The 72,089-nt window shown below is 40.4% G+C and overlaps 1 protein-coding gene and 1 pseudogene across 1 annotated transcript; both read left to right on the top strand.

The window, feature by feature from the left end:
* The first annotated feature begins 33,926 nt into the window (after window positions 1-33,926).
* Window positions 33,927-34,699, top strand: LOC143112112 (tetraspanin-16-like; annotated as a pseudogene).
* A 696-nt stretch (window positions 34,700-35,395) lies between these two features.
* On the top strand, window positions 35,396-42,597 carry timd4 (T cell immunoglobulin and mucin domain containing 4). The gene is made up of 7 exons (XM_076274357.1): window positions 35,396-35,453; window positions 36,031-36,369; window positions 36,910-36,975; window positions 37,691-37,767; window positions 41,943-42,054; window positions 42,325-42,358; window positions 42,513-42,597. Exons 1-7 carry the CDS (start codon window positions 35,396-35,398, stop codon window positions 42,595-42,597), a joined length of 771 nt encoding a protein of 256 aa, XP_076130472.1.
* Window positions 42,598-72,089: the final 29,492 nt, after the last annotated feature.

The following is a 72,089-nucleotide window of genomic DNA, read 5'->3' as shown; positions in this document are numbered from 1 at the left end:
TAGGCATTGAAATTACACATGTGAATATCATCACAATAATGATATCCAAAATGTTTGTACACTTTCAGATCAATCAGTTAAGGCATTGTCCATTTCTGGCACATTTCCTGCTTGACCAGGTGGTGGCGCTATGCCAGGCAGGCCCATTGGGTGTCTGGATATCATCATAATCATAATATCTATTAACCTGAGAAGTTTCAGACCATTTATTCAAAGCATAGAGCATTTCTGGCACATTTCCTGCTTGGCCAGAAGGTGGCGCTATGCTAGGCCGGTGAATTACGCATGTGCATATCATCACAATAATGATATCCAATATTTTATAAAGTTTCAGATCAATCACTTAAGGCATTTTCCATTTCTGGCACATTTCCTGCTTGGCCAGGTGGTGGCGCTATGCCAGGCAGGCCCATTTGGTGTCTGGATATCATCATAATCATGATATCTATTAACCTGAGAAGTTTCAGACCATTCATTCAATGCACTGTGATTTATGACACATTTCCTGTTTATGTGGTGAGATATGAAAATCATATCAAATATATTACAACATTCAAAAATACCTTCACAATTTAACATCAGCGACATCTTGGCATAATGTTTGCCAAATTTCAAATGAATCTGACAAACCGTCTAGGAGGAGTATGTTCAAATTGATCATATGACATCAGTATAATTGTCATTCTTTCTGTTGCCAGTTGGTGGCGCTATGCCAAACATGCATTATGGGCATGTGAATATTATCATTAACATGGTCTTCCATGACCTGTGAAGTTTAAAACATTTCAAGCCATGCATGGTGAATTATGACACATTTATTGTTCATGTGGAAGGGTATTAAAATTAATAATTTCGCCATTTTGTCAAATTACAACATATCAAAAAAACGCTTCACAATTTATCATCAGGAACATCTCGGCGTCATGTATACCAACTTTGACATGAATTGGATCAACCGTCTAGGAGGAGTACGTTAAAATTGATCATGTCCACAACGCACAAAATCTCAATTACCTCACTTCCTGTGGGCGTGGCTAATGGCATGTTAATACAAAAGTTGTTTGTTTTTGGGAGTTACATACACCTACCAAATTTGGTGTGTGTATCTAAAACTATATGCCAACCACAAGTCACAGTGACATAAGGGGGCGCTATGGAGTTGCAGGGCAACGCCCAGTGCCAAGCTTTTATCCCTGTCTATTCACTGTATCACTAGATGTGTGTGTCAAATTTCAAGACTTTTCGATTATGTTAACCACCTCAAAATATTTGCCAACCACGGGATCAGTCAAATAAGGGGGCGCTAGCGAGTCCCTGGGCCACGCCCGGGGTCAAGCTCTTGTACGTAACTGCGATGTGTGACACCTGACGCGTGTGCCAAATTTCAAGAGTTTTTGACCATGTTAACTACCTCAAAAACAGGAAAGCAAAAAAGTAGAATAACAATAATAAATAATAAATATAGCCGCAAGCGGCAATGGCGGGCCCGAGCACCTGCGGGCCGCAACCCGTGACATGTCGGAATCCAACAAAGCACCGACGTGGTGCGTTTGTGAAATGTACATATTTCATGCGTGTGCTATTTCCTTTTGTATTTTATTTTCTGCCACATTTACTCGCTTGGCCAGGTGGGGGCGTAATGCAAGGCAGGCCCAATGAGTGTCATCATAATCATAATATATATTAACCTGAGAAATTTCAGACCATTCGTTTTAAGCAAAGAACATTTCTGATACACTTTTTGGTTGGCCAGATGGTGGCGCTATGTTAGGCATTGAAATGACACATGTGAATATCATGACAATAATGATATCCAAAATGTTTGAAAACTTTCAGATCAATCACTTAAGGCATTGTCCATTTCTGGCACATTTCCTGCTTGACCAAGTGGTGGCGCTATGCCAGGCAGGCCCATTGGGTGTCTGGATATAATCATAATCATAATATCAATTAACCTGAGAAGTTTCAGACCATTCATTCAAAGCATAGAGCATTTCTGGCATATTTCCTGTTTGGCCAGATGGTGGCGCTATGCTAGGCATGTGAATTATATGTGTGAATATCATCACAATAATGATATCCGATATTTTATAAAGTTTCAGATCAATCACTTAAAGCATTGTCCATTTCTGGCACATTTCCTACTTGGCCAGGTGGTGGCGCTATGCCAGGCAGGCCCATTGGGTGTCTGGATATCATCATAATCATAATATCTATTAACCTGAAAAGTTTCAGACCATTTATTCAAAGCATAGAGCATTTCTGGCACATTTCCTGCTTGGCCAGAAGGTGGCGCTATGCTAGGCCTGTGAATTACGCACGTGAATATCATCACAATAATGATATCCAATATTTTATAAAGTTTCAGATCAATCACTTAAGGCATTGTCCATTTCTGGCACATTTCCTGCTTGGCCAGGTGGTGGCGCTATGCCAGGCAGGCCCATTGGGTGTCTGGATATCATCATAATCATGATGTCTATTAACCTGAGAAGTTTCAGACCATTCATTCAATGCACTGTGATTTATGACACATTTCCTGTTTATGTGGTGAGATATTAAAATCATATCAAATATATTACAACATTCCAAAATCCATTCACAATTTAACATCAGCGACATCTTGGCATAATGTTTGCCAAATTTCAAATGAATCTGACAAACCGTCTAGGAGGAGTATGTTCAAATTGATAATGTGACATCAGTATAATTGTCATTCTTTCTGTTGCCAGTTGGTGGCGCTATGCCAAACATGCATTATGGGCATGTGAATATTATCATTAACATGGTCTTCAATGACCTGTGAAATTTAAAACATTTCAAGCCATGCATGGTGAATTATGACACATTTATTGTTTATGTGGAAGGGTATTAAAATTAATAATTTCGCCATTTCGTCAAATTACAACATATCAAAAAAAAAACTTCACAATTTATAATCAGGAACATCTCGGCATCATGTATACCAACTTTGACATGAATCGGATCAACCGTCTAGGAGGAGTATGTTAAAATTGATCATGTCCACAACGCACAAAATCTCAATTACCTCACTTCCTGTGGGCGTGGCTAATGGCATGTTAATACAAAAGTTGTTTGTTTTTGGGAGTTACATACACCCACCAAATTTGGTGTGTGTATCTAAAACTATATGCCAACCACAAGTCACTGTGACGTAAGGGGGCGCTATGGAGTTCCTGGGCAACGCCCGGTGCCAAGCTTTTATCCCTGTCTATTCACTGTACCACTTGATATGTGTGTTAAATTTCATGCGTTTTCGACTATGTTAACCACCTCAAAATATTTGCCAACCACGAGATCGATCAGTCACCTAAGGAGGCGCTAGCGAGTCCCTGGGCCACGCCCGGGGTCAAGCTCTTGTACCTAACTGCGATGCATGACACCTGACGTGTGTGCCAAATTTCAAGAGGTTTCGACCATGTTAACCACCTCAAAAACAGGAAAGCAAAAAAGTGAAATAACAATAATAATAATAAATATAGCCGCAAGCGGCAATGGCGGGCCCGAGCACCTGCGGGCCGCAACCCGTGACATGTCAGAATCCAACAAAGCACCGACGTGGTGCGTGTGTGAAATGTACATATTTGATGCGTGTGCTATTTGCTTTTGTATGTTATTTTCTGCCACATTTACTCACTTGGCCAGGTGGGGGCGTAATGCAAGGAAGGCCATTGGGTGTCATCATAATCATAATATATATTAACCTGAGAAATTTCAGACGATTTATTTTAAGCAAAGAACATTTCTGATACACTTTTTGGTTGGCCAGATGGTGGCGCTATGTTAGGCATGAAAATTACACATGTGAATATCATCACAATAATGATATCCAAAATGTTTGTAAACTTTCAGATCAATCACTTAAGGCATTGTCCATTTCTGGCACATTTACTGCTTGACCAGGTGGTGGCGCTATGCCAGGCTGGCCTATTGGGTGTCTGGATATCATCATAATCATAATATCTATTAACCTGAAAAGTTTTAGACCATTTATTCAAAGCATAGAGCATTTCTGGCACATTTCCTGCTTGGCCAGAAGGTGGCGCTATGCTAGGCCTGTGAATTATGCACGTGAATATCATCACAATAATGATATCCAATATTTTATAAAGTTTCAGATCAATCACTTAAGGCATTTTCCATTTCTGGCACATTTCCTGCTTGGCCAGGTGGTGGCGCTATGCCAGGCAGGCCCATTGGGTGTCTGGATATCATCATAATCAGGATATCTATTAACCTGAGAAGTTTCAGACCATTCATTCAAAGCATAGAGCATTTCTGGCATATTTCCTGTTTGGCCAGATGGTGGCGCTATGCTAGGCATGTGAATTATATGTGTGAATATCATCACAATAATGATATCCAATATTTTATAAAGTTTCAGACCATTCATTCAATGCACTGTGATTATATGACACATTTCCAGTTTATATGGTGAGATATTAAAATCATGACATATTACAACATATCAAAAATCCCTTCGCAATTTAACATCAGCAACATCTTGGCATAATGTTAGCCAAATTTCACATGAATCCGGCAAACCGTCTAGGAGGAGTATGTTAAAATTGATCATGTAACATCAATGTAATTGCCATTCTTTCTGTTGCCAGGTGGTGGCGCTATGCCAAATATACATTATGGGCATGTGAATATCATCACTACCATGGTATTCAAAGACCTGTGAAATTTAAAACATTTCAAGCCATGCATGGTGAATTAAGACACATTTATTGTTAACGTGGAAGGGTATTAAAATTCAGAGTTTCGCCATTTCGTCAAATTACAACATATCAAAAAAAGCTTCACAATTTAGAATCAGAAGCATATTGGCATCATGTATACCAACTTTCACATGAATCGGATCAATCGTCTAGGAGGAGTACGTTAAAATTGATCATGTCCACAATGCACAAAATCCCAATTACCTCACTTCCTGTGGGCGTGGCTAATGGCATGTTAATACAAAAGTTGATTGTTTTTGGGAGTTACACACACCCACCAAATTTGGTGTGTGTATCTAAAACTATATTCCAACCACAAGTCACAGTGACATAAGGGGGCGCTATGGAGTTCCTGGGCCAAGCCCAGTGCCAAGGCTTTTCCCCTGTGTATTCATGGTACCTCTTGACGTGTGTGCCAAATTTCATGCGTTTTCACCGATGGGAAGAAGGTCTTCTGGCATCACAATTCATCACATTTTAGTCCGCACAAAATCCCAAATACCTCACTTCCTGTTGGGCGTGGCTAATGCATTGTACATACGAAAGTTGTTCATCTTGGGGAGATACACATACCTACCGAATTTGATGCGTCTAGCTGAAAGTATGTGCCAACCACTGCCTCAATCACCTAAGGGGGCGCTACTGAGTCCCTGGGCCACGCCCAGGGCCAAGCTCTTGTACCTAACTGCTTTGCGTGACACCTGATATGTGTGCCAAATTTCAAGCGTTTTCGACCATGTTAACCACCTCAAAAAAGGAAAACGCTCTGAGACAAAGTTAATATAATAATAATAATAATAATAATAATAATAATAATAATAATAATAATCCTTACAAAAACAATAGGGCCTTGCGCCCTTCGGTGCTCGGGCCCTAATAATAATAATAATCCTTACAAAAACAATAGGGCCTTGCGCCCTTTCGGTGCTCGGGCCCTAATAATAATAATAATAATAATAATCCTTTCAAAAACAATAGGGCCTTGCGCCCTTCGGTGCTCGGGCCCTAAATATAGCCGCAAGCGGCAATGGCGGGCCCGAGCACCTGCGGGCCGCAACCCGTGACATTTCAGAATCCAACAAAACACCGACGTGGTGCATTTGTAAAATGTACATATTTGATGTGTGTGCTATTTGTTTTTGCATGTTATTTTCTGGCACATTTACTTGCTTGGCCAGGTGGGGGCGCAATGCAAGGCAGGCCCATTGTGTGTCATCATAATATAAGTTAACCTGAGAAATTTCAGATTATTAATTTTAAGCAAAGAACATTTCTGATACACTTTTTGGCCAGATGGTGGCGCTATATTAGGCATTTGAATTACACGTGAATATCATCACAATAATGATATCCAATATTTTGCAAAGTTTCAGATAAACCAATATAGGCATTACCAATTTCTGGCACATTTTCCTGCTTGGCCAGGTGGTGGCGCTATGCCAGGCAGGCCCATAGGGTCTCTGGATATCATCATAATTATAATTTCTATTAACCTGAGAAGTTTCAGATCATTCATTCAAAGCATAGAGCATTTCTGGCATATTTCCTGTTAGACCAGATGGTGGCGCTATGCTAGGCATGTGAATTATACAGTATGTGTGAATATCATCACAATAATGATATCCAATATTTTATAAAGTTTCAGATCAATCACTTAAGGCATTGTCCATTTCTGGCACATTTCCTACTTGGCCAGGTGGTGGCGCTATGCCAGGCAGGCCCATTGGGTGTCTGAATATCATCATAATCATAATATCTATTAACCTGAAGTTTCAGACCATTCATTCAATGCACTGTGACTTTATGACACATTTCCTGTTTATATGGTGAGATATTAAAATCATGACATATTACAACATATAAAAAATCCCTTCGCAATTTAACATCAGCAACATCTTGGCATAATGTTAGCCAAATTTCACATGAATCCGACAAACCGTCTAGGAGGAGTATGTTAAAATTGATCATGTAACATCAATGTAATTGCCATTCTTTCTGTTGCCAGGTGGTGGCGCTATGCCAAATATACATTATGGGCATGTGAATATCATCACTACCATGGTATTCAAAGACCTGTGAAATTTAAAACATTTCAAGCCATGCATGGTGAATTAAGACACCTTTATTGTTAACGTGGAAGGGTATTAAAATTCATAGTTTCGCCATTTCGTCAAATTACAACATATCAAAAAAAGCTTCACAATTTAGAATCAGAAGCATATTGGCATCATGTATACCAACTTTCACATGATTCGGATCAATCGTCTAGGAGGAGTACGTTAAAATTGATCATGTCCACAATGCACAAAATCCCAATTACCTCACTTCCTGTGGGCGTGGCTAATGGCATGTTAATAGAAAAGTGGATTGTTTTTGGGAGTTACACACACCCACCAAATTTGGTGTGTGTATCTAAAACTATATGCCAACCACAAGTCACAGTGACATAAGGGGGCGCTATGGAGTTCCTGGGCCAAGCCCAGTGCCAAGGCTTTTCCCCTGTGTATTCATGGTACCTCTTGACGTGTGTGCCAAATTTCATGCGTTTTCACCGATGGGAAGAACGTCTTCTGGCATCACAATTCATCACATTTTAGTCCACACAAAATGCCAAATACCTCACTTCCTGTTGGGCGTGGCTAATGCATTGTACATACGAAAGTTGTTCATCTTCGGGAGATACACATACCTACCGAATTTGATGCGTCTAGCTGAAAGTATGTGCCAACCACTGCCTCAATCACCTAAGGGGGCGCTACTGAGTCCCTGGGCCACGCCCAGGGCCAAGCTCTTGTACCTAACTGCTTTGCGTGACACCTGATATGTGTGCCAAATTTCAAGAGTTTTCGACCATGTTAACCACCTCAAAAAAGGAAAACGCTCTGAGACAAAGTTAATATAATAATAAATATAGCCGCAAGCGGCAATGGCGGGCCCGAGCACCTGCGGGCCGCAACCCGTGACATGTCGGAATCCAACAAAGCACCGACGTGGTGCATCTGTGAAATGTACATATTTTATGCGTGTGCTATTTGTTTTCGTATTTTATTTTCTGGCACATATCCTGCTTGACCAGGTGGTGGCGCTATGCCAGGCAGGCCCATTGGGTGTCTGGATATCATCATAATCATAATATCTATTAACCTGAGAAGTTTCAGACCATTTATTCAAAGCATTGAGCATTTCTGGCACACTATCTGCTTGGCCAGATGGTGGCGCTATGCTAGGCCTGTGAATTACGCATGTGAATATCATCACAATAATGATATCCAATATTTAATAAACTTTCAGATCAATCACTTAAGGCATTGTCCATTTCTGGCACATTTCCTGCTTGACCAGGTGGTGGCGCTATGGCAGACAGGCCCATTGGGTGTCTGGATATCATCATAATCATAATATCTATTAACCTGAGAAGTTTCAGACCATTTATTCAAAGCATTGAGCATTTCTGGCACATTTCCTGCTTGGCCAGATGGTGGCGCTATGCTAGGCCTGTGAATTACGCTTGTGAATATCATCACAATAATGCTATCCAATATTTTATAAAGTTTCAGATCAATCACTTAAGGCATTTTCCATTTCTGGCACATATCTTGCTTGGCCAGGTGGTGGCGCTATGCCAGGCAGGCCCATTGGGTGTCTGGATATCATCATAATCATGATATCTATTAACCTGAAAAGTTTCAGACCATTCATTCAATGCACTGTGATTTATGACACATTTCCTGTTTATGTGGTGAGATATTAAAATCATATCAAATATATTACAACATTCAAAAATCCCTTCACAATTTAACATCAGCGACATCTTGGCATAATGTTTGGCAAATTTCAAATGAATCTGACAAACCGTCTAGGAGGAGTATGTTCAAATTGATCATGTGAAATCAGTATAATTGTCATTCTTTCTGTTGCCAGGTGGTGGCGCTATGCCAAACATGCATTATGGGCATGTGAATATTATCATTAACATGGTCTTTAATGACCTGTGAAATTTAAAACATTTCAAGCCATGCATGGTGAATGATGACACATTTATTGTTCATGTGGAATGGTATTAAAATTAATAATTTCGCCATTTCGTCAAATTACAACATATCAAAAAAAGGCTTCACAATTTATGATCAGGAACATCTCAGCGTCATGTATACCAACTTTGACATGAATCGGATCAACCGTCTAGGAGGAGTATGTTAAAATTGATCATGCCCACAACGCACAAAATCTCAATTACCTCACTTCCTGTGGGCGTGGCTAATGGCATGTTAATACAAAAGTTGATTGTTTTTGGGAGTTACACACACCCATCAAATTTGGTGTGTGTATCTAAAACTATATGCCAACCACAAGTCACTGTGACGTAAGGGGGCGCTATGGAGTTCCTGGGCAACGCCCGGTGCCAAGCTTTTATCCCTGTCTATTCACTGTACCACTTGATGTGTGTGCTAAATTTCATGCGTTTTCGACTATGTTAACCACCTCAAAATATTTGCCAACCACGGGATCAGTCACCTAAGGGGGCGCTAGCGAGTCCCTGGGCCACGCCCGGGGTCAAGCTCTTGTACCTAACTGCGATGCATGATACCTGACGTGTGTGCCAAATTTCAATAGGTTTCGACCATGTTAACCACCTCAAAAACAGGAAAGCAAAAAAGTGGAATAACAATAATAATAATAAATATAGCCGCAAGCGGCAATGGCGGGCCCGAGCACCTGCGGGCCGCAACCCGTGACATGTCGGAATCCAACAAAGCACCGACGTGGTGCATCTGTGAAATGTACATATTTTATGCGTGTGCTATTTGTTTTCGTATTTTATTTTCTGGCACATATCCTGCTTGACCAGGTGGTGGCGCTATGCCAGGCAGGCCCATTGGGTGTCTGGATATCATCATAATCATAATATCTATTAACCCTTACAAGCCCGACCATTCTAATTTCGTTAAAATTTTAACGATGACCAATCGTCTTATATCTCAGCTGTCCAATGACTGATTTTATTTCTGAAATCTTCCCCGTAATGCTGACAACATAGGCTTCAATTTGATATGATTGGTTAAGAGGTTTATGGCGCGAATTTTTTTGGATACTTGAAGATGAGTCGTGAAAAATAATGTCACTTCAGTCGCTTCATTTGATGTGGACAGCTGCGGACGCCGTCAGTACACCTTGGGAGATTACATCGACTGATACCCATACAGCTGGATAAACTGAGGTAAGATATATTTTAAATCGGTTGTAGTTATGGTTAATCTTAATTTATAGTCCTAAAATCATGTTATTTGACAGTAATAAGCTTTTCATTAGCGTCAACATTATGGCATAGCGGGGCTCACGTTAGTGTACCGGCATGAAAACTTTAGCTAGCTGCATTACTCTGAACGGTTTGTAATATTGTCGTTTACTTTTGATGTCAGTTGTTTTCATTTAACAATTAATTTAAAAACCTGTAAGTAGCCTATATAACATGTAAGTAAGTTCGTTTTCTAGTACCAATTTGCATGTTAGCTAAGGATAATGTTGACAGGTAAGTACAGCATATCAAAGCTGAATAAATTCGTGGGCTGCGTCTAACGTTACGGTAGACATGATATAAGTTGATCGATATTTTTTACTCCTCGCAATATGTAGTTATAGAAAACATGGTGTGAAATCACAGATTCTGTCAGAAATGTTTTAATTGCCTTTTGTTTGGTTGTCACCTCGCTAGGCAGTTTTATCAGTAGTGAACTAGCTTGCTTGCTAACCTCTGACTAAATGACACATCAGATGTGCTTGCTTGGTCCAACATTTTCTAAGATGCATGACATGAAATAGACTAAGCTATTTTTACTCCTCAATATGTAGTTATAGAAATCATGATGTTAAAAAATATATTCTCTCAGAAATGTCATCATCAGTCAGTCAATAGGTGAAATGTAATCATATGTGAAATGTTATCTTTTTCTTGATGCCAGCCAGGCAATCAGATTTAGGGTAGCTGAAGGCTTGTGTAAAGTGTGTAATAAAATTACTTTGCATTTTCAGGTCATGCTATTTTGAGTCCTCTAGAATGCATCAATAGTTTAGTCTACAGTACATCTTCTTGTGTGTGTGTGTGTGTGCGTGTGTGTGTGTGTGCATGTGTGTGTGTGCGCGCGCACGCGTATGTGAGTGCTATACACACACGCATCTACAGTTTTGGGATTTTTTTTTTGTATTACATTTATGGTTTTGTTGTTTCAGATGGAGGATGACCAGTATGCAGACCTTCTTGTCAGCCTGAAGAGAAGGAGGCAGCTGACAGCTGATGAGCTTGAGATCATAGCAGCTCATCAAGCTGAAAACCATGAGGGAATGGAGGAAGAAGAAGAAGACCTTCTTGACCAGGAGCTGCTGAGTGACGGGGGGGAGGAGGAGGATGAGGAAGAGGAGGAGAGTGGCCTGCCATCATCCTCAGTCTCGTAAGTATTTGATTGCATGTATTATATAATACTTCATATGTAAAATATGTCAACATTTTTATTAATTAATTTTATTTGGTGGGTTTGGGGTTTATTAGTCACTCTCCCGTAGGTCCTGTGTCAGGGAGGAAGCGTAAACGCTTCTCTGACCCTTTTCCTTCTTATGGTGATAGGGACACAGAAGCACCAGTTCCGATAGCCTTTAGTCCGCGTCGTCCCTTAGGTGTAGATTTAGGTGGCGTACGTAGGGCAGTGCAAACTGCCACTAAAACTCTGCGTGAAATAGACTTTTTTATGTTGTTTTTCACTCACACTGTTGTGTCAGACATATGTGGCTTTACAAACCAGAGGGGGTGGGAGCTTGTGCTTAGTAGGCCGTCGTATGCAAATAGTGCAGGGACATGGGATGAAGTGACCCCAGAAGAGTTTCACAGGTTTCTGGGGCTGATCATTTACATGGGCTTCACTTCCCTCCCTAATATCCACCGCTACTGGGGAACCAAGTCTTTGCAGGGATCGTGGGCCAAATTGTTCATGTCGCGCAATCGTTTTAAGGCTCTGTTAGCTGCTCTGCATGTAGTAGATCCAGCTACAGAAAACAATCAAGATCGTCTTAGGAAACTGCGTTATTTGATGGACCACCTAAAAAATAAATGCTTAGAGTTATTCCAGCCAGGTCAGCACCTTAGCATAGATGAACGCATGGTAAAATCTAAAGGTCGTTCAGGATTTAAGCAGTATATGAAAGGGAAACCAGTTAGGTGGGGTTTCAAACTGTGGGTGATAGCAACATCAGATTCAGGGTATACTTTAGACTTTAATATTTACACAGGTGGTCGTGATGGTCGCGTCTTGGATTTAGCCTCAAAAGTTGTAGAGGAGCTAATACAGCCATTTAGAGATAGTGGTCACACCATTTGGTTTGATAACTTCTATACATCACCAACCCTTATGGTTAAACTTAGAACATGGGGCCTAAATGCATGCGGAACATGTAGGATAAACCGTAAAAAAATTCCGGACGACTTAAAAGATATAAAAAAATGGGAGCGCAGGGCAAGTCGTGGGGACATGAGGTGGCGTAGAATAGAGGGTAATGTCTTAGCAGTACAGTGGAAGGACACTCGTGCAGTAACCTGCCTGTCCAATTTCCACAATGCAAATGATTCGACTGATGTATCTAGACTAGTGAAGAGCAATTCGGTTTGGGACAAAAAAGTTGTACGTCAGCCTATTGTGATAAGTGATTACAACAAATACATGGGGGGCGTTGATAGGTCGGACCAAATGATAAGTACATATTGTGTACTCCAAAAAACACAGAAGTGGTGGAAAACGCTTTTTCTCCACTTTGTGGACATTGCCGTCGTCAATAGCTTCTTATTATTTCAAGACTGGCAGCGCAATGCAGAATCTGGTGTTGAGCCTAGGTTAGGTAGCTACAGCCAGATAGACTTTAGAGAAAATCTATCACGACAGCTGGCAGGCATTTCCGTCGACACAGTTTTTCAGCCTCGGCCTTCAGCTCCTCCAACTACTAGTCCGTCATCTTTCCATCAGGTACATGTTCCTGTACAGCAGGAGCCACTGAGGAATTGTTGCCTATGTTATAAAAAACTTAAAAAGGAGCATAAAACTAAAGTAGCTTGTATGGCCCCCGAGTGTAATGGTAGGCGACTTTGTTTTAGTAGTAAACGAAATTGCTTTCAGATTTGGCATTCTGCAGAAGGGGATGCGTTTCGTGATGAGCCATAGGTCTTCTGTGTTCAACCTTCCGGTTCCCAACCCCCCACCCCACCCCACCCTCCCACCCTTCTCTGTGTGTAAGTGAGTGTGTGTGAGTTTGTGTGTATGTGTGAGTTTGTGTGTGTACGTGTTTTCTCCACAGGCTTGTTCTACTATGTGATCTACTTTCAAATGTTTAGACTACATTTATTGTTGAGTGATATTGAAGTTGATTGTATCTCTAGCTTTTCATTAACTTATATTATTTTATATATGTACATAGTTTTCATATTAAACTGAATCATATAAGAAAGTTTTATCTGTTGAATCACATGTGTTTTATGTCTCTATTCCAAAATGGTCTTAAATAAATATATATTTACTTCCTGTACTACTGGTAATGTTACGTTTTTTTTTTTTCATTCTTATTGACTGTATCATTTGCTTCTATACAAATAAATGGTTTATTCTTATAGACCAAATAAATCTAAACCATTGTGTCTGACTTGATTATTAGTTTTTATGCATACTTTTATGTTGTTGGTGAGAAAGAGAATGTGAATTCTGTCAACATTCTAAATCCGTTTTCTGCACTTTGTTACACTGATCACTAAATTTATCATAACTTTTGAAAGGTTAAGGATATTCCATTTCAGTTTTTTTTGTTAAATGGCGCACAACTTGCTGAACAAGTCATACACTCTATATTTTTCTCTATCATGTAGAGAAATATGATAAAAATCCATTTTTAAGTGAACTAAATTAAATTTTGACAAATTTTAGATATACATTTGGAGAGGATTTCAAAGACTGTTCATTACTGTATCAACATTACTATATGTATTTTAGATCATTTCATAGAACTAATCCTTCTGATTACAATGATATGTATATCCCATTGATGGTATGTAATATACTCAAGAAATAAGGTTTTTTGTGTGAGGAGGTCATTCAGCACCAAAAATGGAATGTTCAGCACGGGCACGAAAGGGTTAACCTGAGAAGTTTCAGACCATTTATTCAAAGCATTGAGCATTTCTGGCACACTATCTGCTTGGCCAGATGGTGGCGCTATGCTAGGCCTGTGAATTACGCATGTGAATATCATCACAATAATGATATCCAATATTTAATAAACTTTCAGATCAATCACTTAAGGCATTGTCCATTTCTGGCACATTTCCTGCTTGACCAGGTGGTGGCGCTATGGCAGACAGGCCCATTGGGTGTCTGGATATCATCATAATCATAATATCTATTAACCTGAGAAGTTTCAGACCATTTATTCAAAGCATTGAGCATTTCTGGCACATTTCCTGCTTGGCCAGATGGTGGCGCTATGCTAGGCCTGTGAATTACGCTTGTGAATATCATCACAATAATGCTATCCAATATTTTATAAAGTTTCAGATCAATCACTTAAGGCATTTTCCATTTCTGGCACATATCTTGCTTGGCCAGGTGGTGGCGCTATGCCAGGCAGGCCCATTGGGTGTCTGGATATCATCATAATCATGATATCTATTAACCTGAAAAGTTTCAGACCATTCATTCAATGCACTGTGATTTATGACACATTTCCTGTTTATGTGGTGAGATATTAAAATCATATCAAATATATTACAACATTCAAAAATCCCTTCACAATTTAACATCAGCGACATCTTGGCATAATGTTTGCCAAATTTCAAATGAATGATCATGTGAAATCAGTATAATTGTCATTCTTTCTGTTGCCAGGTGGTGGCGCTATGCCAAACATGCATTATGGGCATGTGAATATTATCATTAACATGGTCTTTAATGACCTGTGAAATTTAAAACATTTCAAGCCATGCATGGTGAATGATGACACATTTATTGTTCATGTGGAATGGTATTAAAATTAATAATTTCGCCATTTCGTCAAATTACAACATATCAAAAAAAGGCTTCACAATTTATGATCAGGAACATCTCAGCGTCATGTATACCAACTTTGACATGAATCGGATCAACCGTCTAGGAGGAGTATGTTAAAATTGATCATGCCCACAACGCACAAAATCTCAATTACCTCACTTCCTGTGGGTGTGGCTAATGGCATGTTAATACAAAAGTTGATTGTTTTTGGGAGTTACACACACCCATCAAATTTGGTGTGTGTATCTAAAACTATATGCCAACCACAAGTCACTGTGACGTAAGGGGGCGCTATGGAGTTCCTGGGCAACGCCCGGTGCCAAGCTTTTATCCCTGTCTATTCACTGTACCACTTGATGTGTGTGCTAAATTTCATGCGTTTTCGACTATGTTAACCACCTCAAAATATTTGCCAACCACGGGATCAGTCACCTAAGGGGGCGCTAGCGAGTCCCTGGGCCACGCCCGGGGTCAAGCTCTTGTACCTAACTGCGATGCATGATACCTGACGTGTGTGCCAAATTTCAATAGGTTTCGACCATGTTAACCACCTCAAAAACAGGAAAGCAAAAAAGTGGAATAACAATAATAATAATAATAATAATAATCCTTACAAAAACAATAGGGCCTTGCGCCCTTCGGTGCTCGGGCCCTAAATATAGCCGCAAGCGGCAATGGCGGGCCCGAGCACCTGTGGGCCGCAACCCGTGACATTTCAGATTCCAACAAAGCACCGACGTGGTGCATTTGTAAAATGTACATATTTGATGTGTGTGCTATTTGTTTTTGCATGTTATTTTCTGGCACATTTACTTGCTTGGCCAGGTGGGGGCGCAATGCAAGGCAGGCCCATTGTGTGTCATCATAATCATAATTTAAATTAACCTGAGAAATTTCAGATTATTCATTTTAAGCAAAGAACATTTCTGATACACTTTTTGGCCAGATGGTGGCGCTATATTAGGCATTTGAATTACACGTGAATATCATCACAATAATGATATCCAATATTTTGCAAAGTTTCAGATAAACCAATATAGGTATTACCAATTTCTGGCACATTTTCCTGCTTGGCCAGGTGGTGGCGCTATGCCAGGCAGGCCCATAGGGTCTCTGGATATCATCATAATTATAATTTCTATTAACCTGAGAAGTTTCAGATCATTCATTCAAAGCATAGAGCATTTCTGGCATATTTCCTGTTAGACCAGATGGTGGCGCTATGCTAGGCATGTGAATTATACAGTATGTGTGAATATCATCACAATAATGATATCCAATATTTTATAAAGTTTCAGATCAATCACTTAAGGCATTGTCCATTTCTGGCACATTTCCTACTTGGCCAGGTGGTGGCGCTATGCCAGGCAGGCCCATTGGGTGTCTGAATATCATCATAATCATAATATCTATTAACCTGAGAAGTTTCAGACCATTCATTCAATGCACTGTGACTTTATGACACATTTCCTGTTTATATGGTGTGATATTAAAATCATGACATATTACAACATATAAAAAATCCCTTCACAATTTAACATCAGCGACATCTTGGCATAATGTTTGCCGAATTTCACATGAATCTGACAAACCGTCTAGGAGGAGTATGTTAAAATTGATCATGTTACATCACTGTAATTGCCATTCTTTCTGTTGCCAGGTGGTGGCGCTATGCCAAATATGCATTAAGGGCATGTGAATATCATCACTCCCATGGTATTCAAAGACCTGTGAAATGTAAAACATTTCAAGCCATGCATGGTGAATTATGACACATTTATTGTTTGTGTGGAACGGTATTAAAATTAAAAATTTTGCCATTTTGTCAAATTACAACATATCAAAAAAAGGCTTCACAATTTAGAATCAGGAACATCTCGGCGTCATGTATACCAACTTTGACATGAATCGGATCAACCGTCTAGGAGGAGTACATTAAAATTGATCATGTCCACAATGCACAAATTCTCAAATACCTCACTTCCTGTGGGCGTGGCTAATGGCATGTTAATACAAAAGTTGTTTGTTTTTGGGAGTTACATACACCCCCCAAATTTGGTGTGTGTATCTAAAACTATATGCCAACCACAAGTCACAGTGACATAAGGGGGCGCTAGCGAGTCTCTGGGCCATACCCGGTGCCAAGCTTTTATCCCTGTCTATTCACTGTACCACTTGATGTGTGTGCCAAATTGCATACGTTTTCACCCATGGGAAGCACCTCTTTTGGGATCACAATTCAGCACATATTTCATCACATTAGTCTGCACAAAATCCCAAATATCTCACTTCCTGTTGGGCGTGGCTAATGCATTGTACATAGGAAAGTTGTTCATCTTGGAGAGATACAGACACCTACCAAATTTGGTGTGTGTAGCTGAAATTATATGCCAACCACGGGATCAGTCACCTAAGGAGGCGTAAGGGGGCGCTAGCGAGTCCCTGGGCCATGCCAGGGGCCAAGCTTTTGTACCTAGCTGCTTTGTGTGACACCTGATGTGTGTGTCAAATTTCAAGACTTTTCATTTATGTTAACCACCTCAAAATATATGCCAACCACGGGATCAGTCACCTAAGGGGGCGCTAGCGAGACCCTGGGCCACGCCCGGAGTCAAACTCTTCTACATAACTGCGATGCGTGACACTTGACGTGTGTGCCACATTTCAAGAGTTTTCGACCATGTTAACCACTTCAAAAACAGGAAAGCAAAAAAGTAGAATAATGAATAATAATAATAATAATAATCCTTACAAAAACAATAGGGCCTTGCGCCCTTCGGTGCTCGGGCCCTAATAATAATAATCCTTACAAAAACAATAGGGCCTTGCGCCCTTCGGTGCTCGGGCCCTAATAATAATAATAATCCTTACAAAAACAATAGGGCCTTGCGCCCTTCGGTGCTCGGGCCCTAATTAAATTTCATCACTAAATTAAAACCAGGGCTTTGAACCGGTTCAAGGAACGAAAACGAAAACCGGGAACTTTTTGTATTTTACAGGGAACAGTAACGAAACCGGAAACATTATTATTTTTTATGTTCTGGAACAGGAACACTTATTTAAAAATAATGGTAACCGGTTAATACCGGTTTTATTTCGTTCCTCAAAGTTTTCGTTGCCTAATTAACTAAAAAAAAAAAGTAATTATTTTCCTGCGCACGTTACTATGACGGCTGAGGTTCACTTCCTGTGTGACATCACATCAGACATTCGCTGACTGAATGGAGAGAGAGCGGTGGATTACAAAGTCTCCACTCCACATCTTAAATAAGAGGTAAATTACGATCCATCGTTAATTAAAACACTCATTCCAAACACAATAACAATAGCTATATTTGTCGACTCCACGTTAATGATGGACTAGCGAAAATTTGGCTAAATGGCGCCAACACCTCTGTTTGCCTAATGCACAGATGGCTTGTTACGGTATGAGCAAAGATCCTTGATTACTAGCTAACCCTCTCTGGTATGAGTAGGCCTACTGGATGGCCTTTCCCCCAGTTGGAATTTGTTGTTGCCCGAGTGGCATAACCACGTGTCTTAATAATGTCGTTACGTTTCTGTGGAAATTTTCTCTTTTAACAATAAACTACACATTTGAAATAATTGTAGGCCTATTTAATTATTATTATTAATAATATCATTATTATTATTTAATAATGGTTGTAATATTATTACATTTGGTTTAAGCTGGATGAGAAAGATGTGACATAATTCTATAGCATTAAACAGCAGGAACGAAATTAACCGTTCCGGGAACAGTATTTTTTTGTTCTAACCGGTTCGGGAACGTCAATTTATTGGTGGAACTCATAACCGGAAACGTTATAATTCCGTTTTTGTTCAGAACGAACCGATTGGGGAAAAAAATCGGTTCAAAGCCCTGATTAAAACTACATTTATTTCTGTAAGGCGCACACCACATGTTTGTAAATTGCTCAGCCCCAAAGTCCCCCTCTACCATGGTTCTTATATTGCCAAATTCAGGACAGTCTGGCCTACACAAAAGTCATGTCCAGCTTGCAGCTTGCTGTGGTGAGATACATTTCAAAATGTAAGAATTTTATAATACGCTTTTTGTCTTTGTATTATTTCAAAATCAAAATCAATGCAAGTATTGATATATGAAATGGTGGCAGTGTGTGTTTTGTATTCAGATGGTATTTTTTTTACTTTTTGCAATTGTCAAGGTTCTCCTTTAGCTGATCATTTAAAACGACATACAGTATATCATTCGGTGGCGCATTGCATTCACATCACAAAAAAAAAAATCAGGTTCTCATAATTATGAGATAATTATCTCATAATTATGAGATAGTATCTCATAATTATGAGATGATTCTCATAATTATGAGATAGTATCTCATAATTATGACATATTATCTCATAATTACGAGATAATTATCTCGTAATTACGAGATAGCCTAATTATGATTTATGACACATTTTCAATTTTGCCCCCACTTGTGTGTGGCAATGGCATGGTCTAGCTATTAGAGAAGATAGACAACAGCTTCCCAAGAGCAGTCTGAAGCTGAAGTTCCTTTCAAACCTTTACTTAGGATTTACTGTTAAACTAAGCAGACCAACAGAGTACATATCAGTTATTTCCTTTGATGTTTTGTTTAAGAGCAATCATGTAGACTAGCATTTCAAGTTACAGAATAGAAACTAATGTGTTAGCTTATGGCTAATGTACAGTATATGAGAAATCCCATAGAGATGCTAACGGTTAGCATAATCAATAAAAGTAGATATTTAGAGCCAACTCCAGTCCATTTACGAAAGGGTTACATAAGAAGAGTTCTTCAGGGGGGTGCAGAGACCTTTGAAGGGGCAGGGGCTCAAATTTTAAAAAAGGGCACATGGAACAAAATTTTCAGAAAACGAGTTAACTTTATTTAAGGGACCGTTCGTTATTTATAAACGGGGTCACCGGAGGAAAATAGGGGAGGGTCATGTCTTTTTATTCTTTGTTGAGGGGAGGGTCACCTAACTTTTTTTTGTCTAGAAGGGAGGGTCACCCATCTTTTGTATTAATGAAAACAGCAAAAAATCAAAGTGGCTTGTTTGATTGTTGATTTCTGTCGCCATATAACGTTCTCTTTCGTTCCATAGCTCTGTCAACATTGAACAATGAAAATAAGGGAGATTTCCCGGGTTTCTCACGCAAAATACGGAAAATGTCAACATTCGTCCCCATTAACGTTGAAAGGGTTGGAGCAACAAAGTAGCCTACTTTATTCACGCCTAACAGCCTATATCCATTTGGTCAACTTTATCCAGCCCTAAAAAAGCTAAATTTAACTTTGGTTTACTTGTAGTTTACAGTGTAGCCTAACTTTAAACAGTCTGCATGCTTAACATAGCCTATAAAGCATACTTGTGCTTCATTCATCCACACATCCAGCTCCTAACGTTTTGACAAGCATTTCTACCAATTGACCATCTCTAGCTTTTCTGTCTCCATCCTTTCTGTTTTTGTTGTTTGCAAAAAAATATATAGGCCTAGTATTTATTGGTAACCAGCAACAAGTGCAATTTGTTATTCGCTGTCATTTTCTCTCCTGCCAACAAAAACGTAGCAGTGCGTAATTCTGCTTCATAAAGTTGAACAAATACATTTGGTCAAATAAATAGCCAGTTTATGGTCTACAGTGTAGTTGGTAAGTTATCGTAGGCCAACTTGGAGTGAATATACAGGGGGAATTCTTTGTCTAGCTGAGTAGCCTGGCAGGTGCGCATGTAGGCATAGCCTACGGCCGAACACTGCAAGCGATAATAATTCGTGCTCTCACGACAACCACGTCGTTCATTTAAATAGGCCTAGGTTAACATCACTCTGAGTTCGCATTCAAGCAAGCAAAACGATGATTTGAATACATCTGTTTCTCTGGAAGGGCAAGGGGTAACAACAGGACAACACAGAGACAGGCCAGAATGCAGGACTAATGTTATGAGAGTATTATACTAATATGGGAAAAATATATTAAAACGGCAAGACAGCGGGTAAACGTTAAAATGATAAACCCGGAAAAAGTTGGCATGTTAGGTATTTTTCGGTCCCTGTGATTATTTGTGAAATTGTGCAAACGGCCTGTTCAAGTCATTTGAGAAGGAAGAAGTGTAGCAAGCTCCCAAATTGACGCTCGTCTGAGAAATTGAGTTTTGGATAATGTTCAGCTTCGGCAGCTTTACAATGACTGAGGAAGCCTAGAGACGAGTCCATAGCAACAAGTTCATGTGTTGAATTTGTTATTACCCAGTGTGCTTTGTTGAATGGTCTCAATGCTTTATTGTTTTATTTCATGTGAATAATTACTAGAGGAGTAACTTTTCAAGTAGGCTAATGCAGTTGCAGGAAGTGTGCATTTAGTTTCCATTGTGTTTCCACAACAATGTTAGTGAGTAAATCTACTGAAATGGCCACCATCTTGGTGAAGTGTGATGTGTAAGATCAGAAAGCAGAGGTTGATTTTAGGGCGGTAGCATAAGTTGATGTGTTTTCATAGCGCGTAAGAGTGTCGGCGGAAGACATTGACAATTGGCCGGGGAGGGTCATGTCATTTTTGAAAATGCTGCTGGAGGGTCGTTGAAAATTATATAGCAGGCAGGGGAGGGTCATGCAACTTTTGATCGAAGCACTTAAAATCCCTCCGGTGACCCCGTTTATAAATAACGAACGGTCCCTAAACACAATTTGAATGGTGTAAACTGGAACTTAAGTTTTACATTCCCTAGCCTATAAAGCTTTAATCATCTGAACCTTAGCTGGACATTTTTTTTATTTTTATTTTTTGCATTTAAATTCTAGCATTATGCTATTTCAACGATGATGGTGGGACAGGCTATTATATGGTTTAGCAATTTGCAAAGTAGTCTAATGTACTGATAAACATTTTATAAATTTTCATGTATTCATTATGTATCAAGAAGAATGGGTGTAAATAGCAGACAGAGCTGTAACACATTTTTCTAATTTCTCTCCTTGGTTCTGAAAATTCAATAGGAGTGCATGTACTGTAGGCCTCTACTGTAGCCAGGGCACAGACAGATAGGTCTTTTCAGTTTTCATTAGGCTATTGTCCACACAGAGATAGGCTATAAGGCTACATCTTATTGATTAAATTCAAAGCTAATTTTAATAGCCTAGAAATCTAGACGCACCCTAGCGACAGCAAATTATGTTATTGCCTAGTCTGGCTTGTCAGGCTATAATTTTAATGTTTATCACAGTGAACTACCACCATTAGCAAGCTGGAGCAGATTCACGTGCGTGTGGCCACTGAGTGAAATGACGCGTAATGTAGCCTAGCCTACTGTAAACAGAGAACGACGTGGAAAAGGTTTGCCTACTCTGTTTTATGAACTAGGTCTACTAACCTAAGCTACTATAACATAGTAACCTAAACAGAATATGTTATGAACGTTCAGCCTTAGATTTTCGAAGCTGCCACTGCCAGGTTATTGAAATGGATTGCATGACATGGTTAAAACGGGTTTGATAGCCTACTTCATTAAACATGAAACAACTTTAAACATTTTATTCTCTATCTCTAAGCTGAATACTATTGCATGTTCAGATAGGCTAACTGCCAAGTGACCTTACCGTGCTCCCAAACGTCTCCTGCAGCACTGTGTCTGCGTGCACCTTCTGAGAGTTCACTGAATGTATGACGTCACGGATCAATTAACACAGAAAATTTTTATTTTTGTACATTTCTAATTTCACAAACTATTAATGAGACATTTTAGCGAATATTCACGTTGGAACTAGCGGAAGTATTACACATTTTAAAAAGTAAAAAACGGGTCTTGTCAAAAGGGCACTTGGACATCAAAGGGGCAAAAGGGCAGGTGCTAGAGCCCCTGTAGCCCCCCCTTCTCTGCACGTGCCTGGAGTTCTTTGTTTACAACTGACTATTTTCTCTCAATATAATAGGTGTAGGAAAAATGTGACTGTTTAACTCATCAAAGCCACTTGAACAAGTAGCCTAGCTGCACAAAATAAGCAATAGGCGTGCATGTGACAACGTGGATGGAGGTAGCCCTATGCGTAGTGGTACACCTACTGGTTAGGACTGTCAATGTGCAACATTGTATTGCCTTCACATAGATACTCCATTCGAATAGAAAATACAAATTAATTGTAACTTACATTTAGCCTAGAAATCTAGACGCACCCTAGCGGCAGCAAATTACATTTGCTTCCAGGGCTTGTCTAGCAACTCTCCGTTGGCTTGTGAGCTCGAAAAATTAAACTTCTATCAGGCCAATCAAATCGTGTATAGAGTCGTTAGGCGGGCTTAACATAATGATTGATGGCAGAGTTGCAACGGTTTGGCTTGAATTCCCTGCTACTTAAAAACAAAGAAGATGGATGTTGCTGTTGGCCAACAGTGTGACACGAGTTAAGCTTGTTTTAAGTTGGCAAAAGTTTGAACTAGCCAACTAGCTCTGCTGGTGGGAAAACGCATGGGACTTAGCGCTGTCCTATTGCGTGCAGAGGGAATTTGAAAGACAACCGATTATCCCGCCCCTCGGACTGAGCCCTGCGAACGGTGAGTGCCCAGACCCTACATTTTAATGTGGGTCTGGCTCGTCAGGCTACTAGTTTAGAGCTTCAGATCCCCGCTCCAAGATGGCGGCGGTGTTGACGCATGCTGAGAAGCAGAAGGCGACATCTAGTCAGTATATCTATGCCACTATACAAGCCAGCAAGCTGGTTAACTTAGCACTTGTTGCCATAATCCATTCCTCATGTAACGTTATATCATGCATATGACCGTAAAATATGTTCATGCTAACATACATTTAGACCGTGACGTTACTGCTCTACAGGCACGTGCAGAGAAGGGGGGCTACAGGGGCTCTAGCACCTGCCCTTTTGCCCCTTTGATGTCCATGTGCCCTTTTGACAAGACCCGTTTTTCACTTTTTAAAATTTGTAATACTTCCGCTAGTTCCAACGTGAATATTCGCTAAAATGTCTCATTAATAGTTTGTGAAATTAGAAATGTACAAAAATAAAAATTTTCTGTGTTAATTGAAATGCCTTGCGGCCACCAATCTGTGACTTCATACATTCAGTGAACTCTCAGAAGGTGCACGCAGACACAGTGCTGCAGGAGACGTTTGGGAGCACGGTAAGGTCACTTGGCAGTTAGCCTATCTGAACATGCAATAGTATTCAGCTTAGAGATAGAGAATAAAATGTTTAAAGTTGTTTCATGTTTAATGAAGTAGTAGGCTATCAAACCCGTTTTAACCATGTCATGGTCCATCCATTTCAATAACCTGGCAGTGGCAGCTTCGAAAATCTAAGGCTGAACGTTCATAACATATTCTGTTTAGGTTACTATGTTATAGTAGCTTAGGTTAGTAGACCTAGTTCATAAAACAGAGTAGGCAAACCTTTTCCACACGTCGTTCTCTGTTTACAGTAGGCTAGGCTACATTACGCGTCATTTCATATGGCAAGCCGTTCAAGACAAAACGTCTGTCAAAATAATGTCTCCACGTGTAGATTTTTTACTTCTTCAGGAGTAAAAAATAGACGTCTGAGCGTCAGACGTCAAATTTTTACGTGTGCCACGCGCAAAAACTTTGCGTCTGACGTCAGAAGTAAAAAAATGACGTCTGGGTGATTTGCTGCAATGCCAGACCCTTTGTGCCAGAGTAGACACAGCATTGGCTGCTGGAAACAGGAAATGCAGCCGCTATAGTTGCTCAATATATATACTCAAATCGGCGGACCATCGCAAACAGGGCTCGGGGGGTTACTTTTCACAAGTAAGATTTAACATTATCGTACTATTGGTTGTATTTTGTGAATGCAATATTACCAGAGAGTTGAAAAGGAGCAAGGATCTTTGTTATTGTATGTAAATCGTAGCCAGCTAGCTAGGCTACTTGCTAGGTGTTCAGGTGTTCACCCGGCTATGAACTGAGACTTGATGAGTCATATTCCATAACACTAATTTACATTACAACTGACACAAGAATGCTATTGTAGAAATGAATCAAATATTACTAATATAACATTGGCCGGCGAATTTTACACAAGTGGCACAGACTGTAGCCTATTATCGGGCAGTTGCTACTTGTAGCTTAGCTAGTAATACGTGTGTTGGTGGTACAGTAGCTTCACTATTTCCTGAATAAAGTAACTTTTCAATAGCTTAACTTCTTTATATGAAGTAGCTTGGCCAAACAAGCTACACTTTTGTCATGTGAAATTAGCACATTTTAAAGTAGCTTCCTATGTAGTGAACTAGCCTACTGCTGTATTTGTGTTACTAAGCTTGCTACATTTGACTGGGGTGGTAGTTTTGTGTAGTGAAGTTTTATTCATGGCAGAGTAACTGATAGTTTTGCTCACTACAATTCCCAAGTAGCTTGCCCATAATGCCCAACACTGTATTATTCACATGTAATTCACTCTAACAAAAATAAGATGCATCTCAAATCCCTTTTTATTCATTTATTTATTGTATATCTCCCCAGAACAACTGCCTTGCTCAAGGACTACCACGAATGAGCTGAACGGTCTCCTCACACCCCTGGAACTGAGGAAGGTGTAGCTCTACATTGCATTACTGCAGGGCATCTGCTAGACTGTGACTGAATATTTGATTTATGAGATCCACCTTCATCACCTTTTTGGTATGGCAACTGCTCTGCCCATGACCGGAAAGCACTGCAGAGGGTGTGAAAACTGCCCAACGCATCACCGGTTCCTCACTCCCCTCCATCGAGGCCATCCAGGGCAAGCGATGCTTGCGTAAGGCGCGCAGCATCATCAAAGACTGTTCTCACCCCAACCACAGACTGTTCACCCCACTCTCCTCAGGGAGGCTTTACAGGTCTCTCCGCACCTGAACCAGCAGGTTCATAGGAAGCTTCTTTCCTGCGACTGTCACCCTACTAAACTCTAGCTCTGCATCCCGGTGACATCCAACGAACTTAAGCCCCCATCACCCCCCGCCCCCGCCTGATGCCTCCTTGTCTGTGCTTGTTGAGGTGTCCACGACCATGGTGACTCAAGGCTGCCATGGTCGTAGAGTATATACTTATACTATATACTATACGACAATGGCAGCCTTGACAGGGACAACAAGGAGACGGACATCCCCCACCCCACCCCCTCACAACTGGACTACCCTATCCCATCCATAGTGTCTATTTATTTACAAACTTATCCATAGCCATATTCTACTGCTCTTCATCCTGCACACACTTATTATGACCGCCGCTAGCGAAGCTAGCGAAGCGGTCATATAGGGATTGTCAAAGTTTTTTTTTTTTCTTTTTTTTTTTTTTTTTCCGTCATCTACTTCCTGAAATTTTGGTCAACGATACCTGGGGCACCGAAACACCGGGGCACATGAAATTTGGTGGGTATGTAGCCCCACTAGACTTTTACGGAAAAATTTCGTTTGGGCCCCGGGGGCCACTCCCCCTCCGCGCTGGGCCCCCTGAAACCCAAAAAATGCAGTTTTTCCTAAATAACTACCTGAACCGTGGCACCGAGGATGAAGACATTTTTATGGTATGTTGGTCTCAAGGGCCCACATCAACCTAGCCCATAATCACTCATTTGTGATTTGCACCCCCCCGGTAAAAATGAAAATGCAATATCATTCTGCTTTAATCGCCCTTCTCTTCAGTTGAGACATTCAGAACTGCACCAAATTGTATGTGTATGATTAACCTGACATTCTCTGGGGGTATGCCAAGTTTCGTAGAATTTCATCCATGGGGGGGTCTAAAAAATTAAGTTATGTGTACATTTAGTGACTGTACACTCATTGGCCTGTAGATGGTGGTGCACACATATACACACGCACACACACACACAGGCACGTATACCATCAGTATCGGCAATTAGAACGGCCGATACATAATTACAAATTCTGTAGGATTAAAGGAAACCCAAATATTCATCATAATAATAATTTGGCTGCATTTCCAGTATTGGCGTCACGTAGTCGTTTGTCCACTAGATGGCGCATCGTTGCAGTGAGACGTAATTTTGTTGGAAGTTAATCTAAAGTGGGTTGGAAAGACACTATGCTTCCTACAAGGACAAGACAGTAGGTTACAGTAGTTTACCGCAGAGAACGTCTAAGGGTGGGATGATTTCTGCATGACATGTAATTCCCATTTCCTCTTGAAGCCGAAATAAATCTGAGAATGTTTATCGGACATGCTTGTTTTTTACTGCAGGTAGGCTACGTTAATCCTATCAATAGCAGAATGTAGGTAAAATAATGTTACCATTAGCATGGTTGAGTGATGGATAAACCATAAATGCGTTTATAGGCTACCAAGCAAATTGATAACAGCAGTAATTGTATCTTTCGACTGTCATCTCATTTGCTTATGACCATAGCCTAGGCTACTAACAGGAGCTAAGTGAGTTAGCCACAATACGTTCGCTACGTGATGGTTTTTTTAATGGAAAATATATAGGCTACCTGAAAGATAACCTGTCTATGATGCATCCTAAACACCGGGCTGGGACATTTCTGATATTTTATTGGTCTCAAAAAGCATCTGAGTCAACGTTCATTCCCAAACACCCATATAGGCTACTTCAATCCTCTATTTTCAAAGGTGATTCAAGTAAGGAAGAGCATGGCTCAAAGTAAAGTAACTGAAACTACATAAATTCGTCAAAGAGAATAATTTGTGTCAACTCGCCGCAATGTAGATTTATTAACGCACCCGTGATGATCTACATCTCCATTTAAACCAGATGTTTTAGAGCGCACGTTGAGATGTATTCAGGGCAGGGCTGTACCTACACATATTTGTTGCACGTGCTACAAAAATCATTCTTTGCGATGAATGATTTAGTACCAACGTTACACCGGTCAGATACAGTTTTGCTTATGGCTATACCGTGAGACGCTTTTTGTTTGTTCGAAGTGCGTGTTTAGGGTGTGAGAGGGGAGTCGATGTGCTTTGATTCCAGCTTGGTAGTTGTAGTCTATGCGATTAAAAAACACGTGTGTGTGAAGTATCCAAACAATGATAACGCTTTCATTATGGCTGCTTTAGCCACAGACCTTGAGCTACTGTACAGTGGGTTGGGTTCCATTTAGAAGTGTCCACTTCATTCGCCCTTTCGGTGATTCAGCTACTTGAAATGTATTACTACTGATATGCAAAACGATTAACTTTTCGCAAAGAGGTGGCAGCTTGATACTGTAAGGTGTAAGCCATTGGTTTCAAAGGAGATTTTATTTGGGTCGCCAGCATAGCATAGTGACGGCCCCAGCCGTGGCGCGACTGGCTGGGGCACCTGCACCGTACGCCGGCAACCCGGGTTCGATTCCCGCCCCGTGGTCCTTTCCGGATCCCACCCCGACTCTCTCTCCCGCTCACTTCCTGTCATTCTCCACTATCCTGTCTGATTAAAGGCATAAAAAGCCCAAAAAAAATATATTTAAAAAAAAAAAAAAAGCATAGCATAGTGACAATTTGTGTTGTGTAATAGGCTAGGCCTAGCATAGGGCCTACCTTATATAGCTTATAGTTTGTTAACAGTCACGGTTTTGTCATAACTCCCTCTATGCATTTTTGCATTTACAATAGCTCTGAAACCGGGGGAACACGTCGCAGGGGGGGGCGCCAGTGCGTGGATATCTCAATCGCAAAATTAAACAATATTTCTATCGGGCGCCTACCATGGACTAGGCTGGGTGAAAATCAAAAGATTGCGTCAAAAGATTGAGCTTGGTCTGGCGAAAGCCAGACTAACCATGGACCTCATAGTTGCAAAATGCAAGGGAACATGAATCAACATATTATTTGCACAAACAATAATGGACAGTAGCTCTTCAACTTTGCCCGTTAAAATGTGTATGAACAGTCTCGCAACGCATTTCATGAAGGCCCTTTTGGACATGTCAGTTATTTGCACCACTGGGTAAAACGGCATTTTGTTTTAGACTACTGGTATTTAATTTGTGCATTGACAATAAAGCTGAATATCATATGAACTAGATGACTAAACTTATGTATATGTAGAAGAAGAAACATTCACAAAAATCCGTGACATGACCTCTCTTCTTGATAGCTGTTGAAAACTGCATGGAACTGACAGGGATTGTTTTGTTTAATAATAAATAAATAAATACATTATGCTGCTACCTTCTGCTTTTCCCAAATACAATGTAGCCTACAGGTGTACCTTTCATCAGTCTAGTTGCAATGGATGGACTGTGATGAACTGCCCTACTTGTGATTGTTTAGAAATGTTAAAGGTTTTATAACAATGCTGCAAATTTTTTGGCCCAGAAACAAATCTATTCACCTTTGCAGCGCCAGTAGGCTACTTTGTGTGCGGAATGTGTGCACACACACATTCCAAACAAGTATACACAAAAGTTTCAAGAGTGGGGGATGGAGTAGAAGATGGAGACAAATTCATTAATATGATTTATTTTTGCGGAATGGATGTACAGGACTGAGCGGCGGTCATATTTTGTACCGCTATGCGGTACATCTAGTTCTTAATACTATTATAATGTTACTGTTTCTGCACTACAATGGTACTGTTACCACACTGCACATAGCTGTACATACTGTACATATCTGTTTATATGGTTTATACTAAATATCCATATTTATTCAGTTTGTCTGTAATATATTCACTGCATAATACACTGCATATATCTAATATTTTTCTTACTACTACTGTAATGGTACTGCCACTACATTGCACATATCTGTACATGTTGTTTATATTACATGGCCATATTTATTCTGCTCTTCTAAGGTTACTGCTAATACACTGCACATACTTATATTTAATTTATACTACTCTAAACCACCTTCTGAAAACAACTGTCTACACTGCACTATATCTTTTGTCTGTCTATGCACCAACTACTTTGTATATCACATTGCACTTTTCTGCTTTTTTGCACTTCTGGTTAGACACAAACTGCATTTTGTTGTCTCTGTACTTGGACTCTGCACAATGACAATAAAGTTGAATCTAATCTAATCTGATCTAATCTAATCACCTGCATTCGCCACTCTGTCTCCCATTTTCCCACTGTCTGGATGACTCAGTCCTCTTTTATGGAGTTTACCCAGTTTCATTATGTACTGCCACGTGCTGTCTGTAGCACTTTTGTTCTCAGTCTAAGTGTATCTAAGCAATTTTAGCAAGGTGGACTGGGAACATAAAGAATTACATGCACCAGTTGTGCATGTACTGTCACCAGCATGACAGTAACCTCTGTCTCACTGAGCCTGTGAAGACACTCCCAGATTCTTTACTGATTGCATTGAACAGGGCTGATCTCAGCCGTTTTTAAAATGTTTCTTAATTCCTCTTTATTTGATCTCTTCATTGGGGCTGGAACCTGTGAACTGTGAATAACACATGCTGGCCTTTTTGTCTTGTATTAATGAACTGTTACACTTACTTATGCCTAAAACCAATGTCTGTTTTTTAACAATCAGAAACAAACCTACAAACTTGTAGCCTGGCGAGCCAGACCCACATTAAAATATAGGGTCTGGGCACTCACCGTTCGCAGTGCTCAGTCCGAGGGTCGGGATAATCAGTTGTCTTTCAAATTCCCTCTGCACGCAATAGGATATTTGTTTTCAAGTAGCAGGGAATTCAAGCCAAACACGTTGCAACTCTGCCATCAATCATTATGTTAAGCCCACCAAACGACTCTATACACGATTTCAATGTCCTGATTAAGTTTCGATTTCTGGAGCTCACAAGCCAACGGAGAGTTGCTAGACTAGCCCTGGCAGCAAATTTAATTTGCTGCCGCTAGGGGCGGGTCTAGATTTCTAGGCTAACAAACTTGCACTTTTCAATGTTTATGGAACTTTTCTAACAGATATTGAACCCAGTTACACCATTTCCTTTACTTATTCCAAACCAATGTCTGTTTATCAAACTTTATTTTTGATGGCACTGAACTCAAATATGAAAAACACTTGAAAATGTTTATGGAATTACAACTACATTTAACTCATTACAACTTGTATCAAACCAGTTTTTGTCTATGCTGTCAAACATTATGGATTATGTTCCCAGTTTTGATCTGGGATGTCATCACTTTATATGATATACAGTATCAGAATATTCTATTACTGTTAAGCCACTATGAATATTAAAATACACACAACCATGTTTCCTGTATCAGCTCTTCTACTCGGAGTCAGTTTACTCAGGTTTGTCACTCAACCACGTAGCCTACTTGGAATAGCCTACCCCTCAAGTGTCTGAATGGCTGATCTCACACTCGATCAGTAGGAAAAATGTGGGCAGGGGAAGTGGTTGAGCACTGCTCTTCCATGCCCACATCCATGGCTGAAGTGCCCTTGAGCAAGGCACCTAATCCCCTTACTGCTCCCCGAGCGCTGCTGTAGCAGGTAGCTCACTGCTCGGGGTTAGTGTGTGCTTCACCTCACTGTGTGTTCACTGTGTGCTGTGTGTGTTTCACTAATTCACAGATTTGGATAAATGCAGAGACCAAATTTTCCTCACGGGATCAAAAGAGTGTATATATACTTATACAGAAAGGTTCCATAAACATTTAAATGAGATCAGCCATTCAGACACCTGAGGGGTAGGCTATTCCAAGTAGGCTATGTGGTTACGGGTGAACAGTCTGTGGTTGGGGTGAGAACAGTCTTTGATGATGCTGCGCGCCTTACGCAAGCATCGCTTGCCCTGGATGGCCTCGATGGAGGGGAGTGAGGAACCGGTGATGCGTTGGGCAGTTTTCACACCCTCTGCAGTGCTTTCCGGTCATGGGCAGAGCAGTTGCCATACCAAAAAGGTGATGAAGGTGGATCTCATAAATCAAATATTCAGTCACAGTCTAGCAGATGCCCTGCAGTAATGCAATGTAGAGCTACACCTTCCTCAGTTCCAGGGGTGTGAGGAGACCGTTCAGCTCATTCGTGGTAGTCCTTGAGCAAGGCAGTTGTTCTGGGGAGATATACAATAAATAAATGAATAAAAAGGGATTTGAGATGCATCTTATTTTTGTTAGAGTGAATTACATGTGAATAATACAGTGTTGGGCATTATGGGCAAGCTACTTGGGAATTGTAGTGAGCAAAACTATCAGTTACTCTGCCATGAATAAAACTTCACTACACAAAACTACCACCCCAGTCAAATGTAGCAAGCTTAGTAACACAAATACAGCAGTAGGCTAGTTCACTACATAGGAAGCTACTTTAAAATGTGCTAATTTCACATGACAAAAGTGTAGCTTGTTTGGCCAAGCTACTTCATATAAAGAAGTTAAGCTATTGAAAAGTTACTTTATTCAGGAAATAGTGAAGCTACTGTACCACCAACACACTTATTACTAGCTAAGCTACAAGTAGCAACTGCCCGATAATAGGCTACAGTCTGTGCCACTTGTGTAAAATTCGCCGGCCAATGTTATATTAGTAATATTTGATTCATTTCTACAATAGCATTCTTGTGTCAGTTGTAATGTAAATTAGTGTTATGGAATATGACTCATCAAGTCTCAGTTCATAGCCGGGTGAACACCTGAACACCTAGCAAGTAGCCTAGCTAGCTGGCTACGATTTACATACAATAACAAAGATCCTTGCTCCTTTTCAACTCTCTGGTAATATTGCATTCACAAAATACAACCAATAGTACGATAATGTTAAATCTTACTTGGGAAAAGTAATCCCCCGAGCCCTGTTTGTGATGGTCCGCCGATTTGAGCAGGAATATGCTGCACATTGCTCTGGCATCTTGTTTTTTCTGCTGCAACTATAGCGGCTGCATTTCCTGTTTCCAGCAGCCAATGCTGTGTCTACTCTGGCACAAAGGCTCTGGCATTGCAGCAAATCACCCAGACGTCATTTTTTTACTTCTGACGTCAGACGCAAAGTTTTTGCACGTGGCACACGTAAAAATAACGTGGAGGCGTTATTTTGACAGACGTTTTGTCTTGAACGGCTTGCCATAATTTCACTCAGTGCACACACGCACAGCACGTGAATCTGCTCCAGCTTGCTAATGGTGGTAGTTCCCTGTGATAAACATTAAAATTATAGCCTGACAAGCCAGACTAGGCAATAACATAATTTGCTGTCGCTAGGGTGCGTCTAGATTTCTAGGCTATTAAAATTAGCTTTGAATTTAATCAATAAGATGTAGCCTTATAGCCTATGATCTCTGTGTAGACAATAGCCTAATGAAAACTGAAAAGACCTATCTGTCTGTGCCCTGGCTACAGTAGGCCTACAGTACATGCACTCCTATTGAATTTTCAGAACCAAGGAGAGAAATGAAAAAAAATGTGTTACAGCTCTGTCTGCTATTTACACCCATTCTTCTTGATACATAATGAATACATGAAAATGTATAAAATGTTTATCAGTACATTAGATTACTTTGCAAATTGCTAAACCATATAATAGCCTGTCCCACCATCATCGTTGAAATAGCATAATGCTAGAATTTAAATGCAAAAAATTAAAATAAAAAAAATGTCCAGCTCAGGTTCAGATGATTAAAGCTTTATAGGCTAGGGAATGTAAAACTTAAGTTCCAGTTTACACCATTCAAATTGTGTTTAAATAAAGTTAACTCGTTTTCTGAACATTTTGTTCCATGTGCCCTTTTTTTTAAATTTGAGCCCCTGCCCCTTCAAAGGTCTCTGCACGCCCCTGCTGCTCTACTGCAAGTTGCGAGGATACATTTTCGAGCTTCATGGTTTTGCAGCATCTTTACCACATTGAGAATCAAACCCTTACCTCAAAGTGAAGAAGAAGATGGGTCGAATTTAGGAGAACGTCACGCCGGATGATTCACTGGTAACGTTCATGTTCATGTCAAATGCGCATGTCTATCGAACAATTTTAGGGTACATTTCACCAGACAGTTGTCACATTTTACATATATCTTACATGAAATTTACCAATACATAACATCTGTTGTCACACATATTTTTTACAGAATAAAATTAGGTAGGCTACTTGAGTGTAGATTATTCAATATTATAGCGGAAATGACAGAATGTAGTAATTTTATGTTTATTATACACATTTAACTAAGATGGCCGGTCATCGCACATACTTATGTATGAAGCATTCAATGGTATTTTCCTGTGCAGTGATATTCCTGAGTGGTATGTTGCTGGTCGGCCTGGGTGCATGGATGAGATATGGTGCGGCCTAGTCGACTTGATGGGCCATTACTCTATGCAGCTCATCAACCTCAGCTACATCTGCATTGCTATGGGCTCCATCGTCAGCCTCACCAGTATAATGGGGTGTGCAGGGGCCTGCAGGGAGAATCGCTGCCTCCTGGCAATGTTCTTTGTCGTTATGATGATGTGGGTTGTTGCACAGTGTCGGTGTAACTGTTATCATGGTGTACAGTAATTCAGTGGGATTCATGCTGTCTGATACCTTTAATGACTCTTTTGGTGAAGTTTTACATGGGAGTGGCTGCTCCAGACCCCATATCCACTGCATGGAATGTTGTCATGACCAAGTTTAGTTGCTGTGGCTTGACCAACATGACCAACGACTTTGTGGGGTCCACATTTACTCAGGTCACTGGGCTGGCTTATCCAAAGACCTGCTGTGCCAACATAACCTCTCCCTCCTGTGATGGCACCACCATTGTCCCCAACCTAATTCACCCCGAGGGCTGTTTTGACAGTCATTGATGTGATCAAGAGAGAGAGTACAGCATTGGGAGCAGCTGTAGGAAGCATGGGTGTTGTTGAGATTGGATCCCTGATGCTGTCCATGATTCTCTTCATGAAGCTGGGCAGCATGCATTACGAAGTACAGTACGAGATAGGAAACGTAGTCAGGCTACAAACATCTGAGCACAGAGAGGCGTAGAATTAAGACTATTACACAAAAAAGTCACCATGACTAAGGTCAGATCAGAGTGATGAAGCTAGAAAGTATTACATTTCTTGCTGAGATTTCTCAACTAGATTTGTTATGTATACACATTGTTTGAGCCAGATTAAAACTTTTTGTGGGATTGTAAAAAAAAAATACACATTTAACTATAGCAGATTTACAACACCCCAAAGTCATTTTTTACAGTGTAGGCTATGCGCGGGATGTGCAAACCCTTAATGAGATAGAGAGACCCCCTTAAAGACAAAAAGATAATTCGAGCCCTGCGTGTGAACTTGTTGAATTGTGTGTGTCTCACGTCCATTCCGTGAGACTTGATCCCTGCTATATGCAGCCTTATGTCCGGTCTATGGATGTCTGCTTTAGTTGTTGACTTTGAGATTTAAAATGATACTTTTTAGATTTTAACGGGCCAAGTTGAAGACCTGGTGTCCGTCATTATTTACCCCCCCCCCCCCCCCCCCCCCCCAGAGCTATTCTAAATGCAAAAATGTAGGGGAACGAATGACATATATAGAGACAGGGTGCGCAGAGTGGTCTGTATGCGCCTGTCCAAGTTGGAGATGTCGCCGGCAGCAGCCATGAGAACACAGAAGTCTATTGTGCTCTCTTCTGTGACCTATCACTACTGCTCACGGAGCTCCCCACAAAACACACTTTACACACGCAATGGCTCCCTCAAGCTCAGCTCTGCTGCAGTGGATCATTCTGCTTTTAACAGTCTCAGGCAAGTAAAACAGTCAGACATGTGTACTAATATTGGCATACAGTTTGAAATGTTCAAAAATCCAGTCTTGAACTTTGAACATATTGAACATTGACGTCATGCTGCTTATACCTGAAAACTTCTGCAATGGTTCAAAAACTTCTTGCTGGTGTTAAAATCACCTTTTGCCTTTTCATTCAGGGGTTCCTGCTGATTTATTATTTATTTTTTTTACAAAAAATGCAACTGAATTATATTCTATGCTTTTGTTCCAACATAATTTTGTACAGCACCAGTTTTGTTGTTTGTTTGCTTACTTTGATATTTCACAATGTTGATGCATAGAACTAAAATAAAAACTAAGACTATTTTACACAGAGCGTAACATGCATAAACAATTATTAATGTAGATCACAATGACTCTGAAACAATCAATCCAGTCAATGTGTATGCATTGATGGTAAATAAGTGAACTTACGAGTGACTGCACACCTGCCACATCCAATAATGATGCTGACAATGACCAAAACACTCAATGAAATAATTGATCACAAAGTAGGAAAAAACCCTCATAAGCTCAATGCTCTCTCATATACAGGGGCCAAGTCATTGAACCAGCCATTTAAAGTGACAGAGGGGAGTTCTGTGGTCCTTGCCTGCCATTACTCAGTGAGGCGTCATGGTCTCAGCCATGTATGTTGGGGCCGGGACTGTGGGACCTTCTGGTGTAATGACATTCTTGTGCAAGCAGATGACAACGGAGTTATTTCAAAAATATCTGACAGGTACCGACTTATTGGAGACGTTCTCTCAGGCCAAATGGATCTTGGTATTCAGAAAATCCAGCAAATAGACAGTGGGTCCTATTGCTGCAGAGTGGATATAGATGGGCTTTTTAATGACAAAAAAGTGTCCTATACATTGAAGGTTTTGAAAGGTAAGTTTACATAAGCATTCCTGACCTTCACATTTTCAGCGTTGTTTACTGAAGCTTCCATACACCATATGGAACCATCTTAGCAGTCACTGGGTCTGTCTGAAATAGAAGGCAGCAACTAGCTACCTCACTGGCTGTAACTAAGTCACTTGCTGTAGCAGGCATCAAGGTACCAGCTCTGAACAAGATAGCCGCCAGAATGAGTAGTAGAGTAGTAGAAATGAGGAGTAGTAAACCGTCATATGTTTTTCTCTTCAAAATCCGGCCAAATAAAGGTATCTTAATAAAAATGTAAAATTCCATGGACATTCCAAAATTCCATGTTATTCCAGTAATTCCAAGACCCCTAGGAACCCTGTTTATACAAATATTTGATTCAACCATCCCTCAATGCCTGGCCGCCACCGAATGCTATCTTAGAAGGCAGTAGCCTATTTTTTCTTTCAGACAGACTCATTTTCTGAATGTAAGATTATTACTCAATGTAAATATGTTTTATCTTATATGCAACATTTTCTTGAAGTACTTGTTTCAATTTAGCTCCAACTACAATGCCACCATTAACAACATCTGCACAAAGCACTGAGTCTCCTCTGGCGTCAACAGGTGAGCTGGGGAACCTCTTTAAGGTATTAAATTGTACCTGTGGGTTAACAGCAATGGATGAACAGGTAATGATCAGATCATTACCATGTTGCTAATCATTGATATTTTGGAGTAATTTATGCAATGTAATATCTTGTAGTTCCAATATGAGTTACAAATAATGGAAAACAAGAGAATAGGTCAAATGTAACTCCAGTGGTGCTGTTGATGAGCAGCTGGTTTAGTATGGATTGTAAAAACAGAATTGAAAACCGCACTCTGGAGCATTAGGTCTTGAAAAGTCTTTATTTGACCATGTTTAGGGCCAAAACACGTAGGCCTACGTTTATTTAAGACATGGCAATAAAGCAATAAAGACTTTTCAAGAGCTAGTGCTTGAGAGTGCGGGTTTCAACTTTGTTTTCAGTCTTTTCTGAACTCACACACCTGAATTGTACACATCAGCTAATACCAACTCCAACCCCAGAGAGAGAGAGAGAGTTTGGTTAAATGGTATATAAGTGATGGATTGTGTGGAACATGGCATTTGTAGGTATGAGCCAGACCTGTTCTCTTGCATGGAGGAATGACATCCTCACCGAGATTCTAAAACCACTCTCAAGCAGGAGGACTCACAGGCCTTCTGAAGACACTACTGTTAACAAGTATGAAAGATGTTACACGGAATACAATACAATTATAATAATGTTTTACATGTAAATCACACTTTTAACAGAACACTGGAGGAGTGCCATATCATCTCATCTTGATATTTTAAGGAAAAATTTAAGTCAAGTTCAATCTGAAACACTGGTGAGTGCAACATTTTCCATGCAATGTGAATTTATCCATGCTCTAACAATGAATTCAACCTAAACCTGAAGGTGTGTTGAAATACAAGTGGGACAGTTAATCTCATATTTTCATGACAATTAAACTTTTTACAACTCCAAATCAGAAAAAGTTGGGATGTTGTGTAAAATGCAAATAAAAACAGAATGTAAACCCATATTTACTGGCTAGCAGCAAAAAGGATATGGACAATCCGTGTATGGTTCGTTCATTCATTATTCGTTTTTTAAACCAAAAACAGAAAAAAACAAAAAACAATTATCTTTCTGTCTGTCATTCTAAAACCAAAATGGGAATAATGGTTGGTTGTCTAGGAGATGTGTGGACATTCTAGGTCCAAACCTATGAGTCTAAGCCTTAGTCGTTAAAAAAACAATCTTCAGGTGTAAGGGACCGTTCGTTATTTATAAACGGGGTCACCGGAGGAAAATAGGGGAGGGTCATGTCTTTTTATTCTTTGTTGAGGGGAGGGTCACCTAACTTTTTTTTGTCTAGGAGGGAGGGTCACCCATCTTTTGTAATAATGAAAACAGCAAAAAATAAAAGTGGCTTGTTTGATTGTTGATTTCTGTCGCCATATAACGTTGTCTTTCGTTCCATAGCTCTGTCAACATTGAACAATGAAAATAAGGGAGATTTCCCGGGTTTCTCACGCAAAATACGGAAAATGTCAACATTCATCCCCATTAACGTTGGAAGGGTTGGAGCAACAAAGTAGCCTACTTTATTCACGCCTAACAACCTATATCCATTTGGTCAACTTTATCCAGCCCTAAACAAGCTAAATTTAACTTTGGTTTACTTGTAGTTTACCGTGTAGCCTAACTTTAAACAGTGTGCATGCTTAACACAAAGCATGCTTCATTCATCCACACATCCAGCTCCTAACGTTTTGACAAGCATTTCTACCAATTGACCTTGTTCCTGCCCATCTCTAGCTTTGCTGTCTCCATCCTTTCTGTTTTTGTTGTTTGCAAAAAAATATATAGTATTTATTGGTAACCAGCAACAAGTGCAATTTGTTAATCGCTGTCATTCTCTCTCCTGCCAACAAAAATGTGTTAGGCCTACGTTCCAAGTAGCAGTGCGTAATTCTGCTTCATAAAGTTGAACAAATACATTTGGTCATATAAATAGCCAGTTTATGGTCTACAGTGTAGTTGGTAAGTTACGGTAGGCCAACTTGGAGTGAATATACAGGGGGAATTCTTTGTCTAGCTGAGTAGCCTGGCAGGTGCGCACATAGGCATAGCCTACGGCCGAACACTAGCCTGGCGGGGCCATCCTATATCATTGACATGTATAGTCTGGCATCGAATCATTCACCTCGCTTAATCCAAGGGGCGGGCAGAGAATTGTCTTTCAAACTGCCTAGGCATGCAATAGGCCAGCGCTACGACCATATCCGTATCCGGTCGGCAAAACGGCAAATACATCCTTCTTCGAAAGGAATGACTTAAGTGCATTGTGTTGATCTACTTTCAAAGAAAAGCACAAGTCCAACTCCTCCAAAGTTGACGCCAACGCCGATTCAAACAACCGCTCTTCGTTTGCCATAGCCACCTTCCTTGTTGTTCACCGTCGCAGGATGTCGTTATCCTGTTAAGCCCGCCTTAAGACTCTCTAACGAAATAGAGCGCTGTGATTGGCCGTCATCCACGGTGTTAAGCCAATAGAAATTCCTATGGTTCGATACTAGACGTACAAGCTGAGCAAATTAATTTGCCGCCGCTAGGGTGTGTCTAGATTTCTAGGCTAGCCGAACACCGCAAGCGCTAATGAATCTTGCTCTCACGACAACCACGTCGTTAACTTAAATAGGCCTAGGTTAACATCACTCTGAGTTCGCATTCAAGCAAGCAAAACGATGATTTGAATACATCTGTTTCACTGGAAGGGCAAGGGGTAACAACAGGACAACACAGAGACAGGCCAGAATGCAGGACTAATGTTATGAGTATTACAGTAATATGGGATATTCTACAGGAAAATATTAAAACGGCAAGACAGCAGGGAAACGTTAAAATGATAAACCCGGAAAAAAGCAACAAGTTCATGTGTTGAATTTGTTATTACCCAGTGTGCTTTGTTGAATGGTCTCAATGCTTTATTGTTTTATTTCATGTGAATACTTACTAGAGGAGTAACTTTTCAAGTAGGCTAATGCAGTTGCAGGAAGTGTGCATTTAGTTTCCATGCTTATTGTGTTTCCACAACAATGTTAGCGAGTAAATCTACTGAAATGGCCACCATCTTGGTGAAGTGTGATGTGTAAGATCAGAAAGCAGAGGTTGATTTTAGGACGTTAGCATATGTTGATGTGTTATCATAGCATAGCGCGTAAGAGCGAGGGCGGAAGACATCGTCAATTGGCCGGGGAGGGTCATGTCATTTTTGTAAATGCTGCTGGAGGGTCGTTGAAAATTATATTGCAGGCAGGGGAGGGTCATGCAACTTTTGATCGAAGCACTCAAAATCCCTCCGGTGATCCCGTTTATAAATAACGAACGGTCCCTAAGTAATTAGACAAAGAGCCATTGCATTCTGTGTAATTTAAAGGTTAGCAAATATACTCTAGGTTGTAATTTCTTTTAAAATATACATTTTGGAGACAAATGGAATCATATCACAGGTCTATGTCCAGGGATGGATTACTGAATGCACCTGCATGGGCCCAAGAGCTCAGGGGGCTCTGAAGCCCAAGCCTCTGCGTGAAGTTGCTTCTCCGCCTTTCTCTTCTCTTTCCACAAAACTCATGAGAAGTCATCATTTAAAGGGTAATTTTTAAAAAAAAAAATCTTCCGAGGCAGCATGCCCCCGAACCCCCCTTTCTTAACTGGGGAGGGCTTTTTGCATCTGTGCCCAGGGATTCAAAATCCATCCATGCATGTCCGTCAAAAGTTTGGAATACCCTAATTGACTGACTTAATGACTTTTAATAATATTTTTGGATGGCAGGAAATTTATTGAAATGTTAACATCATGACTACGGCCTTGTCATAGCCTATAGCCAAATTGAAATAAATGCGAATTTATGATAAGCCTTCCAGTTCGACTGGCAATCCACAGCTGGATAGGTCCCCCAAGCAGTCTGCATTGACACTGCGGGCTTCTCTGTTCACTGGTGTTTTGCTCAAAGGTCCAGGCGGTCCACTACAACAGTCCACCAGTCTTCATGCCATTTCAGCTCAAAACACTTTTAATTTGTTTGCCTACTTTAGAAACTTATCTTTATTAGTGGCAACATTACAGCATTTAGACTATGCTAATCTCAAGCCTAATATTCAAACTGCAGGCCAGCCGTTGGCATTTCTCATATCTCACAGATAATCAATCGGTTATAGTGTTTTGCAGATGGTTTTGTGCAAAGCGACTAGGCTACATTAGTATTACGCATACATTTTAAGCAACAATAGCTTATCACTAATAACAACACAAATAGGCTGATGAATGTTCATTTAATGAAGTTTCATCATTGTACAGTGATCCTACATGTATTTATGTTCCAACACAAGCCTACATGTATCCACCATGTTCCAACAGAATAAGTACATGTTGCACCAATTCTGTGCACATGTTGGATACGTGTAAGTTCATGTATGTATATGTAGGCAGCTTATAAAAAGGCAATTGTTCTGATACATGTCAGTAAGGCGGGTGGTATGATGTTAGGTTGGTTGATCGGTTGGTCGATCAGATGGACGGTTGGGAGGTTTTTGGCTTGATTCCCGTGTCATACAGATTTGTTGTCGACAACGTCATTGGAAGGCAGCCAGCGGCAGTAGCCTAACTTCTGGTGAGATCACAGGGAAACTAGGGACATGCTTGCCACTGGATTCATGTGTATGATGTGATGATACTGAAAGCTAACATAACAACAAACCTTGTTACAGTATTTTCTGCCATTTTTTGATGATCTTTCCATGAGGTCTATTTCTTGCTATAAAGTTGGACATGTTAACATGTGGGGGTCTATGGGAATTGTCTTGCTTTTGGAGCCAATCTGGGTTAGAATGGAGGTTGCCAATTTTTAAACTGCCTTACTAATATGCATTTCAGTTTGTAAAACTCTACTGGACAAATCAAAGTGTAGAATTAAAATGTCTTATACTGTATTCATTCTCTATCATTTCCAGTTTGAAGACTCATTTCCAAGCATCACACTGCAGATCAATGTACCAGTGCTCTCCCTGTCCCTAAGTCTTCTGCTACTCCTCGTGGGTGCTCTGCTACTGCTGGGTTTCAAACGTACACTCACTCTTTTACCTACCACAATCATCAACACTGTAGAGACAGAGACCGCAATAATCATACAGGACAGCCTTTGAAAGCCATTACTTTGTTGTTGTGTCAGTATTTTTAATTTCTTTATTTTTTACAAAAAGGCAACATACAAAAATATATTGATGGCAGACTACATTTTCACGATTAAATGCATTTTGCATGTTATGTATTTGCACAAGCAAAAAGCATACAATTCTGGTGTATTAGTCTTACTCTACTGTTCTGCCCTTGTAGGTGGACTTTACAAAAAAGCTCTACAGGGAGGATGGTATGTGACAAAACAAACATACTAGTTACATTTTAATATTAGTTTGTTTTTAGTTGCAGGCTGAAAAGTTATATAAAAAATGCTAACAACATTTTTGTTAATTGTAAATTCAAGTGGAATGAAACTTAATTTCTTTCTTGATTTCCCTCTGCAGCTTGTCATCAAAAGAGCCACCTCATATCATCTATGAAATCAGGACCAGGAGACCAATTGCAGAGAATATCTACACTATTGACTAGGGCATCAAACCTTTAGTCAGGCAGAACCCCAGGATAGATGTGACATAAGGTACGAATGCAATTTTTTGCATAAATTGATAGTTTAGGGGGTGTAGACTCAGAATCTGACGGGTTCCGCTCCGGCACCCTTGAGCATTTAAATGACATAATATGCCACACACCCTTTTTTGACCATAAAAAATAACTAGATGCACATTACTGTATAAACCCATCATGTATGGTGTTGTAGAAGATCGGCCTACTGCGGATCTACTGAGATGTTAGCGCGTCAACCAGGTCATTCCAGGGCTTAAGTTATTGTTACCGTTTAAGAAAAGCCCAAGCGTTGTCCTTGCTTGAAAGTGTATCCATTTATTCCACAATGTAAAAACAGCATGGCAAACGCACCGTCAACATCGTGGATATAACGTTCAATCCAGTTGCTGTATCCTTTTTTCTTGATTCCTTTAGGGGTGCTGACCTGTTCATCTGTCCATGTTTCGATTTCTTGGCATGTCAAGGCTGGTAGATAGGTTTTTGGACCATCTTGCCATAATTGGGCTAATCACAAACACCGGACAGCTAACAGTTTTTAAGCTATTTGTTTGGACTTCCCCAGAGGATTCCCACCCTGAGCATGACGTCATAGAAAGATGGCCGCCGTGTGAATTTGGTGAATAAACGAACAAATAAATATTGCAAATTCAAAAATGATCGGAAATGTTGTCCAATTTTCTAATACTATTATTTGATGACAATACATTTTGAAAACAGAATACAGCCATTTCTTTTAAATTGAATATTTTATTCCAAAACAGAATAATGAATGAACGAAAAAGTACACGGACCGAGTCACTCTGGCAATGATGCTCATTATTTATGTCCCTTGTATCGTGGGGCACAAATCACATCGGTGTATCTGATATAGGCGGGCCAGAGGCGAGCTAAACAGATGACCAGAGTGCTGCAACATGGAGTCCAGAATCAGTCAGTAAACATTGGTTGTAGTGTTATCCAATTACGTCAAAGTCCGGAATCAGTCTGTAAACATTAGTTGTAGTGTTATCCAATTGCGTGCAGTGAGATTTTAAAATGCATGCTTGGTAGGCTACCACCCCTTGAATTGGGCCATTATATTAGTCATGGCCAGACCCTTAATCTTTCTAGATTTCCAGGGTCTGGATTTCCAGGCTAATTGTTCACTGTAATTAAGGGGGGAAATTCAAGGACTGTTATAGTCAATGTGCTGACTAACTGGCAAGTACCTCATAACTCAGACTAGTTTGTATCAATCCTGGACGGTGGTGTCTGTCTTTAAAGCATTAAAGAAAAATGTTTGGATGAAAAATATTGTTTACTGTAGGCCTAATTCAGGGGTCAAATTCAAGGACAATTATAGTTAACATGCTAACTAATTGTCAAGTACTTCACAAATCAGTTTAGTTGGTATCAATCCTGGACTGTGGTGTCTGTTTTTAAAGCATTAAAAAAATGTTGGAAATGGGTAGGGTTGGGCACCGAAACACGGTTCTAATATGGCACCGGTGCCGACACAAACGGTAGTAACTGCATCGAATAACAACGTGGATTTCGGTGCCTCATTTCGATGCTAAAATAGTGTTTTATATATATATATATAATATATATATATATATATATATATATATATACATACGAGGCATCACTGCATGTCATGCGCCATCTCTAACGTCTTGCTCTGATAGCAACACATCCAGATACAGTTAGCTAACATATGATAAACACTGGATGTATAAACCAGAGGGGTGCACCACATAGGCGAGTGGACAGTGTTTGACAGCTTGCGTGAGCCCAAGTAGCTTTACTTTAAAGCGATATCGCGAGCTCCTGTCAAAATCTAGCGGGCCTACCTAACTACACCCAAGCAAAAGGCTATGAAACAACATCAACAGTAGGCTAGCCTATACGTTACACAATATTCTTGCTAATGCGCTAACTGACATTTATTTGAAATGTTATCAGCTAAGTTGTAAGATGAAAACTTTATTTCACGGTGTGTTAAACAACATAATGGCATGATATTAATCTTTCATGTGCATGAGGCCCATAGCATCACAATGAATATGAAGATCATGTTAAAAGTTAGCTGGCAAAAACATAAATATGTAGGTTACATAGCCTACCTGATGTCACTGAGCTGTCAAAGAGGCTACGAAACCATCTCTGTACGTTATCGTTAATTAAACTCAGCTGGTGTTAGCGCATAGCCATAGTTGCTGTTAAAATGCCTACTAGGCTAGCGCTGGGAATCTAAACACTTCAACACCGACATGTACCCTAACATGTTCAAAGCTACTGCGTGTTATGAGTTAAGACATGACATTTCTTGAAGCATTTGGGAACACACTGAATTAACTGGAAAGTAGAGTCCCTGTTAGATTAGCTTGCTTGCAAATGCCGTTGTCCATGACCTGGCAGTTTTATGGCAAGCGGTTTTAACATACCTTATGGCAAACCGCCTACACTGGGTAAACTTGAAAGCAGAGCTAACCATTGTGTGTGCATGCATGGCAAGCTGTTTTAACATTTGAATGTATTATTCGTAGGAGCAATGAGATATTAATAGTAAATTGAATATAACAGTTCAACTTCATGTTCAAATTTGTCTTATGAATAAAAAAAAAATCAATTCATGCTTTAGACCATTTTAATTTAAAACATTTTAAAAACAAAGTACCGGTTCAACCGTTTCGGCACCGGCACCGTTTTAAAAGTATCGATTTAGCACCGGTATCGGATAAAACCCAAACGATACCCAACCCTAGAAATGGGTGAAAATATTGTTGTCTGTAATCTATGGACAGTTATACTTAATGTGCAAACTACCTGAGAAGTACCTCACAACATTGCTGTCTGAAATTCAGCGACGAAATTATAGCCAACTGGCAAGTTGTTGAACTAGGGTACATCAGACTTGCTATAATATTTATATTAAAATGAATTACTATTGAATGATTGTATCCCTGTATGTATAAGGCTACATGGCAGTTCCACAATTTATTTAATTTAATACCCAGACTGATGAACTGCGTATGCATGACATTCCAATGGCCACTAGCGTGTTATCTAATGTATAATAGCATTTTGGCGTGTTTATCAACGGCATAACCCTAACCCTAGAGGGCGCCATATACTTGCCGTTGACATACACGCAGAAGTGAGACGATAAGTGGCGTGTATGTTTACGCGCCGTTGACATACACGCAGATAGCTCAAAATGCGTGCAGATAACACGCCAGTTGGCTATTTTTGAAGTGGCGTGTATGAAACGCAAAGCCATGATGCCACGTTGCAATGCCAAACATGACATGATTTAGAGGTATAAGCTATTATGCAGCAAAAAGGAACGTAATCTGACCTTAAAGGTCACTTTGCAAAATGTATTTTGTTCTTTGGAGGGACCTAAACTATTTTTTTTTTTACCTTTGTTATGGTCAAAGCTTATTTCTGTATGAGAAGAGCTTTAACTTGATACCATACATGATGGGTTTATATGTTAATGTCTATTTAGATGATTTCCTATGATCAAAAAAGGGGTGTGGCAGATGATGTCATTTTAAAGAAAATGCTCAAGGGTGCCTGATCGGCACCCGTCAGATTCTGAAAGGACACCCCCTTACCTATCAATTTATGCAAAAAAATTGCATTCGTACCTTATGTCACACTTATGTCCACATTCCAGTTCTACCTGACTACTTGTAGTCTGTGGCTGTATAGTTGTATTCATTGCTGTAGTCCTTGCACACAAATGCAAGTAATTCAACCATTTTGTGTACTTCACAAATCTCCATATGCAGGTGCATATTAAATTCAATTTAATTTCTATAGTGCCACATCTCAAGGCACTTTGGAGCATATCGTATTTTCCTAAACATTAGACGCATGCAAATAATAATAATAAATAATGTGGATTGACCGCAATTGTGCATTAGCTGCAGTTTATTTTAAAATACTTCATTGTCATAAAAAAACATAACCAGCATCATTCGATTGGGCCCTTTTTTGTAATTCCCGATAATATTAGGTTTATGGTATTCTTAGGTTTATGGCTGGCTGCACATTGAGCCCAATACAGAACTGTTTCACAGTGTGGGGTATGTTACAAAAATATTAGGATATAGGACGCAGAATTGAACCCAGTTGGACCCACTTGGTTGTGGGTCAAGTGCTAAAGCCATTTAAAGGTACACTATGCAAGATTGTCACCTTAATATAACCTTTATGAAGCCAATTTGATGGTAAATCAACTTGTAATAGTTCACCTAGCATAGCTATGCAGCATATATGTAGCGAGTCGCTACCAAGATAACCAGTCATGCAACTTCAAGAACGGCGGCCTGACAAATCTCGCGAGAATCGTGAAACAATACCTTGTCAGTAGATATGGCTCTTTGGAGATAGTTTTTGCCTGTTGTTAATCCTTCAGCTCCACAACAAAATAATTTTCATTTGGTACAGGGTGGATAAGTCACGAGAAGTTTGCTATTTACAGCAGCAGGGGAAAACATGTAAGGGATAATGTATAGAACGCCGGTCATTATCAGGAAATAGGTCCCGACAGGGCGAACCGGACCCCGACGCGCAGGAGAAGGGTCTTGTTCCGCCCTGAAGGGACCTATTTCCCTTAAGGCCTAAAACTACTACAGCTCCTCCTCACACAAACACACATAACACAGATGGAGAGAGAATGAGCCACCCAGGGCACAGTTTGCTCTGCTTGTGTGTAATTATTGATTATGAGGAAGTGATGATATAAAGGGCTTACCATGAAGTTTCAGTGATGCGGTCATTACTTGTTTATTTTACACATTAAAAGAGAGAAGTCTAAGACTATTATGATCCATAGTAAGACGACGGTTGAGCCTGGCAGGCTTCGCAACAATGGAATCAACTGTAAACAAGCTAACGGTCCATGCTATCGATGTTATAGGGCCAACAAAAGTTGTACAACAAGCTGAACTAGTGGGCTTCTTTTTAAACGGAACCGCGTGTTTCCTTTGTGTGCTATAAAGGCATGGCTTTACAGTGACAACCGGATGATAAGCGGGATAACGGCATTCGAGGTGTGTCCAGTTATACGGAATTAATGGACTCGGGCCAACTCTTCTTTGCCCCTCGCCCTCGTCCATTAATTCCGTATCACAGGACACCTCGGCGGCCGTTATCCCTTACTTAACGGTGAAGGCCTGTGCATGCTTACAATGCAACTTCAAGAAAAGCTCTCTCAGTACATTGTACTTACTTTGTAGGGATGTAACGATACGCTCAACTTTTACGCTCAACAATTTCTTTCACAGGAAATGTTAGTTAAGGTGTCTGACCGAGGGAGAGGGGCATATTGGGCTATGTATCCTATAATATTATAATATTTAGAATCAGGGCTCAAAATTAACTTTTTGGCATACTAGCCAAGGTGGCTGGTAGATGAAACACCATTAATCCACCAATCACGTTTTTGCACTGACAGCACCCCCAACCTCATTTTCAGAGTGCTTTGTCAAGTGTTTATTGGTTATGAAGTTTTGATTGGTCATCGAGAGAGAAGTGACATTGGCGAGGCCAGCGCTGTTCTAAAGGTTGAACAAATTTTTAACTTTCAGTGCTCTGAGTGCTGTGGGGAAAAAACGGTCAGTGCTGAGGGCTTTTTGCCGCTGAGGGCACTGTGAACGTAGCCTGGCTCCGCCCTCCTACGTACTTCTGCTCAATTTTCATTTCCCTTTTCGTCTGGGTCTGCGGTATATTCACAGGTTTTCTCCTGCAAAAATGTGCAGGTCCAATCAGTGAACAGAGGGAGTAGCTGAGATTGATGACGTTTAGGTTGTGCGCTAGTTTGAGCCAGACATACGTCACGACCAAACGTTAGCGATTGGTTATGGCAGATCCAATAGTTTTAAACTTCAACAGAGTACTCGCCTTCAAGGAAGTTAACGCTTGGCGATGGAAAGTGGCCAGACTCTCTGTACATTATGAAATGTCTGGTAGGACCAGGCTACTGTGAACGCTGAACTTCATAGTATTTGAATAGAAAATAGCCGCCGTCGGTGTAAAAAACACGATTGGCGCTTATTCAATGCAGGGATTTTCAATTAGGCTGCGCTGACAGGTGACATCTTTTGATCAAAAGCACTGATCAGACTGCAGTTTTGGTGTAGGAAATGTAATTCAGTGTCTTTTGCTACCACAAGAACTTGTGCTATAGTCAACAAAGGTAGAGACTGCGATAGACAAACACCATCCAGAATCTCTTATGACCCGTCCAGTTTTTACTCCATGAGTAGATAATTAGATTAGATTAGATTCAACTTTATTGTCATTCTGCAGAATACAAGTACAGAGACAACGGAATGCAGTTTGTGTCTAACCAGAAGTGCAGAAAAGTGCAATGTGATATACAAAGTAGGTGGTGCATAGACAGAACAAAAAATATAGTGCAGTGTAGACAGTAGTTTACAGTTGTTTTCAGAAGGTGGTTTAGAGTAGTATAAATTAAATATAAGTATGTGCAGTGTATTAGCAGTTACCTTATAAGAGCAGAATAAATATGGCTATGTAATATGAACAACCCAGTAAACAAAATAAAGTCCTTGCGACGTCCCCTAAAGGTCCCCTGGCGAACGTCACCTCCTCGACATTGTCTAGGGTTTCCTTTACGTCCCGGGGACCTCTGTTCGGGAGGTCTAAAAGACGTCCACGAGACTTTGAGAGGACGTCCTGTAATGGTCACCGCGACGTTATGCGCGCAACGTTTATATTTCCGCGATGGTAAAAAAAAAAAAAAACATGAAGCGCGATTTAGTAGGCTATGGTAGGCTATTACATCCTGTAAGTCTCAGCGTTGCTAGGAGAGAGGTACTGTAGACGGAACATGAACAACGCATTAACGACTTGTTCTACAACTACACAATCAACTTCACTCACCTCATATTTTCACGCATGTATGAAATCACGCCCTCCGAATGCATTACACTAATGATGAGTAGACATGGACATTTATACCGGGCTAGGATGTGCTGCTTTCACATCTACGGTGTCATTTTCTTAATAAACTAATACGACGTTTTAATGGGCATATCCCGTAGCATATTGTTCAAAACATCATCAGAGTAGGCCTAGGCTAGCCTAAGATAAATTGTTCAAACCATATTGTTTCAAAATATTAAAAACTAATAATAGCTAAAAATACTAAATGAATCGCAATGCATGCTGGGAAGCAAAACTCAACATGAAATAAAGTACATGAAACATAACTAGAATGCATTGACGTTATATCCACTCGTTTTCTTGGACCTGTGATCAAACAGGGACAGCCTTGTAAGCCTATCTCCTGGAACATTGCAGATAAAGAAAAATGTATCTTTGTAGTGACGTGTCGCCAGGACACCGACCGTATGGACCACAGAGCGGTAGCACAAAACCAATACGTCTTACAAGGCGAAAAGGCAGAAAGGCTAGATTCAGCGCTAGCTATCAAGGTAATCTCTCTGATCTAGAAAATATGATTAGACAAATTAGGAAAGAAACTGACCAGGAATTGAATCGTAATGTTAAACCAATTACTTTGCAACCTACTCTTGAATTAAGATCACCTGAAAGCGTGAAAGTGAATGAATGTGTTGAAGCGGATGTTGAACAATGTGCAGGATTATTAAACCAGATCACCTTGACCTCAGAAATAGTTGATGATTATTGAATGTGAATAAAAGAATGGAAAATGAATCATAACTGCAAACAATGACCTCATAATAAATAATAAAGTGCGATGAATGAAATGTATCATTACAAGTATTTTAGTAGCCTGACCTTGTAAAGTCTAGGGAATTATGCATGTAAGGAATTGTATGTCTTAAACTGTGAAATGGGTAAAGTGCCTTTAAACTGTTTAAATTAATGTATTCAGATTGCATTGTGTGAAGGTTAATGCCATAAGTGTTTGTAACCTGTAAGAATGTAACCGATCTCTCTTAATGACTGTAAAAGTGTATGTTGCTAAATGTAATGTGTCACATGGTTATAATTGCCATTGAATGTAAACTGTTTGTGTAACCTCTGGAAACTATCTGTAAACCTGAATGTAATGTATCATCTCCAAAATGTAACCCGGAGAAGGATGTGAATGCGTGTCATTTTAAATTGTTGGGTAAGATCAGTGGCTTCTAGAATGTATTAGCTATTGTGAGAATATTCCCAGCTATATTCCCAAGCTGCCGTGAGAATATTCCCAGCTATGTTCCCAGCTAACGTGAGAATATTCCCAGCCCTCGTGGGAACCTTCTAGAAGGTTCTAAACTGTCGTGGGAAAGATTGATTTGCCTTAGGAATGTGTGGGGGAGGACAAGTCTACCTAGTATAAATAAGGGTCGAACTAAATGATCGGGGCTGCTTCTTCTTTTTTCCTTCCTTCAACTCGCTGGGTTTTTGCTTTATGATGTCGCGTGCGGTTGTTAGAATTCGTCCTCCGAAATTCGTTGAGAAGCAAAGTGTTGGACGTCGTGCCAGGCTGAGTCGCAAACCGAAACTCCGTGGAACCTGTTGCAGATATCAGACCTGCTACTCCGACAGAGAGTGACTGCAGAAGACAATCAGCTGACTTTTTCCCTTTTTTGAGGACTTACTTTCTTTCCGTATATTCTCTTTTTCTCCATTTGTGGATTTACTATTTTTATTGTAATCTCTTCTCCATTTGTGGATTTACTATTTTCCTATTTTGTGGATTTACTCTTTTTATATTTTCTACAACATTGTAACCTGCAAGTGGATATTACGCCGCATTTTGTTATCATCACCAAAATGCTGAAAAGTAAAGAACTTATTTAACCTTGGCATCTAATTCTTCAAGCAGTATTTTTTGTCTTTTCTTGGTTTTCCTACGAATTCCAGCAGGAGGGTAAGATAACGTGTCTCTTCTGTGGTTATTCATCTGTCTTTTCTAAGACTTAGGTCAGCGTGACTTTATACTGAACTCCACTCTTTAAAAACCTAAGCAAGAAGTAGCCTATAACCTGTGTCTCTAGATAAATTATAGGGTCAAACATCTTCGCACGTTAGCCAACTGTTCGAGACCTAGGCGTAGTCGCTCCTTATTTCATAAACATCTCAATAAATCCACCACGGAAGCCTGATCAACTTCCAAGGGGGATATTTAAAAATAGGAGCTTTAGGTTATCTGCGCCGCAGAGGGAAGTCGTGCGACTGCACTCGACAGTAGGTCCCTGCTATCTACAATTACCTCCAGGGAGGTATCGTAGGTTTTAACTGCTTAGGCCTGGGGTTACGTCTGAGAAACGGCTGACGTTGACTAGGTTCTGGGGGTTACCTGCAGGGGGCAACACATGGTGCCGAAACCCGGGAGGACCTTTAGATAATATTAGATGTTGAGAACGCAACTCTAATTATCAGTCTAATTTTGGCGTCGGAGAAGTGTTAACCCGTCGCATTCGGTGTGTTCTGATAGACACATAACGGTCCTGGTGGTTATCTCTGGAACTTATATTAGATAATATAATATACAAACAACGCGTAAGACAAAACACTGTTGTGGCTGTTGTTTTAAGTTCCGAGGGGAAGTGGTTATTCCTCGACAAAAACACCTACAGAAAGTTCGTGGGTCGAGACCGTAAAAGTAAGACGGTTCCTAATATTCCGGACTATTAGGAGGGTAACGGGTGTAAACCTCAGACAGAAGTTGCACTGATATTGCAGAAGCAGTTATGGAAAGTAACAAATAGCGTCGAGATACGCGCTTGCCTGAAAAAGGAAGATACGAGTCTAAGTTAGATATATTGGATAAATATCTTACTTTTGGGAATAGATTCTAAAGGCATCTTTACCAGTAGTAGGAAGATAGGCGGAAATCCGTGCGTAAAACTAAAAGTAACAGCTCTAGCGATGGCAGAGTTTGCCTATTTTGAGCCTGTCGTAGGCTTATATAAGTTTTCCATCAGGAAATGAGACTGAATCTAAGAAAAAAAGAAACGCTTACCGCGAGTCGAGATTCGCGTCCCTAATGTTTGGGACTGTAGAATGCTTCGAGTACCCTATGCTAATTGAAAAATCGTATTTGAAAATACAAGCCAGCGAGTAATGACAGAATGGCTTAACTAAACTTAAACGTATAACAACTTGCAGGTAAACTACCAGTCCTCAAACTGCGATGGCCGTCTCCCTAGTTGCGGTTGGGCTATGAGGGGTCGCTCCCCTTCGATAAGCACCGAGATTAGGGGAGATAGGCTGAAGGCATCACTGGTACGGATACCAGCAGGAGTGCTTAAGCGCTTACAACTCATCAAAATGCCTTTAATTACATTGGCTGTTACGACTCCAATAATTGACGAGTTTGTTGTGTGTAGTATTTAGTATATATGACAAAAAAAATGTTTCTGTTCGATCAAAGTATCAATTAACTTGTGTAGTTACAACTAACTAAAGTTTTTGGGGATGCATTGTGGTGATGACACTGCGTGGGTTACTGGCCAGGACCCATGTTGTTCCACTGCTATAATGTATTGCCGACGGTATCCAATAAATTAATGGATAGTTATTGCTAGATGTTATTACGCAAAAGAACTTAAACCCACAATCGCTTTTGCACAGCTAATGAGCAGAGTTATCAGTGTTAATAAACAAGAGCGCCGTTCGTGAATGGATGATATGCGAGTAGATCTATCAGCTGGACAGAACGTTGTAACTAGTGCGCTGCATGGAATTCACAGACACACCGCTTGAATGCGTGGGAGCGTGAGTAAAAGTGATGTTGATTCATTAAGTACAAGTATAGACTAATTCGACTGGTGTTGAGAGCGTAGGCTTAACGTCAATGACTTCAGATTGTCATTGGTGTAATACCTAAATGATGCAGAATCCATCGTGTTTTAATAGAAACTTTCTAGGAGTTAGATCCCAGGAGAGATATAGGATAGCCTTCTCCGTCCGTGAGTGCGGCTGCGGGAAGATGGGTTTATTTGATATGCCATACGTGAACTGGATGAAAAGTTCTTCGGAACAGTTGTAGCCTTTTGTGATAAACGCATTAGCTTAAATCCCCTCCTAGTCGTTTTTGAGAGTTATTTGAAATGTGTTTCTGTGACCCTGGCTGCTTAACAGAGTTACGGCAGGACACAGTCGAGGCTATGCAGAGATAGGCCACTCTTGGCGATAAGGATCAGTCACACCCGTCTATGTTACAAGCTGTGAAGCGAGGACGACGAGGGAAAGTTCAACATAGCGAGTAAAACACTTTATTAAAAAAAAAAACTATTCTAAGAGGCTCGTTCGTTGCGTTGACAGAAATAGACGACTATTCGAATAAAACCAGAGGAAAGCGTAAGTCCAATATTCTAAAGTTAGCCTGTACCCAGTTTCAATGTACAACTCAGGTCAGCGAACCAAAGATGAATGGAGGGAATAGGCTGCTTACGTAGACTGTTTAAAAAGCAGATGTCAAATGTCCGCCTGATAAAGCAACCAGTCTGCCAAGAAAAAAAATATGATTAGACTCGTAAAGTAACTTAAGTCTGTTATGTTTCAGAATGGGTATTAAACTGATATTCACGAGTGTCAAACATGCGTCTGTCGGTAATGTTTGGAAAGTACAGGACCACGTCAATATACTTGAATAGTCGGTTAATGTTCGCAGGATCAGGGCCTTATGGTTTCTAGTTTATAAACAAAGTATGTAAACAGCAGTTTTTAAATTAGATGAAAAGTTTTTATTGGGAAGGATGGAAAAGACAACTTTTTTACTGGGGATTGGAGTAACCATAGATAACGAGAGGTTAGCCAACCGTATCAGTGTAATGACCTGGCTGCTCATTTGTGGGCGCAAGCAGTTCGCTATAGACTCGCAGACAGACAGATTTCCAAATAAACTTTAGGATAATAACCTATTCTGCTGTGTCCATAATGGGAGTCTTAATAACCGTTTAAGTTCTTTCAGGACAGGTTGAACGTTCAAATCAGCCTATAACTCTTTATTTTTGTGTAAGACATAACGCAACGTTGCGGGGGATGCTTAGATGTAGTCTGTCTATTGATCAATAATGTCCCTTGTTCAACAGTAGGCTATATCTGAAAGTTGTATTCAGATTTTATGCGTAAAACAAAAGGAATGGTGCGTAAACTAGGAAGGTCAATTTTGAGACAAATTCCAACAATGTACCAGGTACGACCAACAATACATTAATCTTGAATTGGCATGATAAGCTTCTCGAGCTCTACCCCAAGGTGTCCTGGTTTCTGTCACTAGCCTGTCGAGGCAGGGCAGAGCCAGATTTTGTGACCCTTGGTGGGGGTAGTGAAATTTCTAAACTTTTTTCCCTTGTAGTTGTCTCCGCAAAGACATTCTGTTTTTAATTGAGGATGATACCCATAATCACGTTGTAATTCACATTCATAATGGTTCTTAGCTTCCAAACCTAACGATAGGAGATAAAGTATACTGTTAAGATAAGATAATTAGTGTGGAATTGTCTCATGTGGTGACTATTTCCCCTTGAGTAACTGATGCTTTGTAACTTAGTCCATGCTAAGAATATGCATTTCTAAAAGTGTTCGTATAGACTATCATGGTATGATCCCGATGGTGATTTTCAGATTTTGCTATCACATAAGACTATAGAGAGTTCTGCGAGGCTTGGTCCGTAATTAATCCCCATTTACAATACCCGTGTATTGTTTAAAGTATAGATACAAGTCTTATATAAAAGAAAGTAAACTAAAAGCAGCGGATCTTTAAATCCTTACATTTGAATTCATCTTTAAAGCCGAAAGATCGACTTTAGGTTAGTTGCGCTGTAATATCCATGGGATCTCACACATCGTTTTTGTTACAATGGTTTCTCTAACACAGGCTTATCACGTCGCTTAGAATCAATGGGTGGAAGTCCCTTATTTAGTAGGCACGTCTTTGTCTTATAACAATGTAGAAAAGGTTAATGATTTTGAATCAGATCGTGTCAATGTGCTGGTAGCCGTTTAGACATTTTAACTCCACTATTCTACTTGTTCAATCATCGGGACGGTATGAAACCTTGCGCAGTTCCCGCGTTCATGGGTTGCTTTAGCCAGCAAAGAGACTCAGAGGAGCGTTGGCCATATCGAATAGTTAAACTAGTCAAGATTAATTTAAGCACAGTAACATGTAAGAAACAACTCACAATGCTATACATAAACCCTTTGAAATAGTGTCTTAAGTTAATAATTATCCAGAGTAACGATGAGTGAGATAAAGATGTTGGCGTCGCATATAAGTTGGGGTTACTTTACAGAGACCCTAGCGAGGCTTGGGTAATGGGAGCCTTGGGAGCAATGATGCGAGACGAAGACCAGCTCTGTGGGATTGTGTGGATCTAATCAGATGATAAGGAATGCGCACGGCCATACAGATAGATCCCTTGCAGAATTACATACCAGTCTCACGTTTATATTTCCTATGTTTATCTTTATTGACAGAAACAAGAAACTTTAAATTGCTTGGTGTTAAAGTCTCAGGTTATGCGGAAAACGAATGTGTACCCTTCCGGAGTTTAACTATGCCTACTCTGCTAATAGATACGCATATAGTCTTCCGTGAACCATACAGATGAGAATGTTACAATGTAATACAATTCGATGATCGTTGGTTTAGGCAAATTACAATGTAAGCTTTGAAATGGACTCTAGGTTGCATTAGTCCATATTAGACTTGGTAAAATGTAGGCTATGGCAAAAAATTCAGAAGAAGAACCGTGTTACGAGGTAATTTAGGGCAGCCAGAGCCAGGCAGTAACGTAATCAGATTGTGCTACTAAGGTGTTGATGAACAGGACCAACAACTTTAGTCGTTGATAACATATGCAGAGGAAACAAAATATCATGTGGAGAAAGCCACACTTTGGGCAATTATAATAGTTAAGTTAGTTAAATACCTAATCGGTTACTGTTCTATTTGAGATGGAGTGCGTCGCCAGTTTTTATGTAGAAACTCAACTCGATTTTCTAACTCATATTTCCTTGAATGCCCGATAACCTCGTCCCCATTTGGGTTAATGTATGACACTGCTTCGATGAGACTTATATCTGCATATAGGCGCGTCTGCATCTTGATATGTTTTTATCCATTGTGCGTAAAAGTAGGCCTAGATGATTTATGGTTATGCTTGAAAGTGACATTTTCATAAGAACGAGTTACAGCGTGTGATTAATAAACATTATTTTGCCATGCTCATTTAAAAATATAATGTCAGCATATATAAATGATAGGTAGACAATATGATCAAACTTTAAAATAATCGTAGGAATCTTGTGACATAACGCGTTCTAGTAAGCACAATCTAGTGTGGCAGGAATTGGGAATGCTCTTATATTTTTTCCCCTATTCGCATGAGAATGTTTAAATGCAAAAGATCTTGTATATTCCCAGGAAGATGGTAAAGATGTTTTACCTGACAACAATGATCTTTATTGAACTTAGTATGATATAACTTTCATAGGTGAAGTATAAGATAGAATGTTAGAAAGAAAGCATAACTAGAATTGAAATGTGACACGATAACCTGGTGGTAAGAATTCATACTGCAGATGGAAGTATGCAGCGAAGTGTAGCCAGTTACATGCGCGTGTAGTAAGTAATAGAAGATGTAAACACGAGTTATAATGATAACTTATCCAAAGTGTCCAGTTGCTGGTAGGTTCTTAGACACGTGTTGCTTTGGCTAAGGTAACTTCTGGGTATATTTTAACCAATTGTGTATTGATTCGGGTTCAGATTCAGATAACTTTATTGAGGGGCAATTCAGTTTTACTGCTAACCCAATCATTACTTATTCCATTACAATATTTAGATGTGCATTAGTATACAATGTTAAAATAATAAATAGACATTTCACTTGACTGTTCCATGGACCAGTAGTGTTGTAATTAAGAGACAGTGTGAGGACACTACAAAACAGGATGTGGAAGATAACGTTATATCATTATAAGGGATGCCTGCAGAGGCCTACCGTGGTTAACAACGTCAGTTAATTGCTAGATGCATTTAAGGAAGTATCCCATTTACTAATAGAGATATGATCTTACATTCAATCTCAGATACTCTAAAAGTCAGTAAAACCTGGAAACACTAGTGAACACAAAGAAGACATGATGGTTCTCGTCCTGCAGATGACCCCAACGCAGATAGGCTAAGGATAACTGGCAGGGAGGAGACTCCGATGCTCGTTGTAGGTACGAAATGAAGTCAGATGTCTCTAGACCCTCCATGACCATGCATCTTCCTCAACCGCCACTTGTTATGTCATTAAAAAGCTCACGCAGAGACGGGCTTCACTAAGGACGCGCTTTCATGGGCAAATTTCCTTTAAGCAGAGCGAGTAGACCTATACGTAAGTTTTAGTTAATTATACTTATTTGGGTAAAATATTGTGCCTCCTTAGTGAATAACATTTGTAATGTTATTGAGGATCTTATAGCTGTGGTAGGCTATGACCTACAGAAATGTTAACAAGTTTTATCTTTCTAGAGTTAAATGATAAAGAGATGTGTCCAAACCCATTGTCCAATAAGGAACTTTATCCGATATTAAGATCTTTATTCTTAATATTCTTAAGACCTTCATGTTAAAAGTTGTGTAATTGTTGTCAGCATTATTATGACTATTTGCCTGTGACCCTCTGCGTAAATGCTGTGGGTATCCAAGTTGCGCTAGGACTTTTACTTGTAAGACAAACTCTTATCTCAGTAGGCATAGGCCTTCTCTGACTCACGATTATTTTGTGAGCATAGAGCAATTGACAAACATGATAACATCTTTATATTAAGACAGAGTAGGCTAATGATTTTGTATGCTTGGGTTTAACAATTTGCTACTTATCACATTAATCTGCATGTCATTGCAAAAACTAACTATCCCGAGAAATTCCACTTTGGGGAGCATGAGCTACAAGGCTGTTCGCCACACATAGGTGGGAAAGATGAAAGTGATAAGGTTACTGATGCATGCTCATTTGCTTCGCGGAATCAGCCGCACAAACACATTGCCGTCAGCAGTAGGATATTTGCTAACTTCATGACAACTTAATACTAATCATGCTCTATCTTCATGAAGAATGAAACGTGTAGGAAAGGATGTTTTTGTTATTTGACCTAATGTGTTACCTTTGACTAATTTTTTTTGGACGTTATCCTAACATATCTGGTGCGTAAAGTTGCACCTATAGGATGGCCTAATATTGGAAGTAAAATAGTTTATGGCCATTCATGTTATTCCCCCCTTTACATTATCCAATGTTGAGTAAGCATGTTCTGCGTCACATGACTGAGGAGCGAGAGAAGTTGCTAAGATGTTGCGCGGGAATGTTTGAATGATTCCCCTTTTCTGATTCACTGAAGGAGTGGTGCTACACTGGCATCCGCTAACATGTTAACGAACAGAATCCTCACTTATCGATTCCTTGCATGCAGCTTATACTATATCTCGTTATTATACTACGCCAACATAAGAACGTATATGATAATTTCACTGGGGTCTTTACAAGCATCTGGAAAGGGATAAAATGGTTTTTAGAAGCCTGGTGGATTATAGCATTAATTTTGGGCATAGCTTTCATGTTAGGGATTTTAATGAAATTAAGAGGTTGTTATTTGGATATGCAACACAGATAAAAGTCTCAGAAGTTAAAAATGCTACAAACTCTTAGTCAACCTGAACGGAATTCAGATACAGTCTGGATAACGAGTAGTCAAGCATATCGATAACTCCGCCCACTTAAAGAAAGGTGGGGTGTGGGGTGTCTGTTAGACAGATACATTAAGGCCTGTAAGAAGTTCCCAAACTCACTACGACTTTTAGTCTACCAAACTACGAAATCATGGCTCAAGATATGTTAAATTACCAGGATATCTCATCTGCTAGTTCTAACTCCTCACCTACTCCATCTATTGCATCCATCTCTGGGGTGGATTCTACTACTACTCACGTAAGTTACATGATATTTACGATTATCTGGATCGGATACATGCTTGTGCAAAGTATGGATTTGACACCATATAGCATTCTGATAACCATCATTAATATGATGCGTTTAACTATGATTTTAGTACAGCAGTCACAGGACATAGTGGTGACATTTATATTTGCTATACTACCGAATAGAGTTGGATTATTTAAACCTTATGCACCATTAGGTACCTATAATGAACTTAAACAAATTCAATTGATACTGGCCATCACAGGATGGGTTGTCACCTGTATGGGTATAGTAAGACAAGTGTTGTTAAGGGAAAGTTATCACCTGGCGGCCAATTACAGTCATGTCATTCAAATTACAGTTGTCCTCTTAACCTATTTAGCTTGTATGACGCCTCTACAGGCCATATGGGACAGACTTACTGATCCTGAGATACGTAGGATATATAGATTGGATGTCCTGAAGTCTGTGAGATATGGAGTAATAATCTTCATTTTGGAAGTATGTCACGCCGTCTGGTTTATACCAGGCTACGCTGCTGCTTTCCTCACGAGTTTGTATCTAACTGAGTTCTGTAAATGTTACCCTAGGACTTCCACATCTGGAAGCAGGGGATCGGGAGACTCCGACCCACTCGACGATTTTATAGGGGACAAATTCTAATGATCAAAGAGTCTGCATGTTCATTTTGTGACATGGACTATTTGAACAATGCTTTTGAAACCATGGTGGGGAAAGTGTGTGTTGAATGCATGCGTGAAATGTCACTGGATCAGGTGCAATACTTTATTCAAGAGTTGAATTTGCGGGAAGTGAAGCCATTGTGTCAGTTAGTTTATGGAATGTTACCCCTGCGAGGACAAATGGCAAGCATTTTGGGGAATATTCCTGGAATCCAAATTATGAAACGAGACGAGGTGTATATAGAATCAGCAATAAGACATCCTAGGCCTTTAGTCTCTTGTTCACTGTCATGTGATTATTTTGCCTACTCGATAACTTTACAGACATTTGGAAAAGCGATCCATAGCCTATATCAGATAAAGGGGCACTGGATAAATGTTTATTTATTCCCTCATGTAGCCAGGACCATGTGATGGAGACCGATCGGATAGTCCCGACCGAGACTCCGACTTCCCCACTACAGACCCCGGAATATCGGGCGGATTGGGCCGATGTGTTGCTGGAACTAGCCTTGCCTCAGAACAGGTGTGTAGCAACGTCAGATGTTCCCGGGCAGGTATAGCGTTATTTCTTCTGCTCCAGGCTGACCGTGACCTCGGACGACAGAGTGATACCTACCTCCTGTGCGGAATCTGCGTTTCTGCTAGACCCGAGTGCTGGGTACAGGTAGTAGCAATAACACACAGCCCTGAACCCTTGATAATGAATGAAGTATATCCTGATAATATATTTGATTTGATCAGTTCTTCTGTCTTGCATGCATGGAATCTCTCTCCATATCGACAAATTCCAATTCTGTACAGTTATCCAGTGACCCGTGTAGTATTAATGTTTTTTTATGCTTATCAGACGCGAGCCCCTTGGGCTTCTTTGCAGTATCATACTGGAGCCCGGATTGGCATCTTGTGGGGTCCAGTATCCTTCGAAGTTCCTTATGCAGTGCCTACTTCTGTGCTACGCCCTGTGCTCCACGTAGGGGGTGACGTGTCGCCAGGACACCGACCGTATGGACCACAGAGCGGTAGCACAAAACCAATACGTCTTACAAGGCGAAAAGGCAGAAAGGCTAGATTCAGCGCTAGCTATCAAGGTAATCTCTCTGATCTAGAAAATATGATTAGACAAATTAGGAAAGAAACTGACCAGGAATTGAATCGTAATGTTAAACCAATTACTTTGCAACCTACTCTTGAATTAAGATCACCTGAAAGCGTGGAAGTGAATGAATGTGTTGAAGCGGATGTTGAACAATGTGCAGGATTATTAAACCAGATCACCTTGACCTCAGAAATAGTTGATGATTATTGAATGTGAATAAAAGAATGGAAAATGAATCATAACTGCAAACAATGACCTCATAATAAATAATAAAGTGCGATGAATGAAATGTATCATTACAAGTATTTTAGTAGCCTGACCTTGTAAAGTCTAGGGAATTATGCATGTAAGGAATTGTATGTCTTAAACTGTGAAATGGGTAAAGTGCCTTTAAACTGTTTAAATTAATGTATTCAGATTGCATTGTGTGAAGGTTAATGCCATAAGTGTTTGTAACCTGTAAGAATGTAACCGATCTCTCTTAATGACTGTAAAAGTGTATGTTGCTAAATGTAATGTGTCACATGGTTATAATTGCCATTGAATGTAAACTGTTTGTGTAACCTCTGGAAACTATCTGTAAACCTGAATGTAATGTATCATCTCCAAAATGTAACCCGGAGAAGGATGTGAATGCGTGTCATTTTAAATTGTTGGGTAAGATCAGTGGCTTCTAGAATGTATTAGCTATTGTGAGAATATTCCCAGCTATATTCCCAAGCTGCCGTGAGAATATTCCCAGCTATGTTCCCAGCTAACGTGAGAATATTCCCAGCCCTCGTGGGAACCTTCTAGAAGGTTCTAAACTGTCGTGGGAAAGATTGATTTGCCTTAGGAATGTGTGGGGGAGGACAAGTCTACCTAGTATAAATAAGGGTCGAACTAAATGATCGGGGCTGCTTCTTCTTTTTTCCTTCCTTCAACTCGCTGGGTTTTTGCTTTATGATGTCGCGTGCGGTTGTTAGAATTCGTCCTCCGAAATTCGTTGAGAAGCAAAGTGTTGGACGTCGTGCCAGGCTGAGTCGCGGACCGAAACTCCGTGGAACCTGTTGCAGATATCAGACCTGCTACTCCGACAGAGAGTGACTGCAGAAGACAATCAGCTGACTTTTTCCCTTTTTTGAGGACTTACTTTCTTTCCGTATATTCTCTTTTTCTCCATTTGTGGATTTACTATTTTTATTGTAATCTCTTCTCCATTTGTGGATTTACTATTTTCCTATTTTGTGGATTTACTCTTTTTATATTTTCTACAACATTGTAACCTGCAAGTGGATATTACGCCGCATTTTGTTATCATCACCAAAATGCTGAAAAGTAAAGAACTTATTTAACCTTGGCATCTAATTCTTCAAGCAGTATTTTTTGTCTTTTCTTGGTTTTCCTACGAATTCCAGCAGGAGGGTAAGATAACGTGTCTCTTCTGTGGTTATTCATCTGTCTTTTCTAAGACTTAGGTCAGCGTGACTTTATACTGAACTCCACTCTTTAAAAACCTAAGCAAGAAGTAGCCTATAACCTGTGTCTCTAGATAAATTATAGGGTCAAACATCTTCGCACGTTAGCCAACTGTTCGAGACCTAGGCGTAGTCGCTCCTTATTTCATAAACATCTCAATAAATCCACCACGGAAGCCTGATCAACTTCCAAGGGGGATATTTAAAAATAGGAGCTTTAGGTTATCTGCGCCGCAGAGGGAAGTCGTGCGACTGCACTCGACAGTAGGTCCCTGCTATCTACAATTACCTCCAGGGAGGTATCGTAGGTTTTAACTGCTTAGGCCTGGGGTTACGTCTGAGAAACGGCTGACGTTGACTAGGTTCTGGGGGTTACCTGCAGGGGGCAACACAGTAGCCAGCTTTAAGATGAAATAAATAGATTCCAGATGTTTCTATTCTATATCATTGTTTTATTAATAAACAGTAGCCTAAGGCTCTGGTGAGGCAGAGAGCTTGCTCCTCGTCAGAAATCTCATCGGATATGTGCACTCTTTGCTGTTTTCACAAGGAGCTGCTGTAACATCGGGGACAGCTATGTGTGACACTTTTAAACGCGAGCATGCGTCAAATAAATTACAATGACATTTAAACAAGTCATGAAGAAGCAGTATCCTTAATTCTTCTGCAATGTAGAGCTAGATCGTTTTGCTTTACAAATTAAGTAGTCACTTCTGTTGCTAGACAACCCTAAACAAATGCTACGTGGTCTGTTTTTAACATTTCTCTAGTTTTATTGCATCGTAGGCCTATTCAGCTCCAAAAGTCGGTTCAGTCCCAATTCGGCCGTGTGTGTGTTTCTGAAAATAAAACAGATAATAAGTACGTGACTACGTTAAATAAACCACTGCCTATTTAGAGCATGTTACATGCATCACGTAATGACAGTTAAGAAATGCGCATTGTAGGCTAAGCTAGAAGCTATAACAGCGACTTTGCTAACGTTACACCAAGCATCACATCAGCTAACATGAATTTGATAAAATCCCTTCCCTAGTTTGTAACGTTATACATTAAAGTTAAACTCAAAATGTATGTGCTACATAATTCAGCATGCTTCAACATACATTTTTAATTTTTAACGTTAACAACCCTTTTCCCAGTTTAAGAAGTTGTGCGTCTATGAGCAAAGTATGTCTAATGAATGCTTGATAAGTAGACTATAATACAGTAAATAAACAAACTAATAAATAATTAGGCTAAGTGAAATTTTCGGCATTATAACTCTATATCATAGTACCACCAAGAAATAAAAACTACTTTCACCCCTGAATATATTAATTAAGCTTAACCAACCAAGGGGCCCCACGCTGATATATCACTAATGTAGTGGTTTCTTTTGTTGTTCTATTGACCACTATGGTGACTGAGCTAGAATGTCTGACCCACTTGTCCAAAGGAGAATAATCCATGTCCACAGGTGTTTTGATATCCAAAAATATAGGAGGGTTTATTACAAATAAATGAAAATATAAATCTCATAGGTTCTTAAAGTTAATCAAAATAAGGATTGCAAAGATTTGCGAATGATTCAAGGAAGCAGCCTCTTCTCAGGCTTCTGCGGTCGAAGACTGTAGCTTCCTGCTCCGGCTATGCCCTCCAGGTAGCATCACCTGCCTATATTGGTTAAAGAAGCCCTATGCAGGTCTGGTTATTCCTTCGCTGTTTCTGGGTTTTCGCCGAATTTGGGCTCGCATTTTTCATGACATAGCTCCCCCTGCAGCTTCGGTAGCAAGTGACTGCTACGCTAAACCCCCACTAGCTAGCAAGCTAGCCATCCAGAAACCAAGCTAAACACATACAGGGCTCACAATAAAACGGTCGAGCAAACACATTGTTCAAGAGACTATCAAACCACATTACAAAAACGAAGTTCACCCAAGGGTAGGCTACTTACAATTTCAACAGCAACAAAGCCAAGTCGGAGTCCGTTTTGCAGTCTTCTTAGAAACTACAATCTGACTACATTTTCAAGGCCTTCCGCCGAGTCACATCCGGATTTCTTCGGTCCGGGACCAGAAAATTGCATATTCGTTTTTTCCGCGGAGAAGCACTAGGGGGAGACGAAGCACCCACCAAACGACCCAAAAAGTGTTGTAGAACCATCAGAACGACTCTCAACCTGCTGGTCATTTTTGCTAAAATTGTTGCATAGGGCTTCTTTAAGACTCTTTTGCCAGCTCCACTGCGGGCCGCAGTTGGCCATAAGGCCATAGTTTGGACACCCCTGACTTAGACACAGCTGGTGTCACTGCTGCAGTAAACAATAACATCACAATAACATTCAAGTAAAAATAATCTAATTATGCCACTTTCTGTAATTGAAGGTTTGTCATAGCCAGTCACTGTCTGAAACCCAATTAAAACCATGGTTGTCTTTGAAGAAGGATGGGACAGTTGTGTGCGGCCACTGTACGTGTAAAGCGGGCCTGGGAGAGGTGTGCTCCCACATAACAGCTCTGCTGTACGCGGTAGAATCTGCTGTGAAAACACCTGGAAGACAGAAGCTGCACTGATGGGCCAAGACAGTGGGGACTTCCTCCTGTGAAAGTGGGCAAGGCTCTGTACGAAGAAGGATCAGGAATTGATTTCTCAAATCCTGCCAAAAAGCGTTGTGGTGTACATAACAAAAGCCATTCAGGTCGTCCATCGGGGGGGAAATGGGTGTGTCTGCAGCAGCTAGTGATGGGGACGAGACCGCCTATGCCGAGTTCGAGTCAAGACCAAGTCTTTGAAGGGTCGAGACCGAGTCTGTTGGTTTTCAAATACAGTCGAGTCCGAGTCAAGACCGAGTCTTTGAGGAAGCAAGTCCGAGTCGAGACCGAGTCCTTTAGGAGTCGAGACCAAGACCATAAAAAAATGTCAGTTTTCATATTCATAATTTAATATCACCCCAGTTAATAATCAACCATTAGGCCTACAGACTAAGCTAGATTGGGAATTGTTTAGAGGAGCAGTCTTAATGTCTTAATATGGACTATGCTGACCTACAGACACTCACCGGCAGCAGAACCATAGAGATAAATAAACGGCTCTGATGGCAGTATCTTTGCATTGCACCATGGGATGTCATTTTCAAATAATGCCGGTCAACATTGCATTTTATTATTATTGTTGTTATGTGTTGTGTGTTTTTTTTATATGAACATAAAAAATGCGTTGGTCTCGAGGACTCTGTCTGAAATTACGAGTCCTTCTCCTCCCACTGTGGTCCGAGACCGAGTCAAGACCGAGTCTTTGAAGGAACGAGTCCGAGACGAGACCGAGAAAGTAGAAATTGGTCTCGAGACTCGAGTACTACATCACTAGCAGCAGCCATAGAACAATTCTACAGGGCTCTGGATAATGTAACTCCAAACCCTTCAGAGAAGAGTGGTATCCTACGCATATTGCCAGACTACTGTAAACAGTTTCAACCAAAGGTGGTGTCTCTGGGTCTACCACAGCCTCTGACCGAGTTGTACAGTGCTCAGAACCGGAAGCTGTCTGCCTCTGACCTTAAGAAAAAATTTGATGCGGTATTCAATGATATGGAAGTTACACCAGAGCAGGTATATTCATTTCCAGGCCCGTCACTAGAAGGCAAGCAAACCAAGCAATTGCTTGGGGCCCCGAGCTGACCAGGGGCCCCAAGACAACGACTGGTTAAAAATAAAATGCAACGACAAACTGTGAGAACCCTTTGATAGTCAATGCAGTAAAGTGCAACGACACTGTTACCGGCAATACCGGGATCCCCCTCAAGGGGGCCCCTCTCAGTAGTCGCTGACAGCAGCTAGCCAGCCAGGTTTGTGGTCTCTGCTGCTGCCGCGAAAATATAAAACCTCGGCAGTCATAATGAAGAGGAGTTATGCGTCCGGAAGCCAGAAGAGAAAGGAAGAGGATGACAAGAAAAAACAAGATAGTGGTAAGTGATAAATTACACTGGATAAAATAGCTCTACTTGTCTTGTACAAATGGTGTAATGTCGCAGCAGGAAGGCTAGCCTAGCAAAAAATGTTTATGTTAACTACCTGCCTGACGGCCCATGCTGCTTGTAACAAACTAGAACAGTTAGCGCAACTTTTTTTTCGAACGGACGGAATATGGTTACATACTGTAATATGTTTATTACGGGATAAGGAAGACGCAGATCTGTTCCAGAATCACTGTTTATCGTATTTAATGACATAACATTGCTATAGCTTTGTAATAGGTTTTGATGAAAGTGGCATAGCTTCTCTGCTATACTTATTCGACCGTGATAATCTATTTACCAAATGGGGGTTAGGAAAACCACACGATAAATTCCGTGCATCAAAGCAGACTGGAACATTCATGTCTAGTAGGACTAGTATTCATGCACGCCAGCTGTTTACTGTCTTTAAAGCATCAGGTGTGTCTGAATGAATTTCATCAAGCCAGTACCATTCCGGAAATGTTGCCATCTTTGCCGCCACCTTGAGGGGAAAGTCCGTAGGAGTCTTATTGCTGTGTAACACGATCTGGAAATTCACAATTTCGTCGCCGTTTAAAAAAAAACGGCGACGAAATTGTGAATTTCCAGAGCGTGTTACAACACACTCAGCAATAAGACTCCTACGGACTTTCCCCTCAAGGTGGCAGCAAAGATGGCAACATTTCTGTAAAGGTACTGGCTTGATGAAATTCATTCTGGACTCTCTATTCGACCACATAAAGACCTCGGGATACTTCGGTTTGGCTTTAGGGACCCTCTACTCACTACCACGTAAGTGTTATGTTGTTTGGAACTGTAGAAGAGGTACAAAAATAGCGTTTTGTAGCGGCGCAATTGAAATGCCCCGCTCACTTCCAGGCTACGAGTTGTGACTGAAAACGGTACAATCGAACTTTCTCAAAACACATCCGAATGACATCATTTTGATGTCAACTCAACGTATGTACCCCCAATCATCCGGAAATCGATCTAAAGTGCATTTTACTCCGGATAATTCCTTTACGCTACAAGTAGGCCTAAGTCAATGTATAACATTAGCTTGGGATGTTTTTACAGTAAGCATTGGTAGTTGTGAAAGCAGCTGCATCCCTTCTAAATATCAAAATATGGAAATGCTAACATATCTTTTCTTTCTCCCTCAAGGTGCTTTGCTTACATTTCTCAGCCCTCAGGCTTTTCCTAAGGATACCTCCACTGATGAAGATGGCCTGAAAGGTTAATCTTATGTCTGTGTGTGTACTTGTATTTATGTTGGATTTTTAAATTGCTATACAACCTGCACTCTTTATAGTTTGAACAATGCATCCGTGTTTTATTTTCTCACTTTGTGAGAACTGAAAAATGTTAATGAGAGTGTGTGTGTGTGTGTGTGTGTGTGTGTGTTTAAGTATGTTGGATTTAGTTATTGTGCACTTTTTTGCATTTATATTGGATTTTATGGTACGGTGGTGTTTTTGCAAATGTTCAAATGTTCAAAACTAATACACAGTATATATATGCAACTGCAGTATTGTACTGTCAAAATTTTGCATTTATATAAACTGTGGGTGAACTTAAACTGTATGGCTATGCGGTGGTTCCTGTAGGCTTTGCGTGCGGTGGGGGGGGGGGGGGGGGCGCTCCATGTCCATTTTGCTTGGGGCCCCCTGTTCATTTCTCATATGACTAAAATGTGCATTAAAGTGTCATGTCATTCATTTCATCTTCTATAATTTGCATTGTTGTAGGCAGTAAAAGTTGAGGAAGAGACGCGACAACAGGGAAAGTCAAGGCTATGGTTTGACATGAGGGCTGGTAGGGTGACGGCATCCAGGTTCAAGTCAGCTGCAAGGATAGACCATACAAATCCTTCCAAATCCCTAATTAGGCAGATCTGTTACCCTGATCTATGCAGATTTTCAACAGTTGCGATCAGGCATGTGTGACATAATGACACAAACATTACATTTCTGTTTTTAATTTCACCACAGTGTAAGTGAGTAAAGACATTAGCTGTGCTTTGAATTTTTACGTATCAACTAAATGTATGCAAAACATTTTGTGTTCTAATGTAGAGGGCCCCTGCTTTGAAAAAAACATCAAAGAAATGCATTTATTATTGGAATATTTATTGCAGAGTCAGTATTACAAATTATCAACATGAAGTTACAAACATGATGAAAGATACATCCCTCAATGTCTTTGAGTGCCCTTATCTATGTGTCCTCTCAGGTGTATGGTGTAGGTCCTTTGCCTATGTATTCCAAATGTTCCTGTTATATTTAATTTACACCTTTTTTAACTAGTATGTGATAGAATATGATACAAGAGAATATTATGTGCTATTAAGATAAGGCACATTTTCAGTACTGGTATCTATAGTACTTATAGTTCTTAGGTAAATGAGAGAGAAAATCCAATGTAAAGGGCACTCAAAGAGCTATGATACATGATTTTTCTAATTTTCAGATGGGGATGTAAACATGAACTAAAAGCCAGAAAAATGTATGAGGCTTACGCTACACAACAGCATCAGGACCTAAGTGTATGAGGCTTACGCTACACAACAGCATCAGGACCTGAGTGTATGATACCACTACCAGGTGCAAGCCCAGTTGTTTGTGATGAAGCGAAAGTTTTGCGACTTTATGGTGTGGTCTACATCCAATTTTTTCATATAGAGGATTTTGCCTGATGCTGACTTCTTTACAGAAGCAGTGCAGAATGTCGAGGCCTTTTATAGGTCATCCATTTTATCTGAGTTATTGGCCAAGATGCCCAGATAGACTGCTGTCAGACAAAACACAGTCCACAGACTTACAAGGATTGGAGAAGAAGTAGGGCCAAGGATTCCCGGGACACCCGGGGTACACGAAACTTGGTGGGCATGTAGCCCCACAAGGATAGCATAGAACCATTGTTTTTTGTTTTGATCTGTAGCCCCCCCGCTGGACTGGACCCCCCGAAAGGAGGGTAGGGCGGACACAGTTTTCTGTGAATATCTCGAGAACCGAAGGGTTTAGAAGGACCACCTTTTTTTTGCATGTTGATCTTAAGGGGCCATGTCAACCCATTCCATAACCACTCATTTCATGTATAGCGCCATCTAGTTAAAAACAAAAAAGTAAAAATGAGGTGTTGTAATCGCAGGTATCTGTTACCTAACATGGTCAAAACTGCACGAAATTGGAAGTGTAGGATCATTATGACACCCTCTGAATGTACGCCAAGTTTCGTGGAATTCCATTCATGGGGGGCCATACAATAAATTAATTTATGTTACTGTACACCAACTGGCCTGTAGGTGGCCGGACACAGTTTTCTGTGAATATCTCGAGAACCGTAGGGCCTAGGAGGACCACCTTTTTTTTGTATGTTGGTCTTAAGGGGCCATGTCAACCCATCCCATTACCACTCATTTCATGTATAGCGCCCAGGGCCGCGTTTGTGCATTGGGCAAAGGGGCTGCTGCCCCGGGCCCCGGCCATTAGGGGGCCCCGGCGCGGGACATTTAAATCATGTGACATTCTTATCGTCACCTGTCTTTTCCCTTATCAATGCATGCTATTACAGACAACAATGGCTTCGCATGAGACAATTAGGAAATATGAAAGCAGAGCTCGAAAAAAGAGAGAGCGGCAGCCAGACGTTCTCAGTAAGGCACGCCAAAACCACGGCCGTACCCAAGTATGCACTGTGCGTATCATCAGGCTACTCGAGAGAGAATTGCCCGTGTGTGTGTGTTCACACCAAATAGGCCTAGGCTACCATAACTTCCCAACTCTGCACAGTATTCCATTAACTGCATGACAGTAGGCTATTTACAATTTTCTGTAAAGTAAGTTTGTAAACACGTTATCAAAATCAATTTAATGCAGAACTATGCACGCGCGCAACTTTTGTTTGAGCAGGAGAGCCTACATACGCATGCTACAGAAGTTGTCGGCTAGCTTGTTGTTTTCTATTACTATCTATGCTGGTTATCAGCACACAATGTTATAAGCTAATTCATTAACTCGAGACTCATCATGGATATAACACGTTTTTTAAACAACGAAAACAGAAAGGATGGAGACAGCAAAGCGAGAGGAGTTATTTCAAATGGGCAAGCACAAGGTAGGCAAGATTATTGTGCTTGTCAAAATGGCTAGCATTACCGCTGTTTAAAGCCATACGTGAACGTGGCCTTCGCTAGAACAAAACTAAAGGTAACTTTAGCCTTTATAGGGCTATACAAAGTTGTCCAAATAAATAGGTCGTTGTTAGGCATTGTTGTAGTAAATATATTGCATGTGGATGTCATTAGCCTACTATGTAACTACTTTTTAACTGACCAATGCAGGAACCTAACCGGGACAAATATTATCAAAGCGTTGAAAGTTAGGTGGGTGTGTGCGTACCATCGCATTCATTCCTGCAGGCACCTTGTCCACTTTTTTCAAAACGAGGATCAAAATAGTGAAGTCCACGTCCACCCCTGTCCCTGACAACGTTACCGTTATCGGCTCCAACACCCCCCTTGTTTGTATTTGATGTGGCTGGGCTGTGTGTGTGCGCTAGACTGCGTGTTTCAATGTATTTGACGTCATGGCTGGCTAGGGCTGTGTGTTAACAATGTATCATGATGTGGCTGTGTGCGTGCGTGCCAAACTCTAGGCTACAATGTTTCATGAGTTCGGGAGTTGCACATTTTAGGCTGACCTGGGTACCACTGGCAGTTTTTTTCAAGCCTTAGTAATTTATTGATGGTAATAATATAATATTTCATGGTTGATTTTTTTTGTGCATTGCCCCATGTTTGTAGGCTAGGCCTATTTGTTTTTTGTATGTTGGTACAATTGTATGTTGGTTAACAGTTCCACAATATAAATGCAAATTTCATTTTTACATTATCTGTCATAATTTAATTGCCTCTCTCTCTCTCTCTCTGTCTTATGTATATTGATAATAATAGTAATAGTAATATATATTGAAAAAAATGGAGGGGGGGGCCTCGGGGAGGCCTCTCCCCCGGGCCCCAGATGACCTTAACCTGGCCCTGATAGCGCCACCTAGTTAAAAATTAAAAAGCAAAAAATGAGGTGTTGTAATCACAATATCTCTGGCTGACATAGTCAAAACTGCATGAAATTGAAATTGTAGGATCATTATGACACTTTCTGAATGCATGTTAAGTTTCGTGGACTTTCATTCATACAATACATTCATTTAAGTGTACATTTAGTGACCGTTAGGGTTGGGTATCGTTTGAGTTTTATCCGATACCGGTGCTAAATCGATACTTTTAAAACGGTGCCGGTGCCTTAACGGTGCCTGAAC

The sequence above is a fragment of the Alosa pseudoharengus genome, unplaced genomic scaffold (assembly GCF_046254945.1).
Source record: "Alosa pseudoharengus isolate Yale_2024_CS ecotype anadromous, Long Island Sound unplaced genomic scaffold, YU_APseudo_1.1 YU_APseudo_1.1_scf_8, whole genome shotgun sequence".
Classification (NCBI taxonomy): domain Eukaryota; kingdom Metazoa; phylum Chordata; class Actinopteri; order Clupeiformes; family Clupeidae; genus Alosa; species Alosa pseudoharengus.
Note: the sequence above shows the minus strand (reverse complement) of the source record. Positions and strands in the feature narration are given on the sequence as shown.

What these genes read in the sequence shown, in the direction of transcription:
- timd4 (XM_076274357.1), top strand. Translation starts at nt 35,396, where the DNA reads ATGGCTCCCTCAAGCTCAGCTCTGCTGCAGTGGATCATTCTGCTTTTA. An exon ending in GTCTCCTCTGGCGTCAACAG is followed by an intron (nt 36,976 to 37,690) that starts GTGAGCTGGGGA and finishes CACTTTTAACAG; the next exon opens with AACACTGGAGGAGTGCCATA. An exon ending in GCTACTGCTGGGTTTCAAAC is followed by an intron (nt 42,055 to 42,324) that starts GTACACTCACTC and finishes CTGCCCTTGTAG; the next exon opens with GTGGACTTTACAAAAAAGCT.